Below are 72089 nucleotides of genomic sequence, written 5' to 3'. Positions count from 1 at the left end.
ACATCGTAAATCATATGGCTTTGTGCAATTTTTCACCATCAGTAAATTCACTAATGAAATTGTTTTTTGTAAAATAATATATCAATAAATGTCATGCCAGAAATTATTGAGATTCTGTTTCTACATGCGCTGTTTCTTACATGCCAGATTGTGCTAATTGTACATCATCCTAAAAAAGAGTCAGAGCATAGCATGTACACTTACATCCAGGGACAAATGTGCTCAGTTCCATCACCCCTACTTCGTATAAGGTATTTGTGCACATATTCTACATTTCTTTAATATAAGAATATTGTTCGTTAATAAATTAGGAATCGTACAAGGATTTCAGGTAGGGAAATAAAGGTGGATGGCATAAGTTAAAATATGTTGCCTGCTTTATGTAAAGCGATCTGAATTCATCTTTCTGAGCTTGGGTGGCAGGTGTCCGTCCATCCTGCCCCCTCCTCCCCCAGCCAGTCGCTGTAGCTTGGGAGGCAAATCGGCCACTGACTTACTGATGGGCTCTGAACTGATCTTGGAGGCCTTTCCAGCCTGCTTATCATCAGAGACACCAGGAACAGAGCTGATTCGCTGCAGCTTCATGGGCAGGTCTCCAAAGCTGTAAGTCATCTCTGAGGCGGTAGAGCTCATCCTCAGTAGCTTCTTCGGCAGGCCGTCCCGCCCTGTGATCTTCTGGAGTTTGGTGGGCAGCTTGGTGGTGCTGTCATTGTCCTCCAGGGTCTCCAGGCAGTCCAGAGAGCTGTTCTTCTCCCCGCTGTTGCACAGGGATGGAGCCATGAGGGGAGAGGACAACAGCAGAGCCTCCTCCTGCTCCTTCACACTGTATGGAGGGGTGGGCACCTCGAATGTGGCATGGAACTGAGAGTAATCCACCTTAAAGAAACCTTCCTCCAAGGAGATAACTGGGAAGAAACGGTGTCCCCACAGAACTTCATCCTCGGTGTACGACGTCCTTGCTTGACAGGTCATTCCTGTCCAGGAAAAACAAAAACAAAAATAAATCTGAAGCTTCAATGACAAATTATGTCTCGGTCTTGCCAGAGCCCAACGCAGTACAGCCTCATGGTTTAAGATGAAATATTTCATGACTAGCATCAAACAAGACAGTCCTGATCTAATTACATCCTTGGCACTGTTCCATTAGAACCAACAATATGATATTCACCAGGATCCATGCCATTTTCAGATCACAAAGGAAACAATATTGCAAACACAACTGCCTCAGTGAATAAGCACTTACTGCATTACAGAGCCAGCTGCCTAAATAAAAGCTTAATTGATTTTCAGTTTCCAAACCTGATGTCTATGAGCAATTTTCAGCCTAACTTGAAAAATAATTAAAAGTAGAGCTGTATTATTTGCTGTGTGTTTAATGAGATTGACTAATTATTTCATCATAAAAGGCCCAATTCATTTTGAAATGACTACAGGAGCCAAACCCACACTGCCGATGCAATTGTCATGTATTCACATATTAAATTTGATATAAACATAGTTTTATAGTATTATTTCTTCTGTATTGTCTGAATTAGTTACTACATAAATACACACAAAACAAGTCACGGCTGATCCAGACATAACATAACTCAGTCCACACCTCAGGCATTGCTGGTAGTTTATAAAAGACAAAGGATTATGATTACCAAATTGCTGAAATTGCTCACACCAAAAATTATTGTGTGACACCATGAAGGGGATCCAATTTATTCAGAACACAAAAACTGTTTCATAACATTATGGAGCCTGAGAGAAGCATGAATGAGTGTGACAATTTGGTTAAATGCATTCAATTCAATTTTGGTGATTACAAATTAACTTTAAAAAAAACCTTTTTAGCATGTTCTTCATTTGTGTACTTCTAAGTATGCTCGACATATTTGGCACCACATAGTACATTTTTATACACTTCTCTCACACGGCGAGTCTGAATTAAATCCCTACTGAAAAAACTCCCCTCACATTCTCTTAAAACAAATTACTGCAATTAGCAAAATCATGAGGTTTGAATTATGATCAATGACATTTTTTCAGGTTTTTTTTTTTTTTAAGTTATGGCATGTTTATTAGTGATTACTCATCGCTGTTATTCAGCAGCTGGGATTAAATCTGCCTGTGCATTATATCATACCTCACAGCTTTCAGCAAAGCCCTATTCATCTCAGCATAGTTAACTTTGTGCTGATAAAAAAACAACTTTAATTTCATATTGAAAGTGAGCAAAGAAAATCTATAATTAGGTTGAAATTTAAGACAAAACACTAAATTGATTAAACCAGTCCAAGCCCCTCCCCACCCTTACTCCACCATCTTTTAGTATAGAGGAATGGCTGGGGGCACTCGTGTTAAGGCTTGTTGAAACCCATTAGGAAACCAGCAACTGCAGTAGGTTATTATCACGTTTTAATTACCAGCTTAATATTATTCTAGCAGTGATGCTTTGGTCCAAACTAAGATGGAGCACTCATTCACAGTCAGACACCGCTGCTGATTGCGAGGACATCATCGTCGAAATTAGAGGCATCTGTGATTCTGCCTGATTCCCAAGGTCATAAAATAATTCACTGATAACAGCTTTGTACACAATCACAGATGTGCAAGAGGCTGAACATCAAGTGCGTTTAGGGTATTCAAAGTATTACTGCTGCACTATTGCTTCAGAGACCTGGAGCCTTTAGGCATATGGATGTGTGCAGCAGTGAATAACGCGTGCAAAGCTAATGAGAACTGTAGGGCCAAAGCAACTGAGAGTGAAGTGTGAATGAAAATCTTATTGTATTGTGAGCTTCCAGCTAAAACATAGTCACCATTGGATCAGTAACAGGCTTATATGTACTGATTCTGAGAAAACTGCAGTGTAAAATACTCTTTGTTGAGGTTTTATAGCAACTATGACTGCTGGCTACTACCTAGGCATATATACTGTATATACCAGACTAAAATGACAATGGCAACTTTACTGGTGCAGGATTAGAAAAAAAAGATTTGAACAAGTGAAGTGAAATTGAGCCAGCAAAACGTAGCTACAATACAATTAATACATCTATTAATTATGCTGTATTGTTCGTGCAGATGGTGTAGGAGTTACTTTAAGACTCCTGTCTCTGGAAACCCATGAACCCTGCGAGCCTGGGGCTGAATCCCTGTTCAGCCTGTTCATGCACCTCTGGAGCCGCTCAGCCCACCACAGACAATGAAAAGGCAATCTCTGATGTGGATGGACTAAACAACTGTATTCTTCACTGGCACTGGACTTGTGTGAGTTGTGGTTATTAATGTACATTTAATTTACATACATTATTTAAGAATACCTGAGTCCTTGTATAATTATAGAAATGATGGCATAATATATGTACAGTAGTACTGCTAAAGACCAGCAGCTCTGCAACCCCCACATTCATATGAACAGTGGGCCTCGAATTTCAGTAGAAAACATTTTAATTTGTGACGGATATTCACAGATTGTGTAGAAGAACATGTTAGACAAAGATCTCAGATTACACAACAGTTAAACTGCAAAAAATAGCACCATGTTAAAATAAAACCTGACGTTGACGTGTTCTACAGTTGCTGTTTGTTATTCCAAAAAACAGGAATCCAGTAAAATGTGAATACCCATATCAGAGTGTATTTCGTATTATTGGTAAAACCTTATATAACTCTAAAACACACGCCTGCCTGGGACTCAGTGTTTCTATGGAAACAAACTGTAGGAATATGTGCATGCGACAGCCATAACCCTATTCACTGCTGAGTTTGTTCAAAAGTATCAGTGACAACACATAACAAAAGTCTCTCTCTTACGTACCTCACAATAAAAAAAGCATCTAAACTGCTTAAAATGGATTTTCCACAGGTCAGATCATATATAAGGCTCCAGAGCCTGACTAAAATGGTTTTACTTTCAGTGAAATGCAACCTTTTATAACACCAAACCCTAGGGGGAGCAGAAAAATCATAGCCTATACTGTGTTTTTTTTTACTGACTTTTCATCAGTTAAAGCCTGAGATCATATTACAAAATGCGTCTTTGATAAAACATAGAGCAATTTTCTCATCTAAATTATCAACGTTGTCCTCTGGTTAATAAAAAAAAAAAAAAAAAAAAGAGTCACTTGTGCTGACAGGTTATTACAACCAACAGCACAATAGTTAGACAACCTCTAGCAGCCATTGTAATTATGACACAAGCTGACGACATATACAAAGTTCACAATCGGAGGAAGTTTAGGTGGATGGATTAGTCTCCCACAGCAGACAACTGTTCGACTCCTTGTGTTTTCTCCTTAACCACTGCATGAAGGTTAACTCAAACCACAACCTTTTTAAAAACCTAACCACATAGATTTTCTTCCTAAACAACACAACCAAGCTGTAATGGCTCCATAATCATAACAATAACCATATTTTTTTTGATTCTTTCAATGACGACAAACTTCTGGTTAGCATGCTGCTGGAAAGGCCCATAGGTGGGATTCTAACCCAGGGACAAAGATGTATATGCTTAGAGTGGTTGACTTGTTTCATCTGTCAGTGAGAGTGAATAGGCATATGTAGACATGCTTTGTACATCGCTGTCATCTCCATGACACCCCCATGCTGTATTATAAGGACACTGTTTGATAAACACACATACAGCAGAAATAACAAAAATAATAATGCAGTTCCTGCTGCTGTTTGGTACAGTAGAACATTACACCGGTGAGAAAGAAACACCTTATGATGTGCGATGTGCAGTTAACACAACTACAGAAGTGTCTGTAACATCTGTTAACAGCTGGCAAAACGTGAAACCAAGTAATATCACATGTAACTTTATTCATATTACTCAATGCCAGGTAACCATGACTACTGTCTTTTTTTTTGTGTGTGTTTTTGCTTTTAACTGATAGGAAAACACACAAGGTGACAGAAGAGTTGCAGAATTGCACCAGGAACATTATGATACCAAGCTTGCCCCAAACATCTAAATGTGATATCTAATCTGGTATACCAGCCAGTTAATATGGGACTACACTGCACTGGCTGCATTGGGATATATGTCCAACATTAAATCTTTCAGTTTATCTGAAATGAAAAAGAGATTGCAGTGCAGGATCGGCATTTACTGCACATATTTAAAAATGATACAACGGTCAAATAAACAATGAATTGAGAGAAAATCAACAAATAAATTGTACATTTTTAAGCACAAAGAAACAAAACTGCAGCTTCCACTTTCTGAAATATCAAATATTTGAACTGTTGTTTGGAAGAAAAAAGTAAAAAAAAATTGAAACCATGGTATTTGAAACCATTTTCTGAAGGCAAGAAAAACTGGTTCATCGAAAAAAAAATAATTGGAAGATCAATGATTAAAATTATGTGTTGTTACCCCCATAACCAACATCCACAAAAGAAAATCCAATTAACAAATGAGCAGATTCATTCATTCTTCAATTCATAATACAGTACAAAATACCATAGCCTTATTAGGAGAAAGAGGGGGACAGAAGAAACCAGAAAGGACAGAAAAACACCACAGGAATCGGTAAAAAGACCGTTCCTCATTCAGCCCATTAGGAGAGAAATTTGTACCTCTGTCGATCTCTTACACTTCTAATTTTGGTAAATGGTTATCTGTTCTCCCTCTGTGACTCGGTATAAGCCAGTACCAATACATTTCAAATCCTCAGTGGAGTGGCCCTTCTCAATAAAGTGCTGTGCAATGAGAGATTCAGCCCTTTTTACAGAATCTCTATCAGAGGAATCTGTGGTTACAGCTGTTTTACTAATATTTATAGTTACAGAAATCCACTGTTGGTCATTATTCACTGATCGGCATCAACATAACTTCAAAATACTCCACACATTACTAAACTAATATACTTTTTTTTTTAGCAGTCATCATTATGGGAAGGCAGTTGAAGACAAATTATTATTAGTTATTATTACCGATTTCTCAACATGACATTAAAATTATAATAAAGTCCTACATGAATGCAATGATTTGTATTGTGGCCGCTAGTTGTGACAAACCTACAAAAAAGCCTCAGCTTGTTGTTTTGAATTAACTGTTTTGGTTCACACTCACTGCTCTCATCATTATCACTTTCAGATACAGCAGGCAGCTGTTTAAAAAAAAAAGTGATGATAAATCCATTGTACACTGTGTGCTGAGCACCAAACAACAGAAGTTAACAATTAGCTGGAAAACAAAGCAGAGCATTTAGCAGCTAAAAAGCCTTTTGACCTAATCAGAGCTAAACAGAGAGTGGACTTAAATTCAGAAACATGACTTTGAATGGATACGTCTTAAAACTGTTTGCTGACATGCTCCGATGTGGTAATGTTGTGCTTGTTCCTTCCACTAATGAAAAGATTTGATAATACTTAAATATACAACATAAAAATATCTATTGATGCATTACAATGAAGTGTATTTTTTAAAAAGTATTTTATGTTGCATGTTCTGTTAATTAATAATAAATTAGGATCCAGACCAAATGATTTTAAAGGACTGTTCCATGACATCTCCACTCAATGTTTCATAAAACTATGCCTACAATATACAAATTGAGGGATATATGATCTTTTCCAACTGGCCAATATATAGCTATAGATATATATATAATCCTACAAAAGCGAGAAATTCCTTCAGAGGATCGTCACCAGCCAGTTTAAAGTTTCCATATGCACTCATCGACAGCATGCGACAGCATGAATGGCATTAGAATAATCCTCTGCTGAATCCATAAACTCAAGACAGATTTTAAAAATGCATCTCATTAAATGTAAGACTGGAAAAACAGAAGAATCACAGGAAAAAAACAATTTCACACCATGGTGAATTTTCTGCCATCTCAGCAACAGCCATTTTTAAATTAAGCCAGAAATAAACCAATTGGAAATCAAATATCATTTTAAACACTAAAGGACGCTTTGGAAATGATCATAGAGCAGTGAGATGTACACAGGTGCTCCACCTGCACTATCCAGTATATGTAATATTTTACTGATTCCATTATCAACTGTAAAAAGCAAAATGGCAGGAAATTCTACCAAGAATAAACTTGGAGATTTAGATGGCCAAAAGCCATCTCAGCTTGAGACTCTAAATAAATGCACTTTTCCTTGATAACAGAGAGCTGGGTGCGTCTCCAGTCTCACAAAGTGAAGCAGCCGTAGACTCAGCGAAGTGACAGCAAAGATAAAATGGGTTCTTTGGTGGCTGGAATAGAAAAGCACTGTAAACTCAGAGGTAGGCTGCCAGTGTTTCTTGATAGTAGCTGGAAAAAAAAAAAAAAACCCTAAGTGGTATTCACAGACTCGGCTGTCTAAAAGAAGCTTATCCAGGTTGTAGAAGCCAAGGGATCATAACCGTTTGGTGCCTGCATCAGTCAAATTCTCAGCTGCAGCTCTTCACTTGACACACTGAGGACAGAGGAAAGTCTAGGGGCAGATCTATTTATTGCAGCCCTGTCAAATCATCTAGGCAGAGTCTCAATCTAGATTTTTGAATAAAATAAATAAGTGCTATTATATGATTCAACAACCCACAGGCAACAGGCAAATGACGCTCAAAATTGACGACTATGTGAAAATGAAGGTTTATTCAAATGACTTCTGTAGATGAACTCTCACAATGGCAGTGACTGAAAAAGGAAAGTGGGCGTCAAAGAGTTCTTTGCAACCTGCTATTTAGTGGTAAAATCACAAATAACCTCCCTATCACACTCTCTCTCTCTTTCTCTCTCTCCTTGTCTCTATCTGTCTGGCTCTCCCTTACACTCAGTCAGTCAAATGGTCACGCACACTCACACATACACAAACTCACTCACCACTGCAGTGCTGTCAGCAAAGTCCCCTGACAGTCTATCACGGCTGTAGAAACAGCTCAACTGTTATGTATGAGAAAAACACCAGCGAAAACAAGCATTAGAGTCGAGACTTTGCACACACAGATCAGCACCACACAACGCTGTCCAAGATTCAGCCTTTTATCCGAGCATGGCTCTCATTTCTGGCCGCTCGCTGTGGCCAAAGATATCCACAGAATGCCACTGCTGCATCACTGGATTGTGATGAACAATTAATTCCTGACAATTACTCTGTTTTTCATTTTGGAAAATGTGGAGAAGGATTCCTCTTTGTCTTTGTGTCCTTTTAGGATCTTTTATTACAACGTATTTAGCTGCCGTGCTGAATAAGGTAAAAGCAAAGAGGAGGAAAATATGAGGATTTAGGCTGTGTGTCTGTCACTGAGGAGAGAAAGTTTAGTTCACAGGTCTGAATAACATAGATCTGAGGAATTTGGCTTTTCACAAATGACATGTTAATCTTTTCGATAAGTCATTACAAAGGATAGAACAAATTGTACCTGTAACAGAATAAAAAGTCATTTAGAGGAATATACCACTATTGTGGCCACAACTCCTGTCTGATTATCTGTTTCTATGGTGACCAACATCAAGTGGTAAAGTGTAGAAAAATGCAGCATTCAGTTTTTTCACAGTTTGACTTTTCAAAGATGGAAATGAGCCCCGTCCTTCAGTTAAATTCTGTCTTGGTGCGTGATCCATTAGTGAAGGTGTCTTCCAGTTGTCTGCAGCTCTGAAGGTTTTACAGTATTTCACCCATACAGCACCAGCTGAGCAATGAGAACAGGGAGGAAGCTGATGGAGGGAAGGCAGGGGAAGTGGGCTGCTGTGGGGGAGGGGAGAGCCTGGATACTGAGGCAATTGCTTGAGTGTGGAGGCTGCTGGAAAGGGAAGGAAGGGAAGGGAATGGGAGCAGGGGCTGCCAACTATCTCCACACAAGGTGGGGTGTCAGGCAGGCTAGAGGAACATATGGCAGTAAGCCATTAACACAGCCAGGAATGCACAAATTACCAAGTGAAAGCAATGCTGAGTACTGCTGTAAAGGGAACCAGTTGAACAAAATGGAAATCGATTGATTTCCTTTATGACATTATTGGTCATATAGGAATAAAAAAAAAAAAAAAAATCACATGGGGAATGTGCTCACACTGTTTGGGACTATGAATGATTTTCTCTTCGTTATATACTGAGTGCACAAATGATCTGAAAATCATTTCTTTCCATAAAGGAGATTGAATGATGAAATCTCATATTGATCTAAGCTCTTAAATCTACTTAAGTCATAGAGAGGGGTTACAACTGGTAGAAGAGAGACAAAAGAGGGATTTTTAATCCTTAAGAGATCTCATACTTGGGTGGTACTAAAGAGGAGTAACTCATTGTTAAGATATATTTTTATATTTTTTCATGTTTGTCACAAGAGAGCAGATTATTCCAGTAAACTCAAGCATGTCTGTGACAAAAATGGAAAAAGACATCCCAATGGATGGTCTTTCTAGAAGACAAGCCTCAAGAACAGCATGTTCAATGACTGTGTTAATGCTGCAGGATTGATTCACCTGCAATTCATGGACGGTCACAGCTCCACCGATCAATGCTACCAGTGAGCAACACTGCAAGTGCCTCACAGTAACCTCAAACAAGTGAAGCCACACAATATTACATTATTAGCTCAGTTATGGCAATGTGTTACTTTGCCATAAGTTTCTAGTTTGTGTCGCTAATTACACAGCAACACGGCACACACATCTTCTGAAACAAAAAACAACTGAGACCTAGTCAATTATTTCTCTTTTTTTTTTCGTAGCGTGACAAGGAGACAGGCATTGTTGGCGAATGCATTTCTGCTGGCTTTTGTCACAGAGTAAGTTCTTCCCAGGTCTGCCACCACACCTTGTCTACCAGTGATTTATTGCCATCCAACAGGGACTTGACAAATCCCTAAAGACACAATTAGCGTGCTCCCCCCTGGGAAGCCAGAACAGTTCATCTAAAAGGGATAATGAATCCAGGGTGTCATAGCTGGATCACTGCAATGCCCATTATGCAACGTTCATTCCCGATGAAATTACTGCATCTAAACTAGGCATATGGGGTACAACTGTAAATCACACACATGCAATCGTAGAATACTCTTGTTTGTTTATTTAAAATTAGTGATGCAAATTTCAGTGTCATTCGGTGCAACAGGGAAACTAAATCAGGCTGCCTTTGTGCAGAGCAAAGTGAGTCATCGTAATGTAGTTTCCAATATACAGGGGGTGGACAAAATATACTGAACACCTTTAATGCAATGTAATCAAATCCAACAGTCTTGCAATAAATCTTCCGCGTTAATTAAGAGTTCATTTTTATACTATGTGAGGTGTTGGCTCTCTGATGATTTTAAGACTGTAATTTTTCTTAACATCAGATTATTATATTGTAAATATAACTAATTGTACACTATAGGCAGTAGAACATCTGTTAAAAATGTTGTTAATGCACCACAATCTAGATTCAAAGGTTAAGACAGATTCATATATTATTAAGATTAAGGTAAGAGCATAAAACACAATATAAAACTTCTCAATTACAAGAAAATGTCCTACAATTCTAATCTTAAGTAAAGGTACAGGTACCAGCAAAATGTACTTAAAAGTTTGAGGTTTTATAAGGTGAAGGTGACGATCATATGGTCAATATGTAAAATCTCAATCTGCAAAGTTGAATTGAAGCAAAATGTATAACTGAAACCTTGGGAATTAATATATATAAGGATTAGTAATAGCCGACTGTCTAAGCTGTTTACATGAAAATTACCAGGAAAGTACATCATTGTTGCATCCAGACTGTATCAGTGACACTGCAGATATTGGCCATGTTCGTCGTGCTGAAACATTCAAGCCCGTTGGAAGGAGAGCTGGAATAATATATTGGCAATAATGGTCAATGAACCAAAAGCATGAAACACATGCTTTTTGAGCTGTAAGTTATCCAACACATGGCTTATCACCTCAGCTACACAGCTACACTTCCCTCCCTGAGCACATTAGATTTAATTGGAACCTCCTGTTCTCACCTGATCTGAAGTGCCAACTTCCCCACTGAACCCCCTTTGACCCTCTGACCCACAGGGCCGTGGCAGAGAGCACGACGCTTAGAAGAGAGGACACGATTTGAGTATAATGACTTTGAATGAATTATGGTCAAGTCCTCCGGAGATCGGCACAATCTGTCAAAGCTGGTTCATGTCTTGGGCTCACCTGCGTTAGTGTTTATTTAAGCTGTGAAGCTCCTGATGTCAGACAACCCCGGATCTCTGGGGCTAAGGCCTCTTACGCATATGATTGAAACTATTAGGCCTCTGGCGCAACAGAAAGCTCTCCATTTCATTTCAATTACTGCTGCTGATGATAAAACACAGATCGGGCCGTGACATTGGCTGCTCCGCTAATCGGAGGCAATAGATGTTTCCAATTAATTATACTGCTGGTTTTACTACTAGACATTACTCTTAATTTCATTTTTTTCATATACACTTTATGTGTATTTGTTACACAACAACAATAACTTAATTGACACTGATAATTGTTTATCTAAATGGAGTATGAAGGGTCTTTAGTGCTTTTTCTTAAGAATGAATATATTTTTAGATAGTAAATAATAAATCTTTAAGATCCAGCTATGTAATTAAATTCAAATATTTTACTTTAGTTTTGAATACTAATCATATACAGAGGTAATTCATCATTCAAAGCTGCTTGCCCAACCACACACTGCATTTACGCAGACAAAAACACATGAATAAACATTACTTAGTTCATCCAGTCTATATGTAACCAACCCCTACCACCTACACTCATTTTAAAATGAGCAGCCAGCTAGGATATGCTATTTTTTTATTCTATAACAGTGAATCATAGGAAAGCCTTTTATCAGTCTGAAAAAAATGGGGGCTGAGAGAAATCTTTGAAAACAATCAAAATCAATGCATAGCTTTGCGAGAAAAGAAAGTGTTTTTAGTTTTTAGATAGTTGTGCATTCATTTATCTCATATCCAAATCAACAGGCAATTTGTGACACAGTATTTATTTTACAAGACACACGCACTGGAAAATAATTAACAAATACAAAGATTATTACTTAGTTCAGTCGGGAGACTGTGTTTGTCTATAGTATATATGTGTTTGTCTATAGTACATTTATGCTGTGTCACCAGATGAGTCAATCTGAAATTCACTCAGCAAACAAATACAAGCATCAAAATGAACATTAAGACAAGTGAGTGTAGCATTGAGTCAACATCAAACCTATAAATCCTAAAAACTATGACAACTGTTCTATAAAAATATTTTTAAATCTGACCTACTTGCACTCATTTGCATCAAAGCCACATCAATCTGAAAAGAAAAAAGTTTCTGCTGATGATCCAGTTTACATTTACTCATGAATCACTGCTTTTCATAGCTGCTGAAGAAGCTTAACACAGTTTTTTGCCACCATGTTAGACCCAAAACATTATGCTAAAATTTCAGGGCTTGATTAATGTGCTGACAGATTTCTTTCTGTCCTGTAATGTAAATGAGTTCCCCATGAAATAAATGATGAGCTTGTTTATCTTTGTTAGTTATTATTTCTCTAATGTGAAAACTGTCGAGTGTTCAATTATATAAACGCTCGTGTTCGGCATACAGGAGCTTTACATTGTGTGTTGAGGTGTAACTGCGTCCTCTGAAAACCCAAGACTGAAAATCATGAAATTAATTTAGTTGCAATGCGCTGATTAGTTTCATGGTTGGGAGATCTACACGTCTGTTACTGGCAGCTACAGTTTATTTTGGGTTCCCAAGAAACAGCTCCCCTAATGAACAGATTGCCTCTGGCTTGGTATTTAAGCCTTGTGCTGAACAGCATTACTGGTGTTAATGGGGCACTTATCGAAACTTCTGTATTTTAAGACCGCATGCAGTAGCTCTGAAATAGCTGATGAGTCAAAGTCGGGTCATCATCAGCTCTGTAGTGGAACAGGGAAAATGACCTGCAGTGCTATTACTATGTCATTATATCACAACTTGTTTTCCTCTTTTTTTTCACACACATTTTCCATATTCAGAATGACCACTTGCTGTTAGCGGAGCTGCACAATAAATTAAAGACCCTGTGCACAGACTGTACTAAAGGTCTTTTCAGTGGCTCCGGCTGATTCCACCACCGGCCGGGGTAAAAGTGGGTGGGGCTACGGTGGAAATCAAATGATGTCACAAAACTGTACTGGCCAATAAAAAACAGTAGCAGGGTAAGCTGCCTCGCCCTAACAGATGCAACAAAACTGAGTGGAGAGTGAGGAGGATGCCAGTCAGTCCCAGTTCGTACATGCCCAGGCAGTGCTGGGTAATGTACACTTTTGAGGGGAAATGTAATTGTTACCTGGCAATGTTTTTTTTTTTTTTGTTTTTTTTTTCAACTGATGAAAATGCTGTGTTTATATAAAGCTCAGGAAGCCCTCTCTCCTAAAAATAACATTTATGTACAACTCTTGCAACAGCAAATACTTATGAAGGAAACATAATTCAAACCAGATGACATTTTCTAGTAAAATAATGAGGAAATTGTTTTTAATTGTAGCACCTGACAAGTTGCAAAATGTTACTATTGAACAGACCAGTAAGTACAGTAATTAATTTGCCACCAAAATATTTGATCTTCATAAATAATATCTGCTTAATGGGTATGTTTAGTGACAGGCAGTACTTGGTTTAGGTTAGGCAAAGACTGAGCCAATGATTACGACTGTTAACATAATCAAGAAAGCAGTTTAGCAATGCACATGGATAACTTTTTAGGCAACACAGTTTAGGAAAAGCTTTTGGTTAAGTATTGATGAAATAAACACATTTTACCTCAGGCTACAAATTAATTAACAAATTTTTCTATTAAATCAAAACCACAGCCTTTTTCTAACCTTAAGTGCTGCAAATGTTTAAACATATCCAAGGCAGGTTTTAGGTGCTACAACCATGCTGTCTAGCAAGAGCAGATCTTGGGGAGTAATCAGATGAAATATGTCGTCAGTGAACATGTTGCGGACACAGGATGTTCAGTATGAACATTTTGTGACTTGGCAGATAAACTAATAAAATGTTTCTGTCATTGGACTGGTAGAAAACAAAATGTACTAAAAAAGCATGTTACAAAACATATTTAATCTTGAAAATAAATGCTATTTAGGAGAGCTAATTGACTAATGGATTAATTGATTAATCCATTAGTCAATCACTAACACATTTAGCTGCAACAATTTTGATAATCGATTATATCTGATGTGTTTGAAGAAAAAATACCAAACATTTACTAATTTGACCTTTTCTGTTGTGAGGATTTGCTGTTTTGCATCACTGTGCACTGAAACTGTTTTTTTTTCAGTTTTTATTACTCTGTACACTAAATTATTAAGCACATTAATCAATAATTAAAATAAGCATCAGTTGCATTCCTGCTATATAAAAATAGTTTCTAGGACAGAGGATCGCACCACGATGCATATATAATATAATACGCAAATAATTCAAAGAAACAATATTGACATAACAGAATAGCAAATGTGATCGGTGTGTCCGGCTGACTCCACCATGTCACAACTGAGCTGATGCTGCGGCAGCGGGAAATCTGTGAGAATCAATCAGCTTATTGTAAACATCTAACAGATGCATATTTTTTTTAGCATGACTCTATAATAAAAACATTTGATGAGTTGTATGTATTTTTTAGTGGAAATAACACTATAAACAGTTAATACAAGCTGAGTTGCAGTCATAACTTTTTTTTGTACTGTAGCAGAGTCAAATTGCTCTTTCGTTACCCATGTACCTGTCATTCTTACAATGCAAAATTAATGCAGAAGTAAGTAAGCTTAGTGATTCGCAGTAACAAAGTGACAGGGGATGAAGCACTCATGCACGCACGCACACACACACACATATACACACACACACACACACACACACACACACACACACACACACACACACGCGTGCGCACACACACACACACACACACACACACACACACACACACACCAAGCTGCATATTTGCTCTGCAGCCACCGGTACTGTGTGTAACTTGAAAGCTACTTATTGGTGAGTGATGTGGTTTGTGCTGTTTGTATTGATCATTACACTGTCAGACATTATCCTAGTTAGTGTCGTTACCTTATCCAAAACTTGTTACTAAAGGCTTATTTTCTCTGCTTTTTTTTTTCAGGGCCAGCAGTCATGTACAGTACATTAATTACAATGTGATGTAAAGCCGATTTATCCTCAGCAGCACACTATCTTTCTACAGCCACACCACAAAGCCGCAACTGGCATTACTCCAGAAGAAAATATGCTGCTACCAGACATCCTGCATGTCTCATTTGGAAGGTGCATCATATTGAGGTGGTGATCAAAAACACCTTGGGCTCCTACTCAAAAGGAATGAGTACTAGCTCCTGCATTTTTACGCACTGTAGAGGTTTTCAGAGGTTACCGCAAAATGGAACAATTCTGAGCTCCTGCGTGTTCTGATTTTCTCACGTGTAAAGAGAACTTCAGTCCAAAATACTTTTGTGTCTGATCCAGGGGAACAAAAGTTAACTGTGTCAAAAAAAGGGTACACAGTTGAGTCTATTATTATCCAGTAGGAAGCCCAAAGAGTCAGTGATTGTGAAGCTTTAATGTGCAGTGGAGAGCATTATAATGTGCGTTCCTGACAGTGTTTTTTTCCACACATTACAAAAAAAAAAACATGGATCGGGGCAGTTTCTTCACTAGTAAACACCAAAGCCTCATAAATATTTCATCTTCTTTCTCCACTGTATCACCTGTTCTGGTAAGCAATTCATGGCACAGGAACGCTTCTGTGTGTTTTTCATATTTCAGAGGTTCCTCTTTAGTAACGGGTGATGCTGTCAACAAGGCAATTTCACTTCATGTACGGCATTGTATGTTTAACTGGCTTATTACTGAAACTGTGTTATGATTCCTATACCATAGGAATAAAAAATAAAAAATAAAAAAACCTAAGTTTAGGTGCAGTGCTGCAATCCTGAATACTCAAGGAGAGGTTGCCATGGAAACAGAGTTACATTGGCCAGAAATGAAAGCGTCTGAGGATTTAGACTTTCACTGTACATCAATTTTTAACCATAGATTGTTTCTAACATCAACCTTTCTGCCAACTTCACATAACAACTACTCCTCCATGCAGAATTTTCTGTGAAATACGAACGCAACCATGACAGTCCACACGAAGCAACTGAATTAAACCTGAGATGGTGACTGTTACAAATTGGGACAATATGATGACACATCTTTCTGTGGCAGCCACTGTAATACTATAAATATCTGCTAATATTCCAGTGATGATTGAATCACAGCCCCACACTGAATATATTCATACTTCGACAACATAACTAACCCCCCCTAGACTGTATAAATACAAAATAGTGTGATACATTAGCATTTTTAAACGTTTTCCTACTTTATAAATATGTCAAGACTGATCACGATGACAGGAACTGAAGAATCATCAGTCAGATGCATCTCAGCTGCAGACAGACCTTAATAAAATTGCAAAAATAACTGTCCAAATTATCTATTAGGGAGCCTAACGTTTTTTGCTAATTGCCATCTGCAGTGTCAGCCTGTAAGCCACCCTGTCACATCTCCATATGCTGCTTTCTCCCAACCAACCTATTACAACTGCTCCTCTGTTCACTCCATAACACTGAAGGAGCTCTCCCCGCACTGCTCTATCAGCTGTGCAAAATAAACGCTTGAATTTAAAATGACCACAGTGGAGAATTTTACTCAGGGCATTACTCATCTTGTGGAAATAGAGTTCCCTAATTCTAAAGGGACCTTAGAAAGCAAATTATTATCCCCTCTGAGAATGGCAGCCTTGAGGTAAATGCTGCTCAGGCACAAAGACGGAGGAATGCAATTTGTTTCAGATGAGAAAAAGAAAAAGTGTATAGCCTAACACTGACCTGCTGCAGTTTTGGAAGTGTTCAGTGCTCATGGGTAGCATGAATCTTGGCACTGGTGCCCAAACTCAACAAGCATTTTAATGCAGAAAAGAATATACCACTTTATACACTTCAAACAATCATCTATGATGTATAAATGCTAACCACTGCTATTTATTAGCTACTCAATATGTTTTCCACAAAAATAAATGCATCAAATGCAATAAGGGATGATTCCATGTGGACATCAGCTACCTAACACCAATAACTCCATATTATCCACAGGATTTGTTGCAAAAAGAGCTATTGCAACACCTCAAATGACAATCAACCTCCTCGGCTACTGTACATATAACCTGCAGCCACAACACACAGTCAAAAAGTCTGCAGGATTGAATATTTACCAGGGCAAACTTATAAAAATACATGTTTAGGGTTACTCACCTGTAGTCTCTACTATTCCTTCTAATATCACCACAATTTCAAACTGCTCTGTTTGCATGGACCTCTGGGAGAGGTCGTAGAAGGGGCTTTTGGTGTCAATCACATGGCAGATCGTGAGTGGTGAGACGAGAAAGAGCTGGTCTGCCCCAGTACTGAAACCCACGTCCAACTCCAACTGATCCAGAGGAAGAAACTCGCCTTCGGGCGTCTGGCGAGACTAAAGAAGCGTACAGAAAGAGACAGAGACAGAGATGTTTGGTGGGGGGGGGGGAGCGGTGAGACAATCCCATCTACAGCTGATCAAGGACCTTTGTGTTAACTTTTCATATTTTATATGCATTCTGAGCAACTCATCATCAGTCTACCATAAAAAGGACTATAATTTCCTTAAATTATATCTGAATACTGAAAGAATATTCCTCTCAGCATGGGAATTCTAGTGAACATTAAATATATCATTTTTGAAACAACTGATTGACATTATCTGATTTGAATTTCTTAATACTAATGGTTGTCTCCGCCGTTTACTCATTTGCATTATCAGGACAAGTAAAATACTTATTTCACTATAGAATAGAGGAAACTGTTCTAAAGTTGCTAATATGGATGTGAATTCCATATGTCTTTGTTAAAAGTTTAGAGTAAAAGTTTATACTTACCTGAAACTTTATGGGGAGCCTACATTTAACCTCCTGTACTATCCCTGTATCGCTAATTACTACCACAAAGACTGGTGTATATGCAGCGTAGAGTACTGCTTAAAAGTTTTATAGGTTTCCTACAGACTTTTATGAATCCATAGAATAAAGAACAACACTAAGTTGCAACATGCAGCCACTTTGTCACTAAAGACTTTAAACAATGTCTGAATAAAGACAATAACCTCTTATTAGGTTTGTGGGATTATTTTTTCTTTATGCTAAATATTTTATTTGAGTGTAGTAAAAGATATAAAGTACCTGTCAACTAAGGATGTTATTGTTGCTTATGGGACAGTTTGCATCCATTAAATATTTAATAATAATAAATGAGACTGGAGTCTTATGTAACTCAGACCTTTGTGCACTGTTGGAAGTAGGCTTAGTGTCACTGTGCAGAGGCCTTTCTTTATCAGCTCCCTATCAATACCCAACGACTAAAAGTAGCGTCACTTACTTTCAGCAATTTGCAGCGGATCTGTGCGGAGACCATATGGCTGTTTCGCAGGTTGCCGACCCTGAACATGAGAGTTAGTTTCCCGTCTCGCATAGAAATCGCCGCGTGTTCACTGAACATCAAGGTCTCAGCTCGTTTCTTGGGCTGAGACATCTTGATGAACATGCACCCGATCAGAAAGGCATCGACGATTGATCCGAGGATCGACTGGAAAAGAAAGAGAATGATCCCCTCGGGACATTTGTCTGTGATGTATCTGTAACCATATCCTATAGTGGCCTCGGTCTCTATGAAGAAGAGGAAGGCCGAGGGAAAGTTATAGACATTGGCCACACATGGAGTGTACTTGTCATTGTGGGCTTTGTTGAGGTCTCCTCTGATGTACGCGATGAGCCACCACATAGAGGCCATGAAAAGCCAAGCGACCGTGTAGGTGAGGATGAAAATAAACAGATTCCAGCGCCATTTCAAATCTACCAGTGTCGTGAATAAGTCTGAGAGGTATCTGCTGGTTTCACCACCCAGGTTCCCATGTTGGACGTTACATCGCCCGTTCTTGTCCACGAACCGCTGTCTCTTCTTCTTTTTCTCTGGGGGAGGCTGATTGAATCCAGACCCGCTAGATGAGGTGGTCACTACCTGATAATCGTCCCCAAATTTCTTTCGAAGTGCAGACATACTACGATGACAGCAGCAAAAGAAATAACAAAAGATTCGAGTTAAATTTAACACAAAAAAAAAAAAAAAAAAAAAAAAAAAAGTCTGGGGTTGTAGTTGCTGCAGTCGTTAATGCCCGTGCGCAACGTCTCCCGCTTTGGTAATAAGGCGATAAAAGTGCGCTGTCTTCGCCCCACTTAGTCTTGCACCGTCCTCTTTCGCCACGCACCACTGCTGCTACACTCTACAGCCATGAAATATCAACAATGGAGTTTACAAACATCGAAGATAGAAGCCATAAAAAAATAAAAACATCAGCGACGCCCAGGATAAGGTATCCAAACGCGCCAGTCGCAGTCCAGGTTTACACAGGTTTATCAGTTGCTGCGTCGTGGATTACTCATCGCTTGTGAAGGTTGGGGCTGTAGCGACCTGTTCAAAACTGCACTCACAGAGTAAGTTTTCATAGGAAAGTTCAAAACCCCTCGGTGCTCTATTGCAGACCAGTATCTCTGCGTAATTATTCTCTGGAAACGGCTTCCAGGCTGAAACGTCTCTGCGCGCACTTGCGGTTCCAGTCCTCCCTTTGTAATCTATATACATAGGAGATGAGTTGCATCCAAGCATATGGCTGTGAAAAATCAAGAGCTGGGAGAAGAAAATCACTGTCCCACTGTCGTCATTTTTGGCTTCGCGCATCGATGCCGATTGCCAAGCTCTTTTTCGGGGACCTTTCCCCCTTCTCTTAGAAGAATGTCGAAAGGATTGTCATGGTTCAGCGGTATAGATCCACCAGATGCTCCTTTTTGCTGCTTAGAGCCTTCTTTCCATTCGATTTCCCTGCGCGGCTCCTGCGCACTTCCACGTTTCCAGTGATGCACTCACTGTTGCCTGGTGGTACTACAAAGACAGACCATTTGTAGGAGGAGGGAAGAAGGTTCGTCTGATTTGACAGCGTTTTTTTTTTCTTTTTTTTTGTTGTTTTGTTTTTTCTTAACAGTGATCAAATATAGGAAACTGCAGCCAAGATGGCATAAATGATTCTCACACAATAACAACGAACCACACGAATAAATAGACTTGTGGCTATGACTAAAATGGTAAATCTATTGATTCAGTACCAAAATACAAGAATAGTATTTTACACCTTTATCTCTGTGTTGCGCTCACTTCCACTGATCATAGTTTCACAATGCTGAGCACATATTCTTTTATTGCTCTCCTGATTTTCTTTCTTTCTTCAAGGAAAAGTCTTCCCACATGTAGTGGACATTTCCAAACACACCCTTTGTGTAGTGGTTGCTCCTCAGGGTCACCACTGATGACCCCACTTCCCTCCCACAGGTGACTGCAACCCGCTTTCTTTCTGCAAATGCTACAGGCAGGAGGTCTTCAGGGAGAAACAAGTTCTGCAGAAAAGCTGCTGACACTCGCAGCAAACTGTATTAGATCTCAGGGGGACAAAGAGCAGCAACCAGGGTGCACTTCTCCAAATTCACTTATCATATTATCAGGATCATGGCCACGGAGGAATTCAGCCACAACACAGTTACCCAGGTTTACACGGTGTCTCTCAAAGGCAGGAGCCAGTGTGAACATACCACTATCTCTTTTATACAGGGCTTATTTCTCTCTCTCTCTTCTTCTCCCCTCAATATTGTGATGCTGCTAGTTATACTAAACCAGTGTGTTGGGGCACAATTATCACTTTAATCAGAAGGTCACCAATAGCTGCAGCTTTCTAATTTATAAAAGAAGCCAATTTTAGCTGAAGGCATGGTGCAACAGCAGTGAAGCACTTTAGGGATCAATTCTATTTTGATTATTCTCACCCCAAAGAAAGAAAAACTGAGTAGATAATAACTGAACCTCCTTAGATATGAATCAAACTTGATAGTCAAGATGGGGTTACTGGCAAGATCTAAAGTGAATATGAAACAAATCTTTTTTTTTTTTAATCTCTGCTTGTCATGTGAAGCTGCATGTTTTATCCTTTGCATACTGTCAAAAATTAGCTTGTTGATTGTAATTTTAACTATTTTTGGTTCATTTGTCTGAACTCAAAAGAGATCAATACGCTGTGAGTCAGTCTGGTTCCAGGCGAAATCTACCTCTTCTATTATCTTGTAGCTCCCTGTGGTTTACCACGATATTCTGTGTCCAGTCTCAGCCCAGCATGCCCCACTGTACAAATGGTAGCTTCTAAAAACAGCTCCAAGGGCTGACATAACCATTTCCAAATGAACGATTGCATGGCAGCACAGCAACAACACTGATGTGCCTCCAAGTATCGTCTGCGAGGCTCTTTCATTCAGGCCTCTTGAGGGGGGACACACAGGAAAAGATTTCCCCATCAGTCACCAGCCCATCATAATTGCCAGGTGAACATTAGCTACAGCTTCTGCAGGACTTTTATAATGAGTGCAGGCAGACACAGTCCATCCACCATGCATTCTGGCCCTCATTAGGAGGAAAAGGCTATTCACATATTTGCAGAGCAAAAATAAGGCTATTAGTTCTGACTAGCCAACAGACAGTCAGCCAGCCAGCCAGCCAGCCGGTACCATGAGCAAAAAATTTTAATTGCTCTATCTCACTGATATACTCACTGAAACAAAAGTTTTGTCCACAACTCTTGTCAAAGTGTCTTTACTGCATGCACATTTAGAGAAAGTAATTAACTCAAATCCTTTTCTAATGAGTGAACGACTCATGGCTGAATACACAACAATCAAAGTTTAAAAAAAATAAAAAAGCATCTTAAGGTATTGCTCATTAACAATTAACAGCCTAAAGCCCAAATAATCTGCTGCATGAGGATTGTGTAGGTGTGGCTTGATCAGTTTTCATTGACAGTGGCCAGATAATCCATCAGCTGTCATCAGATTCAGCTGTTGGAAACTTCAAACCAGTGAGAAAAGCTCGGAAAAAGTAGAAGAAAAAAAAACAACTAAAACACTTCAGGTTTGGCAGGAAAACAGTCTGTTTCTTTTCAAAATGAGGTATTTTCAGGTGTTTCAAGTCCATGGATTCATTTCGCGAACACTCGTAGCCACAGAGACAATTGTACGATGTGGTGCAACAGAAGTGCCGTTAATGGCGAGCCTGTGAATGAGCAGCCCTGAGGAAGGCTACTGAAACCCTTATTTGAACTATCATTCAAACATTTCCAGGCTCACAGAAACAATTCTCTAATTCTGCTCAACACACAGACTTTGTCAGTGACAGCTAAATACAAGAAAGAAGTTAAGGCGCAGGCTTGTTCTTGTCACACACCAGGAGGCAGCTGATGTGTGACACTGTGCACCAAATTGGAATATATGCAGATTAGTTCTCATCTAATAACAAGCCGGATATGAAAAAGCTGCACTTATAAAGTGCTTTTTCTTTTTTTTTTTTCTTTTTTTTTAATTTCATACCACCACTCCCAGAAAATGACTGCTTTTTTCTAATAAAACACAAGTTTTCATCACAGTCTGCAGTGAACAGTGTATGGTCGATTAACTTCTGTTAGTCAATGATCAGAAACACTGTGATGATCTTCTGTAACCCATTTCATAAAAATAGCACAGAAAAACCTGATGGGCGGGTGGAGATGGGATTGATTTATTAATCTAATCAGACCAATGTAGGACAGAGATGCATTTGTGCGCCTCTCTGAATCAGCTATAGGACCTGCGGTCATTCTCTGAGAAGATCAGCCAATCACTTCACATGATCTTCTCTAATGTTCCATCTCCCTTTATAATCTCTACAATCAGAGACAGGGCAGGGAGAGTCGCCTCTGCTTTGATGTTGGCGTTGATGCCTTTGTTCTTCTATTTCCCCTCTACAAATTTGTGACTTCCTCACTACAATATTCTATTTAATCTTATTTTGCTGTTACAGTATTGATTTTCACATTTTAAATAAACCGCTTCTCATGATAGACGTGATGTATGATTTTCCTTCTAAAGAGATCAGATTTTAACATGATTTGAAACATGTTCAGTGAAACACTAACAGGCTATCCCTCCGTGCTTGGCGTGTAATGTGAAACCATGCAGTGAATAATCAGATCTCAAAACCGGTGATTCCATGGGGGTTCAACAACTGGGTCAAAATATGGGCCTTTCAAGGGACATGTGAAATTGTCAACATCTTGTGGTAATCAAAGGACATTACAGCTTTTATAAGTGAAAGTTAAATAACATCAGATAATGAGGATGATGGCACTTGCAGCCACATAGATATTGAATATGAATTATTATATTATATTTATATAATCCTTAATAGGTACACATTATTGCTCTGGTAAAGTTTCTTGTTTTTTTCCCCCAGCAGAAGCAAGACCTTATTAGTTGTCACTGTGGTCAAAAATAGCAACTAAACAGAAGTGCTTTGTGCAACAGCTCCTGGAGATTGATGATTGATTACTACACAATTACTGCTGAAAGCAGCAGGGCCCCTACTCCTAATCACTGCTTTCATCACTAAAAGAAGATTATCACATAGGAGAAGCTTGTTAGAGCCACTTCCTCCCTGCAAATCAATAAAAAATACTCAAGAGATTGCAAGCATCAGAAATGTCTGTTAAATCCCTAGGCTGGCTCTGTACTGTATGTTATTCTGTGGATGTGTGGGAGTGTGTGGCAGTGGTTCTGACCCCCATTGAGATACTGGCTTCAAACCTTGTCTAATTAAAGCTGCTTTTCAATGCAGGCGCTTTGGAACTTCAGGTCCCCTCAACAATTAAATGCAAGGATTTCTACTCCGGTCTCAAGCGAGAAAGAAAGGCACATCCAAAGGGTTGATTATCCCCCTCTCTCCCCAACTCTGCCTGTGCCAATTATTGGATTCAGTTGATGGAACCCTACATATCGAGCAGGAAGCGACGGGCAGAGTGGCATACAATCAGGCACACCAGGACCACTTGGAGAAATAGGACAGGAAATGTATAGAACTGCATTTGAAGACGAGGCATGAAAGGCTTGAGAGACTCTTGTTATGATATGGTCTAATGAAAACGGGTTGGAGACACAATCATACCAAGAAGGTGGGAGGTTCAACTCTTGCTGATGTGTCCTCAAAAGCCACCCCGGATACGAGCATCAGAGAAATCAGTCAAAAATGTGAGCTTTTCTTTGAGGAGATTTGTCCTTGAAGCACCAGCGTCTTTCCTATAGACACACACACAAACACACACACACACACACACACACACATATATATATATATATATATATACAAACTTACGTAACACAGATTTAAATAAAAACAAAAACATACTTGTGCTTCTCGTAGATTACTTTAACCAATAAATGACTGGTAATTAAAGTAGTCATCACTAATCACAGCCATTGTGTTATTGGTCATTGCAAGTGGACTGTCTGCTCTGCCCTCAGTGAACCCTGAGCTATGAGTCATCCATCATACTCATGTCCCAGATGTGCCTCTAAATGATCACTTGGCACATAAGCCATAATCCTCATCATCAGCTACTTCTGGCTTATCTTCATTTTCAGAGTTTCTGTTATCAGAAACCCCCCTAACATCACCAAAAGTGTTGCTCTCCTGCAGGGAACCACACACGCTCCACTACATTCATATCACAGCTGTTGTAACTAGTTACTCTTCAGATTTATTTATTTTTTAACACTAAACATATAATGAGCTTAAAAAATACAATTCAAAACCCAGTACAAGGTCCCTTGTCAGAGGTAACATGTCCTTTTAGTCATTTAACCAAACAGTGAGTTCTCATCTAAATGTCTTCAGGGGTTTTATTTAAATAACTATTCAAGGCCCTCTTTTGGAGGGGCTTGACCACCAGTTATGAGCCAAGGCACACACTAAACAGCTGTACTGTATAGAAAGTAGTAAAACACAGCTTCAACTGTTAAATTGTACTTGAATGAATGAATGTTTACTTTTGATACTTAAGTACATTGTGGTAATAATATTTGTATGTTTTTAAGGACACTTCAAATGCAGGAGTTTTACTTGTGATGGAGTTTTTTCCCCATTCTTGGTATTTTACCTGAGTAAAAATTGAAATGATATATGAACTAAAGTCTTTAGACACAGTTCCTGAGATTGAACAAGCCCATACTTTATATAGCTAAGAACTATAGGCCTGCATGGTGAGATGCTCTGATCATATTCTACCTTTGAGAGCCACAGCAGGCCATTAGAGATAGGGCATCCATTAGGACTATTATTTTAAAGCATCTCACCCCTTAATGGACTCCCTTGGCCTGGCCACAGACCCACTATCTTATCCTCACAGGCCCAGTTAACCAGCCTGGGTTTGGCTTCGTACAGGTGTGAGACTGTCTTTAACCACAGTAAGTCCCCACAGGGCCCCTGCTGGGAGTGTGGGGAGGTGCTGATGTGTATGTGCTATTAATACCTCTGCAGTGGCGACCTCAGAGAGGTTTACAAATATTTATGAAAACCCTAAATAAAGAAAATAAAAAACTCTATAAAAAGTTTTGGTTTCCATCATACCAGAACTAAGCTATTTGCTTGATTTTTCCCTCAGTTTATCTTATCTTACATATGAAGTATAGTAGTTATTGAGAAGTGACTACATTTCCTGTTGTGTGTCCTGTTGAATGCAACCTGCAAATCACAGCAGTTTTTGAGTTTGTTTGGGGAGATAAGAATACCAAGTCATTTCCCATATTTTAGTGCTAAAACAATTAGTTGATGGAAAGAACAGTTTGTGAAATTCACTTGTCTTGCTATGAGTGTCCTCACTACCACTATCATTTGTGTCCATAGCTGCTGCCAGGCTACTAGTGAACATAGCATAAACACTGGAAACGGGGAAACGGCTAACCTGGCTCTGTGCAAATGCAATAAAAAGCTGTCTACAGCACCAGCAGCTCTAAACCTCACTAATTACCATGTAACAGTCAATAGACAAGTACTTTCACCACAAAAATCCTAAAATATTTGTACTTTTTTTTTTTTTTTTTAAAAGAGATTAAAATAAAATGTGTTATGAAATGTCAAATAGAAAGCTTCAGAGGTGCTGATAAACAGGTTTCCTATACTTTGGACAGAACCAGCGTAGCCCACAGTTTTCCTGTTTCCTTACTGGATGGGGTTGTAGATTCTTACTTACCATATGATCATGAGTGTGAATCAATCTTCTTCAGTACATCCTGAAAGAAAGTGAACAAGCGCCCTTTCATCAACGGATTGACTGATCAACAACTGTGATACCTAATGAATGACTAATCATTTGCAAAACGAAACATCATTATATAGCTGTACATCAAATCTTTGGGTGAAGGTCAAGCCTTCCATGTTTAAACTTTCACAAAACAATGAAACTCATGTCAGAAGTACCTTCATCAGCTGACAGTGGCAGGTGTAATGAGAGAGGTAACATCCCTCACTATGTGCTCCTTATAACATTGTGTCGTAAGTGTGTCTTCCGGTCAGCGTCACCATCAAAGAGAGGCTGCAATTGGCCACCTTGAAAAGCCTGGTTATGACATTTACAGAAACCCTGAAAGCTTCAAGAACAAAGTTTATTAAACAACCACCAGTGTTGGTGCTTGTGTTCACATTTTCATCAGCTGCTGGCCACTGAAATTAATGCAATTTCTTTGTTTAGTAGATGTTTTATTTTTTCCTACAAAATAAATAAATAAAACAAAATAAAATAAAATGTACAAACAGGTAACATCACTTTGCAACCAGTACATTGAAACATTACAGTCCTATTTTAACACCATGCACTTTAAGATAATGAAAAACAATAAATGTGTGTGCGTAAAATGAAAGAGGTGATTTAAATTTATGCTGAATGCCAAGTAGGCACTTGGCATGGATTCCATATTCAAGCAGCACTGACAGTATTTTACCATTTGTTGCCCCCTTATGTAAGCTAGCCTAAGGTCCTTAGGTAGTGTGAGAATTGGTTTCATGGGACTTATGATGATTTCCAAGACACACTGCAATTTCAAAACGCAAGGTAAACACTGGTTTTTATTACCTCAGTTTCAAATAAAACAATACCTCATGATCTTTTTACCATTCAATGCCCTTTTCTCTGAGGAGTGTTCAAGTTTTACAGCATCTTAGAAAAATAATTGGTTCTGTATGTGCAACAATAACAAACATGTTAACGGTATTATGTACAATGACGTGTGTTGCCTGATCCCACTGTGTGGTGAAAAGTACCTCTCACATTTGCTTGCGTGACGGGTGAGTATTGATACACCTAATACTGACCGGGCTTAACAATTAATGGATAACTAAATGTTTCACCTAGCACTTATTTGATGGTGATCGGTTCTTGAGATATAACAATTATTGACATCAATATGCTGTACCTTTATCTCAAATGAAAACACACAACATTCATTTTCAACAACAAAGTAATTCAATCATCTAAAAACCAATTAACTAAATGGAAAACAAATGTCTAAAGGCACAGGTAACTATTCAGCTCAAGACATCATGATTTCCCAAGATACTAAAAAGAACTGTGCAATGTCTTAGCCGATGTGTTTTTAGCAGTGTTGGCCATGATAACAGTGCAGTATACAGTCGATACCATACATGTAAAACTCTTACATTCGTTCAAAATTCATCACACCTACTCAGAAGTGAGTCTTGATTACTTTTACTTTCTTTCCCCACAGCCATTTTTTCATTTCTTCAAACAGCTTGTTATAAATAAACCCCAGTACAGTATGTTCTCTGCCGATCCAGAGAGTCCTGACGTACCGTAAAAAGTGAAATTACTGTTTGACTAATATGGGATCTTATGTGATTACTCAACCAGTTTTGATTAAAAAGAGGAAAGGGCGTTATAGCTACACTCTTGTTTTGTGTTCATTTTTCATAGATGCTGGTTTGTAATCAGTTTTCTCTAAACATCTTGAGAAACCACCCTTAGAAACTAGAGCCTGACCAATAACCTTGTCAACATAAGCTTATCACAGCTACAGTGCATAAGTATCAATTAAAGAAACTGAAATAAATAAATAAATAAATAGATCAGTTTTAGTTTCAGTTAATATCTGCATATATTGCACATCAGCAGACAATTAACAACAAACTGCAGTAATAAAAGATATGTTTTAGATCATCTTACAAACAGTGTCTGTTTTCACAGTCTGGCTACTTCACTGTGCCAATGAAAGAGAGAAGCTGGTTAAATATGCCCCTTTGTATAAAATGCTGATGACTGAGCATGAGGTGAATAACATGAACAAAAACAAAGCTTCCACTTTCCAAATAGAAGCCTGTTAGCCTAACTTGATAGCATTTCCCCTATTGTCTATTAGTATCTATTATCCTATTTTATAAAAGCTGCAGTATTCATATGTTTCCTTATACCAAAAAGTGTTGAGAGGTTTCAGTTTGGCTTTAAAACTAATGAGTTTATAGACAGGAGGGCTATTTGTAAGGGCCCTCTCAAATCCAGTACTGGCCAGGCTCTGTTAAAACATCAATTTCCCATTATATGTTTTGAAACTCACAAACTGATATGAAAAGAGGATGAGCAGCAACTGTCATAACAACAGTTTTGTCTTCAGATTGTACCTACAGTGTATACCAATGCAGTGCATGGACAAAGGTCATTTACAGGGCAGACCATTATAGAGATGTGTCTTACATTTTTGTTGTTGCTCTTCTGTTTGTTTATCCAGCAGCTAAGCGGCAGTCTGAACAGCACAGTGGATGCACAACTTGCAGATGCCTGACACAGTGTGAGTGCTTTGATACCAGTGTGTTCCTCCAGGTACACGTTTCCCCCTTTGCTTGGACGTGATGAGGTCGCCGAAGGTACAGCTTGTCATGCTGCCTAAATGGCAGGTGCAGCTTCTTTCAAACCTGTAGTGAGCTGTAAGAGGAGATACCTCCATAATGGAAGATAAGCCTCTGCTGCCTGGATGCCTGAAGAGGCGTATGTTGTGGTGGTAAAGAGCCACCTGGTGAGGGTGTGAAGACCCAGGACTGATTTGGATGAGGACAAAGTGGTTGGGGGAGTATTGAGGCGAGGGATCAGACGCTCAGGGTCATGTTACGGAGCAGCCACTGCTGAGAGCGGCTGCCATTGCAGTCTCTCAGGGTGGGGACCATTTTGTCCTCTTCAGACGGCATGTCCAAACACTGGTTGCTGTTCACGTGCAGCAGAGTGAGTCGCTGGAAGGCAGCAGACACAAGCTATTACACATTTGCAAACATGCAGACATGAATGTACAGCACACACATATGTAGTGTAGATTAAAATGAGACAGTTTCCCCCTAGGACAGTCTTGCTATTAAATAAGCACTATACTTAAGTCTTGTCTAAAGAAAGTTAAATTCACCTTCGTGACTTGAGGTGACTCTTCACACACTTTATCTTTTGATTTTCCACATTTCACAAAAGTACTTTTTGACCCAGTAGATGGCCAGAGATTGTTACACTCAAAAGTACATGGAGCATGAAAAACAACAACATTAAAAGCGCAAAAAGAAAAAGTTCTGCTTGGAGAACTCATCAGAAGCAACAACTTAACATTCAATAAAACTTAGTACTGCCAATATTAATACAAATCATCAACCCAGTCCCAGTCAACTTTTTCTCATCCTGCACAGAAGCAGAGTATTTGACTTATGTGAAGAGCACTTCAACATGTTTGCTTACTGTATGTTAAAATAACTGATATTTTGCCCATTAGGGGGCAGCAGAAACGAGTGCTGAACCCAAAAATTGACTTATCAGATTTTCATTGATATGGTAAAGCTGTTAAACTGTTGCTTATTTGCATACCAAGCACTTATGCTTATGCTTCATTTGGAATTGTGTTTCTGACCATCTGGTGAATTCAAGTCCAATATTCACTCTCTTTTTAACTCTGTTTTGGTCTGAGTCAAATATCTAGCTCATTAGCTGCTAAATGTTCCAGCACTGCTGCTATCTATTCTCTAACTTTGTTGCAGACCAGAAAACAAAACCAAAAATCTGAAATATGCTGTAATGTCCTATACATGAGAGAAACCACTGAGTTCGTGCTGAGTCAGCTTTTGAGCAACCCCTATCACTTTCATGCAGTGAGTCAATAATGATCACAGCAGCTTTAAGTGTTTATGCATTCAGATTATGAAAACAACCCAGTTTTCACTAACTGACTTTCTTTTTGATTCTGCACTTTGTTAAATGACTTTGTGATCCATGTACCATTAATGACTTTGTGTGAAATGCAAAAGTTAATGAAAGTGAAATAATTAGCATCATTAGTGCCAATAGAGAAACTGAGCTGCTTGTTACAATGACTTCACTATTATTGCTTGTATATAAGTTTAAACCTCATTCAACACTAAGCAATCTAAAGGCTTTGTATTATTAGGACAGTAACACTTCCCAGGGGCCTTTAGTTGGAATGTCTACAGAATTTGTTTTAAAGCTGATTATTTTTCCCTCCATTCGTTCAGAAGTTGACAGCATAAGCAAAAGTTGCCATATGTTGTAATTGAGGATAGTAATGGTATCCATCGTAACATAACATCTTTTATACCAACAGTATTGTGGCATGTTAATACATTTACATTTTACACCAACACATACGACTGAGAGCAAAAGTAGCCTCTACTGTAGAGACACTAATTCCAATTATTGTAGAAGTGTTTTCATAACATTATCATTTAGAAAACGGAGCAGAGACACTACAGCACACAGACAGAAGGAGCCATTTAAGTATATTATCGTCTAGTAATGAGGATCTATGTGATTCAGCTCAGGTGAAAATAATAACTGGTCGATAAATTGGCTTTTTTTTTGTGAAAGACATTTTGACATGTCACTGTAGGAAAAACAAAATTAATGATGACTGATTTTCTGTTTAGCTGCTTCTGTTTCAGGGCTCTGGTATTGCTCATGTTGACTCACTGTCACACCGCCATGTTTTACTAAAACACCAGATTATAACCAAACTACAGCTAATGTGCTTTTGAAACCAAGACGAATCAAAATGTCTGCTGAGAAAACGGTGGCTTCAGGTTTAGTCTTGTTTATGAAAGCATGAGTTGATTACTTTTCAGCTGATTGAAACGGAGGCTGTCGTCCGTTAAACAAATTTGATTCTCTATCTAGACCCAGTGTTTGTCTACTGCAAAAACATGGCGGTTCTTCGTGGCTGCCTCTGAAAGGAGACCCGCTTACTATGCAGATTTAAGAGACTGATTATAAGATTAAGAAAATGCAAGGTTTGGTATTTCACAGTGATCACACACCGATGACAACATATGTATGGATACTATAGTCCTATATTTCTCCTAATAAGTCACTCTTTATATTACACCCTTAACTTTTAAATAGTTGTGACCCCACAGACTCCTGTAAACTTTTCAGCAAACCATGTCTTCATAACATTATGAGCTCAGATTGTTCTCTTGCCACACTCTGCATATTATCTCCACCCATTAGTCCTGTCTGTGTACTGTTTTATTGCATAAACCAGAAAAACCAGAGGACAGAACAAGCTTTTAAAACATCCACATCAGAAAAACACACCTGTTGTAATGAGCTGAACTCAAGCACCACATGAGCATGCAGCACATGTGGCTATCTGCCACAAAGGCTGGAGAGATAACACCCCCCACTAACAACTGGAAGTATGATTTCAATGGGCTTGATTAACCGTTTATGTTCATTCCCTCAGAAGTAACACTCTTCCGCAATTTTGTTCGTCACATGAGTTGCTTTTCTCGTCCTAAGGATCACATGCCAAGAAACAGAAGAGCTGACGTTGGTTTGTTAGGAGGGGAAGCAGAACCTCTGCTGGGGGAAAACAATGCCATGAGATAAGGTGGGCAAATTATGTTAGGTGCTACTAAGACAATATAAATAACTGAGATGTCTGTATGTGTGTAGTTTTAAAATAAAACTTGATTTGGTGTTGAAGCTTGAAATATAAATGGTAATACATGACAAAACGAGAGATAGTCCCAGTTTCACAGGCCTGTACCCTGCTACACTGGTAGTTATTTACATGATCAGAACTACATTAACAAAACACACAACCTGCATGCAGCAATAAATAGTGGACAAAAGCGTGATTTTTTTTTTAGCCTGCAACTGAGGCGTGATTTTTCATTAAAACAAACTATGCTTTGACTGTTGACAGAGGATATTCAGACTAATGAGCACACAGAGATGCTCGCATGTTTGATCATAAACTATAAAACACAAGGGCCTGAAATTGTCTGCCTCAATAGAAGACGACCATGCGTGCATGTATCCACGTACACACCTTTTCCTGAAGTACACATTGCAAACTGCCCTACAGGGCACATTTGTTCAAACAGACAAAGAACAAAGAGAGCAGGTGGTGCTCAACTCTACACACCTGCCAAAAACCCAAAGAAAGGAACAATAAGGCAGCTCTATGCTTTTCTTGCCTTATTTAAAAAAAAAAAAAAAAAGATTACTAAAGAGACAGTGATTCTCCCTCCACAGGTTTCAGGTTAAGTAAACAGAACCAGAAATATTTTTTAACTCAGATATTTTTTGTATAATGTGTAAATGAGAAGCAGGAAAATCTGCAAATACCTCTTTAAAACACATGGAGCTTTCCTGAGCCAAAGGTAGAGCTAATCTATAAACCATAAAAACCTGTATTAGGCAATAACAAGTACAGTAAATATATATATATATTTTTGTGAACCTACTCAAGTGGCAGAGGTGTAATCGGAGGAGTGTAACAGTGGAGGGTAGAAAACCTGGTCCACATTTAATAAAAATAATAGAAATGTGGAGGTCCTGTCCTTTCTTCATAATTATTTCATGCCTCCTTTGGGGCAGAGAAAACTCCCATCTCAGCCTCCCAGCAAACCAAGCAGTGTCTCCAAAGCAAGACTCAATGTGTGCACACAGCAGAGACAGGCTAATTAAATAAGGATGGTTTCTAACCATGAGCCCCAGTTGAGGAACAATATCCTCCTTGTCACCATCTTGTGCTGACTGGAAAGAGACCTAGAGGGCCAGGATGCGTTTTGTGGGAAACACAAAAACAACAGATTCCTTTCGTCTCAAGGCAGAGTAAGACAACAGTATCATTTGCTCTAACGGTGCCCTGCTCTCGTCTTGTGCTTCCTGTGCTACAAGGACCTCTGAGTTTGATCAGCAAATCAGGCCATCTACCAGCAGGTCACTTTACTGCTGTCTGACACACACCATCAGCCATGGGAGCTCCTTTCTCAGTTTACCATGCTTGAACACAAAAACCGGCATGCTACAGTGAAATTGCTCTTCGGCTTTTTGAGAGCTGCAACACTAGAGGCTTCTGAGGTGCAAACTCCAGATAACTCAGCAGAACAGAACTGGGGAAACAGAAAATGACAGACACTGTGACAGGAAAAGCCAGAAAAATGACAACCCTGAAACAGACAGAAATGCTGAGCCAAAAAAACATTCCTTACAAAAATATGTAAATAGGCAGACTGAATGGTGAAAGGCACTGAATTGGAATTCATTGCTTTTACAATATGTACGTGGCACACGGTGTACACAGCTGCTTCAGGCCAATGGGAGAGTGGCCTGAGAGGCCAAGGCTGTGAAAGCTAGGTTCACAATGAAGGATCACTTCAAAAGAACTTGTAAACAATGGCAAGCCCATTTCAATCAGCCCTGCATGTAGATAATCAGCTAAAAATACACACATCTCCCTCCCTCTCAGGCATCATTCACCAAGTGCTGACAATCCAGGGGACAGCCAGTGATTTTTTACATCAAAATAAAATATGTATATTGGAAAATACATGTCAAATGACGTATAATTTAACAGGAAGACTAGCCAAGGGTCTGCTGATAACATCTTATAAACAGAACCATCCTGAACCATCTGTCATTACTGGATGTGCTTCCAGCCTGGCCTGCATGTTTTTTCCCCTGAAAGGTCACTGGTAAAAGCTACTTAATGCTTCCTAAAACTAATTTCATCCATGTTCTGACCAAATAACTAAAAGATAAGCTTCATAGCAACTAGCTCTTCATTCATCTGGTCTCACTAACAAAAACAAATACAGAAAATTAAAAAAAAAAAAAAATCAGCTGCAAGGATGCCTAATAAAGACTAAACTGGTCAAACAAATCTACTACAGGGTCTACCAATACTGAACTACATCACTACGAGGCAGCTAAAATCACCACCAGCTTCTACTCTAACCTGATTTGTACTGACCTGCTCACCTCACAGCCTAAAGTCCCCATGAGCAGATGGGAAGCTTAGAGAAAATAGTCTGTGGGACTGAAGTAGAGGCGTCTAGCAACCTCCAGACGGGTGTAGTTGTGAAGGATCCAGGCCTGTATGGGACTGTTGTTACAGTACTCCACTGTGGGGGCGTAGGTGCCGTCCCTCAGACGGCTGATGGTCAGACATGATTGGGTGATGATGTGGAGGAAGGTGTGCTTCTGCAGCGAGCCAGGGGTGAGAAGGACAGATGGTTGTGAAGGTATGTTCAAGACTCACCAATTTAATTTTTTTTAATCGAATCTATCTGTTCTTCAGAGCCAATCAGAAGTGATTTTTCACTGGCAGAAGAACCGTTTGGTTCATATCAGGAATTCAAAACCTTCAGTTAACACCTAACCTTTAGATACAATTTGCTGCCATAATGGGCTTTATCCAGCACTGATTTTACAACCTGACATAATATACATTTAAAATAATATCACAACAAATCAAAAAGGAGAACCAAATCTCAAAGCACAAATACAGATGCCAAAAATCGTGGTTTGTTGTAATTAAACCTAAATTTAATGTATATGGTTGTAAATTGTCTATGCACAGTATTTTAATCCTCACATGGCCAACTCGGTAAAGTGTAAAGTGAAAAGTAGAGCTGACTATGTAGTAGAATTATTTGGCCGCCATAATATACTGTATGCAACTGGCATCTTCATGTGTTGGAGAGAGCCCAGTGAAAACTGCTTACTTCTGGCTGAAACAGCAGAGCAGGTGAAAAAGAAGAAAGGCAGTTTGTCACAGTTGTGAATGAACAGAGCAGGGATATGCAAAAGTCAGGTATTCCTGAGAACATGAAACTGATGACCAGATGAAATGTTAATGGCACAGTAGTCACCCAGGGTTCAGCCCCTGTCCATCACACCTGGCCTAAAAATAACCTTGTTCACTGACAGCAGTGAAACCCCAATGATGTTTACAACAGAGACCAGTGCTCTTTATTGATAAATTATTCATTTTTTTTCCACGTTATGAATGCGCCCTGAGAACAAAGTGTAGTGAAAGGATTTCTTCAGGGCTTGTCTAATGCTTGACAGAAAGGCCTGCAGGCTTCCTCACCTTGTCATACAGTATCTACATGTCAGCAATAGTACGTCTTAATCACAGATAGATAACGTATTCAGTGCAGCCTTTTCTAACCAGTGGTTAAAAATGCATGTTGTTAATATAAAAGATGTGTTTTAGGTTGTATAATCTGGAGTCAACAGGGCTTGAGGAGAATATTTTAGTTCTCCTATGAGATTCAAAATGACTTTCTGTTTTCCATTACAGAGCCTGCAACTACTGTTTCCGCATTTGACTGAATATTCACATTTTAAGACTGTTATAGCCCATGTAACCAGAAATATTAAGTAATAATGAGACTCAGCTGTTTAATATGCAGTTTTAGGCATTGCCATTTATCTAATTTTAGCTTTCATGATGGTGATACAGTACTACAAATAAATACACTGAGACTTGCTCACATATTTGCATATTGTGCCTTGCGTGAGTTTGTCTTACAAGCCTATGAAGACTGTAATAAACCACAGATCACAACAGATTAGGATAGGTTGTTTATTTATTCCCATCCATTATAGATTGAATTGTTTTGATTTTTAAGATATGGTGCTACTTTTATTTTTAGCTCTGACATCTGGTTTGTTTGTTTTTGTCATAAGTATAAATGATTTTGCCTCCTATTAATTGATTAAGTGACAGATTAATGACTGTTAGATAAAACTTAACAGCCCTTTATTTCTTTGCTGAATTTCATTAAAGTAGATTCATACAAAATATTTTTCACAAAGTGAATTAGGATCAAAATTTCCATCAGATTCAGCTTCAATCCAGATTAGACTGGGTTCACGTTCATGAGTTTTAATTGATCTAGTCTAATACCGTCTGGCACTTCACAGACCAAACACTGCTATAGGATATACCACAACACTTCAAGCACAGAACTATGGGGCAATATTCAGGAGCAATGGCTTGAGCATCTTACCTCAAAATCATATTCCCACTTGCCAACATACTATGTAGAAGAAGAGAGCATGAGAGGAGAGACATGGTTGCTGAAAACAAAACTGACATATAACACCACCTGGTGGCAGCAAACAGGTACTCCTTTTTTCTGACTACCAACATCCTCATGACTCAGACAAACACAATCTATCAACATTTCATCCAAGTCATTTTCAGTACATTGGCCACCAGGAGAAGGAATGGTTACTTCAGGGAACAGATCCTACCTCAGCATCATACTCAAACATCTGATTGCCCTTCATGTGGTGACACTTGAGCATGACAACAGGTCCGTTGATGCGGGAGACGTCCAGACAGAGGTCATCTGTCCTAATTTCTTTATCCGCTGTGTATGAGAACACCTGGAGACAGAACACAGAAAGACTATGCAAACAAGTTGCACATATTTGCTCTTTTTTAAATTTAGATTAGCAGTTTTTCTTTTTTTTGTTTTATGAATCTGACAGTATTTAACTTCCACTTTTCACATTTTCTCTAACAGGATTACACTGAGATTCTGGTTTGTGTAGTGCAGATTTACACAACATCACATAAGAGTGTGTAAGGATAAAGGGACCAAAGTTTAGACAAAAGAAAACAATGTGATTTTTGGAGCATGCCTTCTTAAAATGCCAAAGACTTCACAATGACACACAGCCAAATCAACAATAGACCTGACTTAAATTGCAGTTAAAATCTGTGCAATGGCTTAAACGTCAGCAGTTCAAACACACGTCGCATGCAACCTGACTGAGCTCAAGCTTTTGGGTTAAGACAAATTCCCAAAGATAAAGAAGCATCAGAGGTTTGGTAGGATCTTGATTTAAAAGAGACACATTCGACATCTACAGCACAGTCAGTTTGGACAGTGTGTCCAGATAATTATAAAAATGAAAATATTATATCAAAATTACAAAAGCAAGGTTGCTGAAGAAAATACACATACATATTAATTACGACATGTACTGCAAATAACCAGTAACCAGTAAAACTGAAGTGTTAACAGTTGCTTTCCTCACCTGGTTTCCGCCCATGCCGTGGCAGTTGAAAAAGCCAACTTTCTCATTCTCCTTTCTTCCCATGTTATCCACACACTGGTTGGTCTCAACATTTCTGATCTACCATCAGGAAATGCACAGTGTTAGAAATGTCTGAGCTCAAATTTAAATGAACTTTATAAATACTACAAGTTTTTTTTTTTATATTGTCAAACCTGCAAATCAGCCTTCTATTCATTTTTATTTAGTTTTATTCAAACTGGGGCATAATTTATATAATGTATTTATTATTTGACAATAAGCTAAACTGCATGTCCAAACAATGTTGCTTTCAATCCCAAACACAGACCAGTCACACGTTACTTAGTATTTTTGTCCTGTTTAATGTTACTGTTTAAGGCGCACTATAGGGTTCTGTGATTTTTTTTTTTTTTTTTTTTTCAGATTTTATATTATTTCTGATTTTTCTTTAAATGTCATCTTGCACAGAAATAAAACGGTTATTCTGTTAATGGACTTTTTGACTGAGACCCCTAAAAATGTCACCTTTAAAGCTGAATGCAGAACTGATCTAACCACACAGTTCTGAGCAGCCCCAGTTATCCCAGCTTCCAGCGATTTTATAGTCAATTCAGCTTTCTAATAAAGTCATTCATTCACAGAGCTGAAGCTGAGCTGGCTCTATATGTTGCCTTACTTATTATGCCTATCATGCAGGAACAGAACGGGGCTCATAATTAAGTGATATAAAACCTAATGGCTCCAGCTGTTAAAGAAAGGCTGACTGTGTGCTATGGAGGATGAGAATTTGTCAAGAGAAGTCTGGTTCAGAGGAAGATTTGAGCTGAGGTGCTGCAGAGAGAGAGAGCTTGTTCTGCAGTTCAGCACAGCAGCACAGATAAAAAAAAAAATATATCCTCTCATTCTCAGCTATATGAATGTTGGAGTATTACAAGCTCTTTTAACTCTTGAATTCTGAACTGGCATTGCTTTTAAATGGCCTCCGTCTATCATCCAGACAGCACACTGAAAGTCAGCACTGACTTTACCCCATGCTGTCGACACGGAGCCATGGGCCGTAAGAGGCAACTCACTTTTATTCTGTGAGAGGGAACTAACTAATAAAAGGAACTTAAACTTCTATTATCTTGAAAACAATTAACTTTGAAATTCTCACGCCTTAGTGGCAAAGCATCTCACAGTTCCCAAAATCCCCTTCGTTTCCTAAGGACTAACTTTGTAGTTCCATTCATCCGTCTGTCATTTATACCGGTTATTCCTATCTAGAGTCATGGAGAAGGGAGCTGAGCGCGAGGCAGGGTTGTATTTCCATATCTGACGATTAAAATAATCATCTGATTAAATATTCTCACTGCTGTTTTACTTTATTTATAATATTACATATACGAGTACATTTCTTTTTCATTTCACTTGTGCTTTTCTTTGTTTTAAAGTACAATACAAGGTACAAAACTGTGCCCTGACACTGTGTTGACACGTGTACTCTACATAAACATTATCTCACTTCACCATGTACAGTGTAAGTGTGTAAACATGACTTATATCAATAATTACTAACCAGAGTCCCTTGTTTGTTTAGCATACATTGTCCATACAAACAGGGACGTTTGTTTTTATCTTGTTCCATTCAGCCTTTGCTGGATCCTGAGATTTTCAGATTTATCTTACAACAATACTGGCTTTCTGAAAACACAGCCCAGAAGCTACGATGACATAAAGTATCTGGCTGAATACAAAAGGAGCCAGTGCATCTGCTGCATTATAAGAGATCAGAGTACGTGAAAGCTCATACTTCACCAAGTGAGTAGTATCTTCTTGGGATCTGGGAGTCTGGGTAGATATTCTCAAGATACCAGGAGAACGGTTTGCACTTCAAGGCCTCACGGAGGGCTTTACGGGAAGAAACATCTCCATAGTCCACTCGCATCACACCTGTAGAAACAGATAAGTCCAGATATATATGTATTACTGACCATCTGTCAGTATTTCCCCTATTATTTGCATTTTATGTTCTAAAATAAAGAGGTACAGTCCTGCTTTCTTGCACCAACAAAACAAAACACCAGAGGGACCCTTTATAATGAACTTCACTGCATGCTTACCTGTGAACTGGGTCATCACAGAACGATTTTTGATTGGATGTTACATGAATTAACTGATTTGTACAACGAGGAATGTAATGAAAAGTCACATCCCACAATGTATAAACAGTATATTGCAAAAATCAAAGCATCGCCTTCAGAAACAAATACTACAGCTGTAGTATAGCTACTGTGTGCGTGTCGTGACATACTGTACGTGACTTTAGGTAACTGTCCGATGTATCAGCCTTGATGAAATGGAGGAAGGATTAGACAGCGACTGGGCACACTTACAAACACATTAGGCAGATGGTTTTCCTCAGAGAGCCTCTTGAGGACTCATAGCTTGCATGCAGATAAATCTAGGGGGTAATTTATCATGAAAGGGCTTGATTGCAACAAGAGAAAATAGAATATGATTTTCAAAAACCAGCCAACAAGTTAAATGAATACTACATTGCTGTATGTTTATCCATCACACACAAGCCACACAATGCAAACAGTCCCTTGTATAATACAACATCTTATACTGGGGATCTAGGAAATTTTAATTTCAAGTGGGCAGATAAAAGCAATGAGCTGAGGGGCCACTCTTTTTTTCTGGATCTCTATTTCCCTTTTCTCTCTCTTCAGGGTTTGAACATTACATGTTGCACATGATGAACAGCCTCTTTGATCTTGGAATCACTGGAGGACGGAGATGCACTTTTAATAGGATCACTAGATGTAACTCTCAAACTCCGCCTGAGCAACATACTGTGTTCCTCTGTGCCAATAAATAAGGTCCGGCAGCAGCGTGGCCCAGATCATTCTCCCTAATGTCCTGCAGGGACATGCGGTCATTGTTGGGGCCACAATACGCAGACAGACACATCCATCACAACCCCCGACTCTGTCTGCACACCTGTCTGTGGAGAATCACGCCTGACTGAGTGGAGGGGAAGGTCACAATTCGTGCCATAGGATTGGCAGATTACAGATGATTCCTTATAGGCTGGCTGACATCTAAAACACTTAACCACAGATTTCCGGGACAGTGCTATCTGCTAAAGGGTAATCACATTACGTTGACAGATGGAGGGGTTCTCATCTCTCAATCGGCACAGTCACATTGTTCTAGAGCGTCTGTGTCTGTTTCAGAAAAGACCATCTTTGACAAATTTCTCAAGTCAAATTCAGGGAAACAGCTAAAAAAAAATATCAAACCAGAAATAATTAATGCTACTTTGAGAATGACAAAAGCATCCAAATTCCAAAGTAAGAGTAAAAGGAGAAATATAAATTCTTAAACGAGCGAGAAAAAGCGCAGGGAAAGACAATTAAGGAATAAAAGAGAACAGACAAGCTTTTCCTTCTCAAACTAATTTGCAAAATACAATATCAGCGAGCTCATAAGTAGCACAGAGGAGTTTCATAATGAGGACTGTTCTTATCTGCTTTTGAACAGTGGTGCACAATGAATAATACATCTATTAAATTCCTGATTAAACTATATCGTCTCTGAAACTTTTAAAATGTGCAGAACTCATGCCATTTTTAACACAGGCTTCAAGGTCTGATTCTACCATTCCAGATGCAGACAGTTTCATTGTTCGCTACCTGGTGATATGATATAAAAGAAGTCTTTGAAATCATCCATCCAGACTTCGGCCAACCGCCTGTTGTTCTTGTTGATGACTTGGCCTGTTCCTCCAGGGAAGCTGTACGGGGTGGCCTTCCGAAAAACATGGCCCACGTGAGAACATGTTACAATTTCCAAAGAGCCACCACACTGCCAGATCTGCGGACACACGATAAGTTAAATTAACCTAGGACATAGCAAGAAAGCGGATACACTCGATAACAGCGTAGAAAGACAAATAATAGAACTAACTCAGATGAAATGCCTGTTTATATTCAGTAATTTCAAAACATTCATTTTTCAAAAACACGTTAGCACCATGGCTGAAATACATACATAATTATTGGACTGTCATCCGAATCCTTTGTGGTCCTAAGAGGACGAATTGTATTAATGCAAGTGATGCCTGCATCATAAGGTCAAATTTTCATTTATCTTTGATTTTTAACCAAATACCTCCAAAAGTAATTATTCCCATGATATTAGCATTGTCACCATGGACATGTTAGCATGTGGTTATTAGCATTTGGCTCAAAGCTTTACTGTTTCTGCTAGCACTGCAGACTCCTCTGTGTCATTTCCATTCAGCCACAACTAAAGCTGAAAATTAGTCAATCTGCTAGATAGAAACTGCAATTTGACATGAGCTATAATTAAATAATTTCTCAAAAGTATGAGACGTTCCATAATGAGGATTCTTAAATAATGAGTTTAGAAGATAAATATTAATAAAAGCAGATGCAGTAAACAAATTAAAAAATACTTTGATGCCAGTAGCATTGAAGTACTTTTTTTTTTTTTAATCATTTGTTCGTAGTACAAGCAGAGCTTTGTTGTACTTGTGCAGATACTGTTTAAACAGTTTTTTTTTTCTTTTTGAAGGTGCAATATGTAGAGAGGTTTCACATTTGTTATCTGCAATATCTTTTTTTTTTTCTTTTTCTTCCAATTCTCCCCTGCATCCTAAGTGCAAGGGCCTTAGTCACAGGTGATGTAGGTACTGCAAGTGACATCATGTAAGGTAAATCATCCCCCTGACTGCTGGTCACTCACTCTGAAAGACATTTCCAGATTCTCTCCACCCCAGATATCCATCCCTGGATCGTAGCTTCCTATTTCTTCAAAGTATGTTTTGTCTATGGAGAATAAGCCTCCTGCCATGGTGGGAGTCCTGCAAGAAATACACAACAAATTAAGACAAAAAGCATTAATGCCTCGGTGTAACTCTGAGGAACATTCAGAATATAATAAAAGACCAATTTGTTTGACAATTTCAAAACAAGGCCTTAGAGGAGTAATTACTTTTATCTTCTAATTCCTTGTATGTTGACATCAGCTCTAAATTAAGGCTAATGTTTGTTGTTGAAAGAGATTTGCATATACACAACAAACTGTACCCAGTTCTCTGAAGTCAAAAATGCAACCATGAGCAGAGTTTTGGTTTCTAAAATAAATGAGTTCACATAAACTGTCACTGCAACAGAGCACAATCACAACTATGTGGATGCTATTTAGGCAGTTGCATGCATTAGTGGAATTCACAAAGGGAAATTATCTATTTCTAGCTACAGATAAAAATGGCACATTTGATGAGAGGAGTTCTTGTGAGAAAGTCTAACTATAACCATGGATTCTCTGTAATTTGCTGCCATCACAGATAAACCCATTCACAGCTCAGAACTAACATCTGTCTGAACTTAAAAAAGTGCAATTTCACATTTTATTTGTGTCCTATCTCTTAATTTCTAATCAAAATCGAGTTCAAAGTCAGCCACATATTACCCACAAAAGTGATCTAGATTTAACTTGACAGGAGGAAGAAACAGCTTCTTTGTGCACCTGACAGGAAGTGTTCTGTCTCCCTTGCGTCGATCCATTTCACGCTGGGGAACAGGGTACCAGCGGAAATTCAGCTTCCAGTTGAATCCACCATAAGTCATATCAGATCCTGCCATGTACTCAAACGTCTCGTCACTGATGACATCAATAATTGGACACACCACTGCTGTCCTGAAAGACACAAGTAATAAAATATTGATGATGATTCAACAATACATAATATGAAAGTATTGGTTTAAACATTTCAACCTAAATATCAAACCACATTCTCAACAATTCAGACTCAGTTCAGAAATTAACTGCCAAGCTGCAAGGGACTGTGATTTTTACTGTCAATTATTCTGAATTAATAATGAATAAGGCCACTTATTAGTAGTAAAATGGAAAATAGTGTCTTTAAAAGTCTTACTTTGTTGTTTTGTTTACAACTCTGGTATATTCAATTTGCAATGATATAAAATAGATCAAATGTAGTAATCTGAAACCAGCAAATATTTGAAGTATTGGTTGATTTAATGACCTTTTTTTTTTTTAATGATGTAATACACAGCAGTTTATCACAGTTTATTGCACCGAGCACAGGTTTTATGATACAGAATTTATTACTAGTAGTAATGTTAGTGTCACAAACTTAAACTGTATAATTATTCATGAATATGCAGTGAACATACTGTGTGCTCGCTACACCCTTTCATCAATCTGTACTCATTCCTACAGACAATACATATGCAGCATGTATCCATTGAGTTATTTGGTATAAACTTCTTCCAGAGGGAAAATGAATGTGTCTAACCTCAGATATAAAATGGATTGCAAGAGAATTATTAATTCATCCATCTGTTCATGTCAGTCATTCACACAAACCCACACACACACACACACACACACGATACACTATGAAAAACAATAAAAGCTCTAAAACACAGATTCATGCTGTGAGAAATAACAGTGGCCTTGTCAGTTTAAATTAACACATTTGGCTTAATAACCGCACAAGCATTTTAACATTTAAAGAAAACATCTGCTGTTAAAACAGGAAAAAACGATCTACTTTTGTATTCAACTGGGCCACACAAGTTTGTCTACAAACAGGTTTCTGTTGTCTATTTAACCTCGACTCTACTAGTGTCTTCATCACATGAGTTGCTGCAGTTAATGCACAGACAGAGATTCAGTAATTGGAGCTAGCTTTTCCTCTGAGGCAGCGCCAGAAGCAGACAATGCAAAAATGATTATCTTCTTCCATCAGCAGTGTCAGGATCAAACAGTGTATTCATAACTGGTAGTCTGCTGTTCCATCAATATTCAGATAGAGGGTTGGCTCAAACACCCAATGGTGCAACTTAAGTGAAATATGATAATACTAGCATAAATAAAGTCTGTTTCAGGGCTGAATAGGCAAAACATTAAATTGAATGATACTGGGAAAGTTTTTTCTTAATTTTCTTCACATTTCTTCTGAAAATTAAAACGGGTTCATAATTTCATATGTGTGCCCTGAATGGCAGCATTAAAAGATTCTGTGTTTGGCTCCTACCTGTCCTCTTTGATGCGTGCCAGCAGGGGCTCCAGCCAGCCAACAGTACATTCACAGTGAGCGTCTAGGAAGGTGATGACCTGACCTTTGGTGGCAGCCGCCCCCCTCAGCCTGGCTCTGATTAGTCCTGAACGCTGCTCCATCCTCAGGATCCTCACTGGCACCTCCAGAGTCCGCACGTGGTTCTCCAGCTTCTGCTTCAGGAAGTCTGACAGTAATTTAACACAACAGAGCTGAAATAATTGGTCAATTTCATTAGTCAATCAAAAAAATGAATAAATAAAATTATTTAAATGTTTGTGCTTCAGATCAGCATTTGAGAAATAAAACACTGTTTTTTAAGTTTTACATTTGAGTAAAATAAACATTTTTTGCCTTTTGGGCCATTGGTCACAGAAAACAAGATATTTTAATATATCAGCTTAGGCTCTGCGAGGAGGAACATTTTTCTATTTTTACTACTACTATCATCAAGACAACATATTTTAGACAACATAATAAACTAACTGCCATCAAGTTAAGAATATTACTTAATTTAGAAGCAAAAAATTAATTAATACAAACACAACAACAGAAACATCTGTTAGTTGCAGCCCCACCTCCCCTACCGTTTCCCATATCCTTGTTTTTCATACACAGTAGCTGCTATGATACATGTGATCTACTGAGCCTGGCTCAGAGTTCTGTCTCCCACACTGTTTACATTGATCACCTGCTTTGTATATTCTGTATCACTGACGACAGAGTCAAACCTGTAACTCTGCCTTTTACCAACCTCGCTCGCTGGCATCATCAACCAGCACAATCTCCATGAGCAAGTGTCTGGGAGAGCGGCTGATGACACTGTGAACGGTTCGCAGCAAGGTGCTCCATGCCTCGTTGTGAAAAACAATGACAATGCTGGTGTTGGGCAGGTCATCTGGGTACAGCTTGGTCTTACAGCTGGGAGGAGGATAACGGAGGAAGTTAATTTGTGAACTCATGTAAGAGATTGCATATCCATTGGTTTTGAACATGTGAGCAGTTTAATGAAAGAGTGATTTCTCCATCTCTGTTTCATTTGAAAAAATGTTTTTTGAGGCCTAGAACTTTAGAATTTCATAAAGCAAAGGCTAGAGAAACATAAGAACAATGTTTTGAAGCTGATGTTTTATCATTATTACTCATGTGACTATATTAATCCTACTTTTAGATTCATATCAAGTCTTGTTGAGTTCCTGACATCCCTGGTTTTAGACAACTCAACTAAAAGACTGCTACAAAAACAATTCAGAAAACAGATCAGTGAAATTTAGGTCAGAAATCAGTTCTTTCATTCAGCAGAAATTCAAACATTTGCTGGTTAGAGAGAGTAGGTGCAGAGGAGATAGGTGTTCCGAAAATCCACCGTGTAACGGTCATTTGTTCTCACTGACAAAATGTAAAACTTAAATAAAATAATTAACAGTTGCAGTAGTAATTAGTTGCAGCTGAACTCATGCCCTCTCTTACTTGCAGAATTTAAAACTGGTTTTTAATCTGCAGCCGCAGTGGTTCTCTAACCTGCATCACATTATTTTACATGAGAAGTGTCTGAAAAACAAATCTGAGCACATCCTGCTGCTAACCAATGCTGATGTCAGTGCAAAAACATTGTCATGTGAGATGTACTGACAAATATCTCTGAAGAAAGTAGAAAACGTAAAACCAGAGTTGACAGCTCTGTCAGCATGTCCTTGGGTTGATGTGAAAGCCAAAGAGTGAGAATGTGGCAAACGTGGGATGGCGCACTAGTGAATGATGTTAAATAAAGAATAAGCTACTTTACAGGAGAGGAGGAGGTGGACAGCCTGGGCAGCCTGTATAGCAGGAGGATGGGTAGTGGGAGGTGACGGAAGCTGGAAAAAGCCATCGGAGAGGCCATCATTGCTACTTCAGTCCCATCTATTCAAAGTGACAGCACTGACTGACACAACTAGGCCAGGAGGGTGCCTTCAAGGCAAGATGTCATTGTCCTTCAGATGTAACAACTGGCAATTCTGCATGGCTCTGGATAATTTTCACCACACAGATGGTGGAATATTGCGAAGCTAAGCCATGTTCTTTTAAAAAAAAAAAAAAAAAAAAAAGTTGCTGATTTATACTGAGAAAAGGAGCCATAATTGACAAAAAACTAGATGAGCTGCAACCAGCTGAATATAGGTCTTCTTTGCACCATGCAAGCAAAATTATCTTTATATTTGCATGTCCACGTTGTAAAATATCATAAGTGGGTATTTTCTTGGTATGGGCAGAATAGCAGAATGCAGGTGTAGAGAAAAACGTTCCTGTAGGCTGTTTCTCATGGCAGAGCCTTTGGTATCCACTTAATGAAAGAGCTGTGGAAAAGTTATGTTCTGCTTGAATATTTAAACATGAATCATTTGGAGAATTATTTCCCAGAGAAGTGAATGCCTGCGCATAGCAGCAGCCTGAATGTGCTCATGCTTCACACAAATTGCTCCTTTGATTTTCATTACGTGCTCAAGTGGATCTTGAATGACAGTAAACAAAACCCTGCTCCCATTCAAATGTCAGGACTAATGTACACACTTGAGGGATCTGATGGATTCTGCATTGAAACGGTGCCCATAATTAGGGGATGTCTTTTCAAATTCGACTGAGTTATTAATACCAGTAACATCTAATGGACTCAACAAATTTTGATGAAATCATCAGAATAACTCTACTTTGATAGTTCAGAGCACTCCATCTTTAGAAACAGTGCTATGTACCACTGACTGCAGCGCTTCTAGGACTCTTTTGAAAAGAGACAGAAGCCCTGCTTCCTCGGTGTGCTATCTAACAGCTACTAAAGAACCTGATGTACAAGTCTGTATACATTAAGGGATGGAAAATTAAAATAAATAAATAGAAAAGCAAAAAATGATCAGTCAGGATGTCAGCCTTTTCATAAAGATATCGTTGTTCCCTGGGTATTGAGGGTAGTGAAGTTTACAGGCTGAGGGTGAGCACCATGCCAGTCTGTTGGAAAACAGATGTGTGTGTAGGTGTTAAAGAGTCATTAGAGTGGATTAACAACATGCATCTGTGAGACACCTAAGCTTACGCACCCATCCAATCTCACATCCGGCAAACTCCTGTTGAGTGCAATCATGTCGCTTGCCATCAGATTGAACTGGTTAATCTTAAAGAGCTCCTTCATTTTCTCCTGGTCGTCCTTGGGGACGTTCACTGCTTTGCCCATCTCCCCCGGACCCTCATGGCTCCGGGATATCACTGCTGCAAAAAAAAAAAAAAAAAAAAACAGAGCCAAAACAGCAGGATGTCTGATAAGAAAGTAAACCCACCATTACTTTTTCTTCTCACTTAACGTCAAACTGCATTGTTATAGAAATCCCTACCAGACTATTTCTGGATCGGGAAACAATGGGAGAAGAACTACTGTGTTGTTAAAGCCCATTAAAATACAAATTAGATCTCCTCCCTAAATGAGACTGAGAATAATGAGGACTGACTGACCTTCCTGATATCACTGTGTTGGCTGTTCGCCTGCTCTAACTCAAACACGCAAGACGTACAAACTGAATCAATATATTGTACAGCAAATATATAGCATGAATTGACAGTTAATTAAGCTTCAGTGATAAAGAATGATATAAATAATTTATAATAATAATTTGAAGGCATCCGGCCATTGTGAAGTATGCAAATTGTGTGGTGGACATCGTTGCAGACGTAGGGTTTACTATCCGCCTCTTTAGGCTAAGGAGAGTGTTCTATTTCTGTGTGCTCTGTATAGTTTTCTATAAGTTAAAAAAAAACATAATTTTCCAGATCACTGTACATGATGTGCACACATGGACAGTCTGTTATATTCCCCTTAAACACTAATAGCACATAAGGAAAATGTGACTGAATTCTCGCTTGCACTTTAAAGGCTGGGGGAAAATGTTACCTTAGACATCAGTGAACATAAAAAAAATATATATATAGTGCAAGTATTTTAATATAGACAGTGCAGGCACTCTGCTTAAGCTCTCTCTGGGCTGCTGTGGCTTGAGCTCACTGGGTATTAAGCGCTGCCGGCTATATTTAATTTTAATTTAATCTTTTAGGAGGTTCTGAATTCAGTGAATTAGGAGAATGTATTAATAGTTAGTTGATGAAAAGTTGTATGAAAAAAAAAAAAAAAAAACCTTCCTGCAGTCTCTTATGATACACAGTATATCCCCACAGTCAAATGCCTGAAATAACATTAGGGTTGCTGTTGTTGCTGCTGCACAGAGCCAACTCCCTTCAACAAAGTTAAATAACCTCCCATGGATTTATGATTGTGCACATGCTCTCACTCTCTCTCTCTAATAATCTCTCAGCATAGAGGCAGTGATTTCCATGAAAGAGGACACACTGTTCTCATTAGCTGCACAGCTCCAGGTTAAGAGGATTCCCTACAACCCCTCATGGACTGGTGTCGACTGGACTGTTAACCTCAACTGATCCTGCTCTTTTCTTTATGGTGCTGCTAACACTGGCCACTTGGACACTGGCTTAAATCTGATCTCTGCGGCGCAATAGCCAGGCAGGATAACTGAACAAAGTATACGTCATGACACGGTGAGCAGCTCCAATGCATCTGTCTCTACATCTGGATAAACACAAGTCAGGAATTTTCAGGAAACATCATCACCTCCAGTCTGCACCACCTTTTTTGTTTGCCGTCACAACAATATTAGTCTAATTCTAACAGATTATTTTTAAGATTATACATATTCTAGTCCGATTATAAAAATGGATTACTAGCGAATACCAAGTGGAGCAATGCTGTCAGATGTGAACAGTCATGGAGAGCAGAACATTGTAAATTTTACAGGATGAAGTCCTCAGGCCTTGAAATAACAAGGCGCACTCTCATTCCCAGTATACCACAATATTTATAATCTCTCTGTTGCAACTTTAATGTTAGAATTTGTCAAAAATCTGTCAAATTAAGAATTTTCACACATGTATAAACCCATATGTAATATACACAATAACCAAATAAATACTGTGAATAATATAATTCAAAGTGAGCACATTGAGCTCTAAAAATTCAAAACCACAGAAACACACACACTTCAAATAATCCCTTTTACCTTACATACATGTTTAGCTTTATAACCACGTTAGAGTTGTGGCTCTAGAGTTAAAATGCTGTTACACCAGTTGATGCATCCGACTTATTTTGGTGATTCTGAGATTTCCCCTTGTGCTGCCATGAGATTGGCCTTTGTGGTTTTGAGTGAAAGCCAATTGATTTTGGTATTAAACATTTTTTTTGTGTTTAAAACGATATGAGCTGTAAAACTGAACAGCACTCACCCAAATGACTGTAACAGCTCCTTAACTATGATTTTAAATTGTAGCTTTTCCACCTTCAGCACTTTTAAAATTGTCCATCTATGTAATAATGCAAACAGTCAGTTCAAATATAAAGGCCAGAAACACTGCATAGCAACACATACTGTAGATCAGAGGAGGCTTAGGAAACAAACTCTGTGGTATTTCAAGCCAAGGGAGGAAAACAGTGGCTCTGTCTGTCCTCAGGTCAATCAGTCCAATTCTCTCTTCCTGCAGCTTCATCTCAAGCAATTACATTGAAAAGGTTCTTCTCACACGCACAGTCAGTGAGTCTTCTGAGGCATGATCTCTCATATTTAAAATGCAATTCAAGTGGCTCTTAAAAAAAAAAAAAAAGCTGACACATATAGAATATACAAGCCGTTGTTATACTGCCAGCTGGACCCTGATCCCTGCCTGCGCATCAAAATTTACAGATTGTGTGTTGTGTTCTAGGGGCATCCAATGTTCTCATTTACTTTACCGGAAAATATCTGTGGCTCTATCCCAGGCTTGATCTCTTCTCTTTCCTCAATAGTTTACCTCCACTTCCTCCCTGTGCTGCTGCGCTCTACTTGCTGCCTGCAAATCTGACCTGATTGTCATCACATTATATATCAGAGAAGCTTCTCAGCAAACAAACACCCAAACACCTAATAGAGTACGAATAGCCTGCATAGGTTTGCTATATAACAGCCCAAAGACACACAGGTTAGGTTAACTGGCCACTCCAAATTGCTAGTAGGTGTGAATGCGAGTATGAATGATTGTCTGTGTGTCAGCGCAGTGATAGACCAGGCTGTCTAGATTGTACCCCACCTCTCGCCTGATGTCAGCTGGGATTGTCTCCTCAAGGATAAGTGGGGAAAGCTGATGGAAGGATGGATAGATGGATTCTTTTAAAGATCATTATCGACTTGGTAATGGCCAACATGGGATCACTGACCTCATCTTAAACTCCTGAAATGGAGAGGAAACTGACCACAACCCATCACGCAATACTGCAAGTCTGACTGGCTCAAAAGGAAGCAATTTTGAATTGATTTAAACCAACTTTAATATAAATGACTGTTATTAACAATAAATCAACATTCTCTGTGTAATAATGGATCCAAAGCCTGAACACATTTTCAACTAACTTGAGAACAGCAGAGCTTTTAATCTTATTTTAGCTGATGGTTATGGTTTAATATTCATATTCTCTTTATGAGCGAGCCATAGCTGCTCTGAAAAACCTTGCAGTTCCAAGCAAAAAAAAAAAAAAAAAAAAAAAATCACTGCTAAATCAACTACCCACTTATCAGCCCATTACCAGACAGCAAACAGTTTAATTGGTTTGAACCAAAATTTTTATATGAACAATAACTCACAATCATTTGTAGTGATAAGCTCTTTCCACGATGCACCCCACCTCTCTCCCATTGTCAGCTGGGACTGTCTCCAGCCCCCATGCCCCTCTGCAGGATAAGTGGTGTAGATAATTGATGGATTCATCAATGGATGACATGACTAGACTAAGAGTGGACTACCAAGCTAAAAGAAACATAACATTTGGTTCACATCTACTGTATCCATCGATTTTAGAAGCAAAGTAGGTCCAATGAAATGGTAATCAGTCTCAGTAGCTGAGAGATCTGCTCTACATGTAACTTTAAAGCAGCTTAGCAAGCCTCTTAAAATCCTGCCTACTTGAGAGCATGTAAGAATTTGAAACATATTTGGTTTAGGGTGATCTCTGGAGCTCATATACAGACATCGCAGATAATATTTCAAACCTAGATAAGCAAATGAACAACATCTTCATCTGTAAAACTTCACTAAAAGATTCACTAAAAGTTCACCTGTTACCTGCTGATTCTTATATCAAACACTGATTCACCTGGTTGTTTTTCATGTCATGTGTGCTATATGTCATAATGTTGATTCAGTCCATTCAGACCCTGCCACACTCACCCGCCAAGAGTTAACGCCACTTTCCTGCCACCCCAGCCACCTGACGCTCATCCATTTCCCATTTACTCATCAGCTTTTTAGTATACACCAGCTCATATCCCCTTACTCTCTGCCACACTGTCTGTGCAATAGCAGCTTCTTATTTGTGTGTCCTCAGACCTTTTGAACTGCCTCTTTTGCTTGGATTGCTTTGCCTGCCAATTTTTGACTGCTGCCAGTCCTTTAAAAATGATTTCCTGTTTTACCACCGCCGGCCTTGTTGCCTGTTCTGAAAATAAAAGGTTAGACTGGTTAGACAATTTTAATCAGTGTTACTGTAATTGTGCATGTGAGTTCAGTATTTGCCTGAGCTGTAACTGTTCTCTTCTACATCGATGGATATGAAAGAAAAAAAGAAATCAAATGCTAAATCTCATGTGATTGTAAAAACTGTGACTTACAGCCACTGTTAATGACAATACCACTGTTTTCTAACTGAGATTGTCTGCACACAAAAGTTGTACCAGGACAGAGATCTCACTCCACCTACTGCACAGCACACTCAGCAATAATTGCTATGCAGTTATTAACTATTGATATTAGTCTAAATTTATTCTAGGTCACACTTTTTTTATCATCAGAATTATGAGCACTAAACGTTAAAACATGCCTGCCCCATTTTTAAAGCATGTAGGATTATAAATTCCCTTGATTTTCATGTATTCCAGGACAATAATAAATTCCATCCATTTGCTTTTGTCAGACATTTTGGAAATGCAGACAAAATTGTTTTCAAACCAGGCCGCACTCACAGCTGCATTACCACACAGTGACTTTATAGCCTCGGCAAAAATGAACAGCATATTTTCAAAAGTGGTAGAGGATGAACAAGATACAAATTTGTGTACAGTATATACTGTAGTAATTTATAGTGCCAGGATCCAAAACAAACAAAACCTCAGTCTTTTAAATGAACAATACTGTAGAAATTCAAGTGTTTATTAATTTAGCACACATAAATATGAATAATGAAAAAATATAATTTGGTTTGATTTTTTAAAAAATCTAACTAAATAGTTATTTATTGTCAAAATGCTCATTGCTCAAGACACTTTTGAACTAACACCATCAGCACATTACAAATGGAACTGAACTTGATTTTCTCCCCTCATAAAACACTCATAAAACTCTTTAAATTAAAAATTCACATTTAATTCCCCCTGAAAACAATTAAAATTTATTTGCTATAAACCACTTTCGCCAGTAAATAGTCATTTTATACTGAGCAACAAAACATTTCAATAAAAGTTTTCTCACAACTGATCAATGTGGCTCAGTTAACTATTTAAAAGCTTAAAGAGAAGGAGTGAGAGAGAAAGCAGTCCAGTCCAAGACTTAGTATATCTCATAATAGACTCCTGAAACCTTGTGGCCCCATCAAGGCTACTCTGTGTACTCACCTCGGAGGGCCGGGAGCAGCGAGCGGTCCTTCCGATCATCACATTTGTTGCACTCACTGAAGTAAAGCAGCAAGAACACATCCACCAGCACCCACACTAAAGAGGTGGTCAATACCACCTTGCAGTAGATGAACCGTCTCATCACCTCCCCAGGATGTCAGCCTGGCAGCCAAACAGGGAGGGTCACTCAGGAGCACTCAGTCTGCTGATGAGGTCTTTGAACTCTGGAGACAGGGTGAGAAAACAGCAAGGAGACGAGGCCGGTTTGACTAACAGCCGTCATCCTTCAGGAGAGAAAGGAAAGGAAAGGGAAAAAAATGGAATTAAAATAAATCTAACAGAGATCATAATATTCTTAGTCTTCATGATAAAATCATCACGCAACAATAATGATATAAAACAGTTCACATATAAAGAAGCAGGATGTCTGCTAAATCTTTGAGGAACTACATTTAAAGGATAATTCTGGTCTAGTTCACATAAATGTGGCTATCGTGACTTTGCGCTCACAGTTCTCTCGGATTATGTTAGGGCGACCAGAGTGATCATCATACAGCTTTCCAAACAAACATGATTTACACGAGTCCTTTCAAACACTTGCCTGACAAACCTGAGGTTATGTGTTAGGTCTGCTACAAATGTAAAGTTGTACATGTTAATGGGATAGCTACAGTTTTATTTACACACATATGAGGAGGGAGAAGAGAAAAACAGTTAAAGGAAAAGAGTGAAAAGTGAAAACAATAAGATACACAGTATAATGTATTTACACATGCATCTATAAGGCTTTGAGGCAGATACCAATCTATTTTTGAGATTTTAAAAAGGGGGGCAGCCAGTTGCTTATGGGTTAAGGAGCCAATCATGAACTACAACATCCCGAGATAAAGTCTGGCCTGGGACCTTTGTTGCATTTCTCTATAGCTCATTTCATCATCTCTTCCTGTAATTAGGGCATAAAATGCTAATGATCCAACACTGGGAAGTAAAGGGCTTTTAAAATTGGGAAAAGACACCACTGATATCAGACCAGAAATCAATAATGGCAGATGTGCTGACATATCAGAATCATATAAGGTGGTAAAATAGATGAATCAGTGCACCTCTAGCTGGGTATATATACCAAGTGGGACAGTTACTGCTCAAAACTATCCAAAACCTATTTTTGGTATTTCTGCACTGCAGTTTGCGCACATTTATGGTGAGTCCAATAAACAGGCAATAACTGGCATAGATGAGAGGACAGGATTGATAACACATACAAACCAACACAAAACAATAAACCGGTCAGCTACTCCACCTCCCATACTTGTCTTCTTTTATTCTCCTCTTCTTTAAAATGGATTTTAAAAACAGGTGCTTATGGCCATCACTGCCACACTGACCTTTATGAGGGCGATGGCCCATGAGAGGTCACACCCAACTTCCCCCATTGGACTGACCCCATCCATGCCCAAGTTCCTCCACCGTTTTCCAAATGAAAGGATGAGCAATTATGTATTTTCTGTTTCTGTCTTCTCCCACTTCATCACATAGTCATACTACAGTTTTCATACCAGGAGCTATTTGTGGAGGGGATGGATGCTGCAGTCTTTCTGGAAAAAAAACACCACTTTCTGTCAAACAGGATTTCTGCTTGACTGAAATTAGAGGTTTTTGTTGACTGAGAGGCTTTTGAAAGTAAAATGAGAATGGGATGATGGGAAAAATTAAACACATCAACAGTAGCCTTTTTATAACAGAAATGCAGGCAAACATCACACACAATGTAGTAGGCTAAATTTAGTAAAGGAGAGATTAAAGGTTTACAGCTTGATCCTAACCTAAGATGTTTTGGTATATAACATGTATGAAAGCCAGTGGAGCCTCAACACATAGTTGACATGTTACATTGTGAATTTAATACTTTAATGCTTGTATATAAAAAATGAACCTTACACTTTAATAGAACTAGTAGAAAATGCCTACAGAATCTCCTGAGGGAAATCTGACAGACCTTATCTTTAACTTGCAGCTTGGTAATGATTTCATACCACACACACACACACACACACACACACACACACACACACACACACACACACACACACACACACACACACACACACACACACCCCGTCTTCTCCACGCTGTCTAAATGTCCATCACAGGGGCTGACCCCACTGCCCTGGGCTAACTCACATCTCATTCACAAACAGGGCAGCCCCCGTCCACATGCATCAAGAGATTCAGACTCTCAGTACAGATTTCAATGAATTGACACACCGTCCACAGATTTCTGATTCAGGTAGATGTTTACAACACAACCAACACAATGATCTGTGTCAAACTCTGCCTAAGTCTGAATATACAGCATCACCTTCGCTCACATCGTAGATAGATCAATGATGAACCTGTCTGATTATGTCTGTTTGCACCTCTAACCATCTGTTTTTGTGCGGCAGAGGCAGAGACAGCAGCTTGGCTGAGCTTCGTCCAAAGAAGTCTGAATCAATTAGTCCAACCATCTGCACAGATGAATATTCCCCATTTGCACTGCACTGAAAACAGTTCTCCACAGCCTTCACAAGGCACTTTTCGCCCCTTGTCAATTGAAAACAAGTGTGCACCACCAGACATTTTTCAATTGCAATCTTGAAGTGACAGAGAAATGCAGCACTTTTTGTTGTCAAATGTTTGGGACAGCACTGCGAGCTAAATTACATATCCCCCCACATCATTCAACAGGAGTGCTTCTACCGCGGTGCAATTTCCAAAATGTAAGCTAACTGCAATTCTCAGACATACCTCTCAACAGGAGAAGAAAATTTGAAAGAAAAATGATCAGATAGGGTTTGCACGCTTCTTTCCTCTGTCTCAAACGCACCGTGGTTTTCTGCTGCTGGTTCAAGTGTCTTGCACATGGACACTTCACCGCCAGGAGAGGAAAGATCATTCACACTCCAGTCTGTCCAGCTAGAGAAACCTTCCATGCACACAGTAAAGCTGTGTATTGAACATCAATACTTTGTAAGTGCCGAGCAAATTGTGTCTGTGGCAGTGAATGACTGGAGTCAGCATACAACAGACAACAATAAATATTGAGTTTTAGCGTATTTTAATCATACGGAAAAAAAAAACAACCGATTTGTAGAAAAAAAAAAAAAAAAAAAAAAATCAGAGGCATTCACACAAGAACTGAAAAATACTGAACTATAGGCAGCTCCAATCAAGAACAGGAGGTGATTATAGAGCTGATCCTAGTAAGCTCATTAGGCCAAAGACTGCAGCTTCTTTTATAACCCACACAACACAAAATCTATCAGTCAAGGCTTGTGATTTTAACAGGGTGGAGTACACACACACACACACACACACACACACACACACACACACACACACACACACACACACACACACACACACACACACACACACAGGTTCTGTCCACCCTTTCATGCGTGTGCATGATCTATTGACCTATTAACTGTGGGATGGTGCAGGAATAAGATGTAAAGCTACATTCAAATGGTCACCAGATGATCCCATACAAACACATGGTAGTCCTGATTCCATGTGTACTGCTGTGACTCCCATTACACGCCGTGACGTGGACGGCACTAAGACAGTGGCATTATTTTCCTAAGGTGTGCACGCACTAGAAAATGAGGATACTGTTTGCTCACCTAAATTATGGATGGAGTGAACCAGTGACCTGCTCCAGCCTCGCTCTCAGCCAACGTGTTGAACGCAGACAACATGAGCCGGTGCGCGGAACAATTTAGCTGCACAAGCAAAAACGCCTCTGAACGCCACCTAAGTTACGGTCCATTTTAATGCGGAGTGGTCCGCGGTCCACTGTGGTGCTGTCCGTTCAGTAATGCCTCGCATGGTACCTGTTTGGACTCCTTGACAGTCTGCGCTCCGTCTCTAACTGAGCCGCAGTAAACCTGCGAACACGCAGACTCCCTGAATTGTGCGCACTCGTTTAAACCCTGCTGCGGTCACTGAAACACGAGGTTGAACACTCACCTGAGCTGTTCTCCGGCTCAATAATCGGGACAGGCGAGAAAATATTCCGCACAATCTAACATCAGCTCTGCCCGACCTGTCAGTGTCCCGTCCCTCCTCTCTGATTGGCTGTCGGCGACGTCGCTCATGAAATCCTCTAGCAGTGGAGCGTCAGGGGCGTGTGGTAAATGTAGGCGCAGGGAAAATTTTAATGCAGTGTTTATTTTTTGTCTTTTTAGTGTAATACATGCAGATATAATAGCGATATCAGCCTGTATAAATCAGTAATACTGAACCCACGCAGAAATCTGACTCTTAAAAATAATTATTTTTAAATTATTTCCAATTTAATGCCCCCTCCCCCACCCCACCCCCAAAAAAGAAGCTTAAATCTAGCCTAATTTTTGTATGGCTAGTAAAACCTTCAGTATAATTACATCAACATGTAATGTTGATTTTTCTGAAAATGACATATGACCCCTAATTCCCTACAAAAGTATACATGCATCAGGAATCTGCTTCTTCACTAATTTGCACATTTTGGTTTCTAGCTGTCAGGCATGTTTACCTGTGCCTTAAATTTAAGTTTTGAGTTAGATTAAGGTTAAATCTTAAATGCATTTTAATATTTTTTATTGGCTTGTCATAATAAATGAAAGCTATGTTATACAGTGGTGTGAAAAAGTGTTGGCCCCCTTCCAGATTTCTTATTTTTTTGCATGTTTGTCACACTTTAATGTTTCAGATCATCAAACAAATTTAAATTTTAGTCAAAGATAACACAAGTAAACACATCATGCAGTTTTTAAATGAAGGTTTTTGTTATTAAGGGAAAACAAAATCCAAAACTACATGGCCCTGTTTGAAAAAGTGTTTGCCCCCTAAACCTAATAACTGGTCGGGCCACCCTTAGCAGCAACAACTGCAATCAAGCGTTTGTGATAACTTGTAATGAGTCTGTTACATCGCTGTGGAGGAATTTTGGCCCACTCATCTTTGCAGAATTGTTGTAATTCAGCCATGTTGGAGGGTTTTCAGGCATGAACCGCCTTTTTAAAGTCATGCCACAGCATCTTAATCAGATTCAGGTCAGGACTTTGACTAGGCCACTCCAAAGTCTTCATTTTGTTTTTCTTCAGCCATTCAGAGGTGGACTTGCTGGTGTGTTTTGGATCATTGTCCTGCTGCAGAACCCAAGTTCGCTTCAGCTTGAGGTCACGAACAGATGGCCAGACATTCTCCTTCAGGATTTTTTGGTAAACAGCAGAATTCATGGTTCCACTTATCACAGCAAGTCTTCCAGGTCCTGAAGCAGCAAAACAGCCCCAGACCATCACACTACCACCACCATATTTTACTGTTGGTATGATGTTCTTTTTCTGAAATACGGTGTTACTTTTACCCCAGACGTAATGGGACACACACCTTCCAAAAAGTTCAACTTTTGTCTCGTCAGTCCACAGAGTATTTTCCCAAAAGTCTTGGGGATCATCAAGATGTTTTCTGGCAAAACTGACATGAGCCTTTATGTTCTTTTTGCTCAGCAGCAGTTTTCATCTTGGGACTCTGCCATGCAGACCATTTTTGCCCAGTCTCTTTCTTATGATCTAGTCATGAACAGGGACCTTAACTGAGGCAAGTGAGGCCAGCATCCAATATCCAGTTCTTTGGATGTTGTTGTGGGGTCTTTTGTGACCTCTTGGATGAGTCGTTGCTGTGCTCTTGGGGTAATTTTGGTCAGCTGGACGCTCCTGGGGAGGTTTTCCACTGTTCCATGTTTTCGCCATTTGTAGATAATGGCTCTCACTGTGGTTCGCTGCAGTCCCAAAGCTTTAGAGATGGATTTATAACCTTTTCCAGATTGATAGATTTCAATCGCTTTCTTTCTCATTCATTTTTGAATTTCTTTGGAGGTTGGCATGATGTCTAGCTTTTGAGGATCTTTTGGTTTTATTGAGTATCTTATTGAGTATTTTATTGAGTATCTTATTGAGTATCTTATTGAGTATTTTATTGAGTATTTTATTGAGTATCTTATTGAGTATTTTATTGAGTATTGTATTGTATTCACTTTGTCAGGCAGGTCTTATTTAAGTGATTTCTTGATTGTGAACAGGTGTGGCAGTAATCAGGCCTGGGTGTGGCTAGAGGAATTGAATTCAGGTGTGATAAACCACAGTTAAGTAATGGACGGGGCAAACACTTTTTCAAACAGGGCCATGTAGTTTGGGATTTTGTTTTCCCTTAATAATAAAAACCTTCATTTAAAAACTGCATGATGTGTTTACTTGTGTTATCTTTGACTAATATTTAAATTTGTTTGATGATCTGAAACATTGAAGCAAAATAGGAAATCAGGAACGGGGCCAACACTTTTTCACACTACTGTATATAAGCTATGTCATCTCATGAAAAGCCCCAATGACTCTAGGCCTCTCTATTTATGCAGACTACCAAACATCACAGTATAGTATTTTTTAATAACACAGTAAACTAATAGATCTGCAAAGATGATACAGCTCTAGTTCAAGTTCAAATTTTGTATGGTGTATATATAAAAAACTCCAAGGGAGTATTCACACTGTTGATGTCTTTACTTATATCTTTGTATAAGAATAACAGGGGAAGTAAGTTTGAATATACAACACAGTAATTTACACCAGGTGGTGGTTAAATAAGCAAATCAACTGCACAAATTTAATCCAGCTTTGTATGCAAGTGTGTCGTGTGTATGTGTGTGTGTGTCGCTGAAATTCACCAAAAAGGCAGACTGACATCACAGCTATTTTAAGACAGGCCTGTTGAATTGAACAATGCTGCCATCTGCTGCAATTGATGAGAGAACTTCATTGTTGCAAGGGCCTCTGGGCAATGTAGTAGATCAAATATGAACCCAGCAATTCATGATAACTCTGATGTACTGTCAGTAGTCACAGACAGCAAACTGCCTCTTTATCTGAAGCTTTTATTACTATTTTATTGAACTCAACCATGATGCAACAGCTGATATGCTGCAGTGTCTGCCCTGTGACTTGAATATTTGCATGTATGGTATGGATGAGTGGTTAGCACTGTTGCCTCACAGCAAGAAGGTCATAGTTTCGCAACCTGGCCTCTCTGTATGGGCTTCCTCCCACAGTCCAAAAACATGCATAGGTTGATTGGTGACTCTAAATTGTTGTGTCCATAATCAGATTGGAAATATCCACTAGATGTCATGAGAGAGAGGGAGGAAAACTTAATGACTTTGTGCAGCTGGTAGGAGCCAAAATATCAGAAAGTAGAGTAGTTTGAGCGTCCACAATTTTTGCAGTGAAATGATACAGGCTATGTTGGTTAAAGTAATTGTTGCTTTTGGAGATTTTGTTAATTAATAAAACATCCTTAAATAAGGTTTTGCTATAGGGAACCTGTAAAACGTATGGACTTTGGACTTTGTTGCTATAATTTAAAATCCAAACTTTACATTTATTGCATTGTTGTATTGAGTAGCATGTGGTTACATATGCAAATACATAGCTGTTTATACACACACGTAGCCTACACACAGCAGGTTTACATACACACATGCATGATACACACAGCACATAATGTCCTAGATATGAACATGGACGTAATGACATGCGTACAGCCTGGCCGAATGGTGGCGCTCTTGCTGTGCCATCCTGCCTCTTACACGGTTTAAAGCAGACAGGTACCGTCTGGCTATTTAACCGGGGGCTGGTGGATTCATTCCGCTCTGAAACTGGCTGCAGAACACATGAAACCCCCAGTAATGCGATGCCAAAGCCGCTTGTTAAACTCCAGAAGAGCGCACCCTGATCTGACGGAACTTCTTCAACTCAGCGCCTCACCATCTTCGCTGTTCACTTGATGACACTTTCACTGGGATTGTGCCAGGCGCGTCTTTCCTCCCTTGTGCACTGAAAGTTTGGTTTAAAAAAATAAATAAAAACACAAATAAATGGAGATGAATAACACCGGGTTCAACCAAACGCAAAGCGGACTGCTCAACAAGACAGAGGACTTTTTTTGCTGCAACTTTTCCTCCGTGGTGACTGATAATGGCTTTGTGGCCGCCGCTCCAGATGAGAGGAGTCTCTTCATCATGAGGGTGGTCCAGATAGCCGTCATGTGCGTTTTGTCGCTCACGGTGGTGTTTGGCATATTTTTCTTGGGTTGCAACCTTCTCATAAAGTCAGAGGGAATGATAAACTTTTTGGTGACGGACAGGAGACCGTCAAAAGAAGCGGAGGCGGTTATTGTTGGAGCCTATTGACTGATGAGGACCTTTGCGTTACGATTACTCTAATCTGATGGAGACAGATGGGAGACGATGCGACGATCAGCTGCCTAAAAAAAAGCCTCATTTTTCATATGGTATTTAGAAAAACCTCAAAGAAACAGCACGTTGTATGTGTTTTTGCATACAATATACGAAATCTATATAATCAGTGTATTTCTCTGGATTTCTTGGTGGTAACTGTATGAGAACCTGCGCGGGCAAGGAGAAGAAAAGCCCAACATGCCGTGTATCTTGTTAACTGGAATAAACTGTCTATAATTAAAGTTTTCCTCCTAATTAAGGTCTATTTTTGTACCATGAATATCGCCCTCGCCACGCCCTCTGTCGAAGTAATTCAGATTTCATAAGCAAAAATGACATCTAAATAAACTAGCCATATTCTTGCAGGACTAAGAGAAATCATTAAAATGAAAATTTGTCCTATTGGGCCTAAATTAAAAAAAAGAGCATTCTTTGACATCAAGACATATAATCTTTCTGGCATTGATGTGAGAAGCAGTGAATCCAAAAGAAATGACTTTACTTTTAAAATATTTTACACTTATTTACTTAATTCATCAATATTTAAAATGTAAATGTTAATTAAGTTCATTGGACTGAATATGATTTTTCTTTAATTTGCTTAAAAGCAAGACAAAAAAAAATGCACATATCTTCCATGTAAGCTAAAAACACCACACACACATGATATTTTATATACATAATGTATATTTTCTTTCTGGGTCAGATTTTGATCTGTATGGTGTATACCATCATCCCTCCTTTCACCAGCTCCCCAGGGTGAAACCAGCAGCGTCAGAAATGACTTGTCTTGTCAACCCAGGGAGGATAAAGCCACCGGGCAATATGCTGCTGTCTGATTACCCACCTGTGCTCCACATACAGAGTGCAATACTTTGAATGGACTTGCTTTTCTCTAAAAATGTCCTTCACCTCCTGTTCTCGCTGTCATGCTTGACGAGGCCTTGTTCTGTCTAGTGATGGATGTCGACAGCCTGTCAAGACCGACACAGTGGTTGCTGTTGTCCTCGGCTACACACCAGGTTCTTATGCTGGATTTGAGGAAATCATCATAAACATCATATGTTGTGTTGTGTGTAGCATTAAGGTTGCTGAAATTTAGACAGGCCACAAAAAAAAACAAACAAACATGGATGATGAAAACATAATGAAAACAAATACTGTACAATATACTGTGATCTAGTAACAAGGGAATTAATTGTAGCTTAGTGAAGCTTATAATGTTAAGTTTCTAATAGCTATAATTTATTGTGTTCAACATGTTCCCTCTTTCTGTTTGTGTGTATGATGCGGAGAGGGGAGGGGGAATATGTGGTATAATACAGCACAGTTTAAGTGAACACCACTAAAAATGACATAAATTGCCACAGTTGAATCAATACCTCTCCTGCACAGTCGCCACCAAAACTCAATATTATAAACCTAACAAACATAACAGTATTTGTTATTACATGTCGGTTGTAATGGATTGCATTACATTTTATAAATGGTCAGCCATGGCATTATCACATACCGTACATATTCTTTCCAATGCTGCAGTGATGTAGAATATCTGCATTTAAACAAGTCCTGTGAGAAAAGATTGAACATGGCAGATTAAACCAATCTTTAAAAATCACACTGAAAAAATTACCTCTACGTAACCCAGCTGTACATTTGGTTACTGCTCGGTGAACGATACTCATAACTGTGCACTGTGTGCATTTGTATTATTGTAATCTTAGGCAGGATCATGCCAGAGCAACATATTAATAATGCAACCAGTTATCCAAACCTAAGAATCTCCATTACTGAAATATGAACTAGATTCTAAATGGAGAAAACCCAAAAGGAATCCAAACATAATTTAAAGTAGACAAACATGTTTGGCTTTCTAAATTACAAAATGAAACCTGATTCCTGAAAATGTTATTTAACCGGACTATATATGCTATGCTGCTATGAGTATAGGAAAACAAAAAAAATAAATAAATAAGACAATGCACCAGACAGAATTACTTTAAACATGGCACACCAAGTGTTTCTCTCTTCTATGTGTGATTGTTTTAATTAGGGAGTGCTCTGAATAGCAGCCAGGAAAGTGTTGTGGCAGTTTAATATCCAGCAAAGAATAATCTTCTGTCTGCAGCTGAACTGCTTTTGGTTTATCCGGCGGCGTCTCATACGCATTTATTCAGACTGGACTCTAAATGGCTTTGAACAATTTGAAGATTGTGTTGTAAAAGCATATCTGTAGGAATTCACTGTGGACTCTTTTGAGAAGCTTGTTTCTTGACTGACAGTTGGTGCAGTCAGCCCAAAGATTTCACACACCTGTCACACATCAGTGGTCACAGAGATGTAAGAGATAGCAACAGCAAAAAGTTATCTATACCCCAGCAATCTAGCTTACTTTGTGCCGTGTCTAATGTATGTGAGCTGTGTTTCACAGTCACAGCATCTGCAGGGTGTTGATTGTGGGCTAAAAGAGGCTTCGGGTCCTGGCTTGCTCTCATGTGATTGGCTGGCGAGTTGAGGTCCAGTCAATGAACTGGATAGTGACTAAAAGCTCCAAATAGCAGCAAGGCAACACTGTCATCTCCCGTTTCCATCCTTCCTCTGCCCTGTTCTTATATTACTTCTGTTACTTTGTGATGGGAGCAGCACATCTGTTAGACAGCGTCAGACTATAATTGTCAATGCCATTAAATTGTCTGTTTTGTATTAAGCTCACCTCCAATGGATCTCTTTTCATGAAAATAACATTTGACACGCACTATAATGATTTTGCATTGTGGTTCCTTTGAAATTAGGCTAGAGTTAGATCTTCAGTTTGAGTATGAACTACATCTTTAAAAGAGTCTGTAGTTCTTTTTTCAAGTGAACAAAGCCTATGAATTGCAGACATTTCCATCAGCAGCAGGTCCTACTCAATCTCAGCCGAATGGTTGCAGACAACATGTGGCGTCTGGATTTTGCGACAACAGCAGTAATTGCTGAAGTCAAGCTGTGATAAATCCATGCAGACTGGTTTTGAAGAATGATTCCATTACCCGACATCTCTGATTCCAGTTACAGGATGAGTCATGGCTCTGCTGTGCTGCTGATTGTTTCACTTTCAAACATCACAGGGATTTAACATCTGAACAATCCTGCCATTTTAGTGTACTTTACACTTTACTGGAGCCTTGCCTCCGATTTGGGAACAGAAATCTGGTCCTCAGTGTAAACATAAAAGTTAAGTCTCGTTTTTTTTTTTTAGTTCAGATTACACTTAACTTGAAGCTGCACTAATACTCAATGCATTTAGATAGACCAAACTTTGCAGTGCCCCTCAGTTCTACGTAGCATTTTAGCACCTCTCAGCCCATTGTTTTTGATTTCCAACCTATAAATTTACTGTTTTGATTTAATACTCTCAATAGTGTTGCATTCATCTGCAGCAGGCTTCTGTTTACAGTGAAATACCTGTGATAGATCTACTCTTACTATACCACTACACCCCACCTGCCCCATTTCAAATGCTAAAAAGACAAAGTTAAGCTACATCAGACCATGCATTAAAAGACATCAGTGCAGCAGGGCACCAATGCCAGAGCAAATTAGTGCAGGTTCATTTGGCAAAAACATTGATCCGGGCTGAACTTTTGCTGCAATGCAGCTCAGCATCTGACAATACAACATACATTTGGCTATTCACAAATGCCCGTGAATATGGTTATTCACATTACACAGTAATTTCAAGAGTTTTCCTCATAATTCTCAAAACGACAAATAAAATTGATGCCATGGTGATGACTTTCCGGAGTTGCAAACTAATCCATCCATTATCTACATCTGCTTCTTCCTATTTAAGGTCTCGGGGGTCTGCTGGAGCCTAACCCACCCTGGACAGGCTGCCAGTTCATCACGGGAGTTGTATACTCCTTTTTTTGTTTTGTTTTTTTCTGGTAAACCTTTAAACTTTTTCTGTTATTCCGTGCTGACCTACCTGGATCATAAATCATTTTCTCACCAGTGAATTACACAACACTGATCTGAATCCTGCTTAGACACAGTGCAGCATCTACCAACATAAAGATTTAAGAGCTAGTTATACTAGCTCTTTATACGTTCATAACTACCATGTAGTTATAATGTGAGATTGAAAATGAGCAATCATTTTAATGTAGATAATAATTCCTTCCTTGTCAATATTTAAACACAATAACATACATGAATAACTATAACCTGGGTATCTATCTTAACCAACTAAGGAAGCTATCATTAGTTTGCTGATACAGTACATGACCCAAGTAAAAGAGATAACATGGAATATAGACAACACATCTGACCTGGTGCTTGATAAAGTGCTGAATATTAATTATCTAAACAAGAAAATTGCATAAAAATAAAACAATTCACCAAATTACAAACTGCTCTGACATAATATCACATTACATTCTGTGAATTTTATTGGTACAATCTGATTTACTACACCAAGGACAATTACTAAGACCCTAGGAAGGACTACAAGGACAAATCTTCCAATATATTTACAAATTGCTAATACAACCCACTGTCTGTATTTCCCACAGGGGTTAGAGGAGACCTGAAATGAAGTTAACAGGAGAAATTTGACTAGAGATGACTGATGATTGCTGGATTGTTGTTTTTTTGCTTATTGTGGAGTTTTACCCCTAAGTGGCCAAAAATAAATTGTTAATACAAGTTAGGGTTAGCATAAAGTTAGGGTTATGCATGTACTGATCATAGTAAATGTTAGGGTAAGACTCCAGGGAGTCAAACAAGTGTAGTCTGCTGGTGTCTATGTCTCTGATGGAGTAGATAGAACAGTAACATAACACCAGTTCAAAAATAACTCTCTGTCGTTACACATAATCAATTTACTTTAGTCCAAGAAACAAATGAACAGTCTTGTAATTATGTAATTACTGAGCACAAGAGATTTTTCCAAACCAAATAATTTCCTGTTTAAGTGACACAGAGCAGGTTCATTCTAGACAACCAGCAGGATCTCTGCACTGCACTGCATCACTGCAGTCATGGAAATGTGTAATGAGTGTTCACTGCTTTAAAAATATTAACTGTGATGATGTGATATTTTCCCTGAAATAAAATTTCACCTCCTGCCTGAATGTGTTTCCAGCTTTATTGACCTTCTGATCATTGCAGCTCTCTGGCAGTTACATCAGCCTCAGCACAGCCCTGTCTCTGAAAGTGAACAGTGACTTTGCTCTCAGCGGAAGGTTTCTCCATTCGCCATTACCGCAAAAGGTAATAACCTTTTCCAGAAAGCACTCAAAGCACAAATGGGGTTTCAAGTGTTTTTCATAAGGTAAACTTTCAAAAGATCTTTTAAACTGCTGAAGAATGACGTCCTTGCTGCTATTTTTCAACTGCATGAATACAGTAAGACTGATGGGGCGACAAACTATTTCCAATAGTCAGTGTGCAGACATTCAAGATTTCTCAAATCTCAGTAAAATCACAATCACCTGAGCTATTCCTCAGCCACCATGTTTAAAACACCTAAGGTGACCTACAATGCATTCTCTATAGTACAACCACCTGTAAACCCACCCTGACCCTATGTATAGCAGCAAAGACAATCAGCTGTCATTTTCTAAATTCACTTTGATTTGGAAAATCGAATCTTTTTATGCATAAGCAGCCTGTTAGTTTGGGGAGAGCCATCAATAATGTATGGAAGGTGAGGTGTGAGGAGCAAAGCTTCCTAATCATGCTGCACAGTATGCATTATTTATCCAACTACTTGTTGGGTCACACATGACTCATGTACGTTCTCTGTTTATACCCTGACTCGAATGTTTGCCATGAAAAGACAAACCTCACCTGATTCTTAGACCTTTCTATTTATAAACATTATATGTTTATTGTATTTTTTTTAAAAAGATGACTTGTCTATAGCAGAACAACATAGGACAGAAAATTACTGAGATTTATTATTAATGAAGCTAAAAACGTCCTTACCACAAATCAAATCAAAGAAAACATTGTGAAATTGTATACTGTCAAAAGCCCAAAGTTCTCTTGAGCATTTATGCAAAGAACTGATCTCTTGGATGAGCAAAGATACACTGATGCTGAGAAGCATCCTCTTCAGACTTAACTGCAGAAATCAGCAGTGACCGCTTGGCACTGCCCGCCAGTAGTAGGGTCCTGTCTGCCTATGTGGCACACTACTGTGCCCCGGCTGTCAGCTGCACTCAGTCACTTTACCAGTAATGGACCATCTTTGCCTAAGTCATCCTCTACCACTGCATGCACTCACGTCCTCCTCGTAATCATAGTTATGCTTAAGTCCTTACACAATTGTTGTGTAATATTGCAGTTTGTCACAAATCTTTACAGTCAAACTCATGAAGTTCTTTGTTTTGCACAGGTCTATAAGAAGCCTGAACACACGGGCACCAAGTTCACAAGCTATACTATCTAGAACTCTAGATAATCCGAATGGCAGGTACAGTATAAGCTGATTTGCCATCTTAGCAAAGTGCTTGGTGTTTCAGATCTAATGCTATACCTTGGGAATTCATGCCTAATGGTGCGCCTCCTGGTTCTGTCACAGCACATGAAAGTAAGTCCAAGTGCTGTATAATAAAACCTCTACAGGGTCATGACTTATTGAGCTTGCTCAAATTGCTTCTCACGGTGCTGCTTGCTCTTCCTCCCTGAGGCCTGGCTCCATTATCGCCCGGCTCTGTCTGCAGGTGCTTTATGGTCACATCACCGATTTCCTCCATTTAAACTGCAGCTTAGCTCCAGAGAAAACCACCATACTGCATGCTACTGATAATCTCTAAACAGGTAAATCACTGAAAAATCCACCTGACAGGTCAAGTCATAGTAATAATAACATCTGTTAAAGTTACATTAAAATCTATAGTACCACTTAATAATTTTGCTTTTGTGAAATAGGACAGTTACTCCTGTGTCTATCTTTTTGATTAGAAGTCTCATATGTTAAAAATGACAGATTCCTTAAAAGGGAGCCTTGGCGTGCAAAGATAAGCAATTGCATTGACAGGGCAGATCTATCATAAAGCACAAGAGATGCAGGGAGACAGAGAAGGAAAAAGTAAAGATAACAGATTGTAAGGTGAGGGAAGTTAGGGCAAATGAGTCAGAAAATGAGATGACTTATAAAATGTTATTTCTGTGCAAATGATGTTATCTGAGCACAGACAAAGAGTGTCAATCACTCAGTGTCAAAGTTATCCACTTCACTTCACAAGCTGTGTTGGACTTCGCAGCTACTGAACAGGATGACATTTAAAAATGTCACTATTGCAGCAGTTTTGGTCCCAGATACAGTTAATGTACAGGCAGCAGCCAAGAAACCAAAGTTATTTACAGTATGTCTCCCCATGTGGCCCAAATTTGTTGTTGTGTTATCTCACAGCTCCACATGCCAAAAATAAAGGTAATTAATTTAGCTAAGAACTGCAACTATCCTGGTGACATCTTCCTTTCAGTGCTCTTCTGTTCAGTGTGAGCTGCAGGTCAGTTTTAGCTGCTCTCCCTCTCTTCTTCACAGTGCTTTCTCTACCGTGTGGTGTGCGTCTGCGCCTGTGTGGCACCTTTCTCTCCCGTTCTTGAGGGTCAGCATCACAGGTGCAGCTGCGATGTCAGAGTGTTGCAGCCGTGTGTGTGAAACGACAACCCAGCCTAGCAGAACCACACCTTACAACACAACAGCTGTCACAAAGGATCAGCGTCAAGCCTGCCACACTCCAGGAGCCGCTTTCCAAAAGACCCCTGCTCTTCCATTGTCCTTACTGCTTATTCTTACAAATGAAAGGTCAGCTGCATCCCATCTCAGATTAACTCTAGTGTGTGTGAGTCAGTATGCATCAGCGCAGGTTTGCACACAGTCCCATAAAGATGGTTTTGTGGGTTAGGGATGTAAAATGTATAATTTTCAGCTCAGTACTCTTAGTTTCACACCCCAAAACTACTATTTTTCTCTAGTGATGCCTCAAATGACATCAGTTCTCCTTGAGCATCTTATGAAATCTAACATAACATTTTAATCAGTAACCACAAACATTCCATTTAGGCTTTAAGTAGCTCTTACTAGATGTCAGAAATAACCCATAAACCACTGCTCATCTAAAGCACCAGTCATCCAATCAAGCATTTCAGACATGATTAGCCTATTCATGACTATCCTATGTGACCTCCTTCCATTTACACTGGAACTGAGCTGTAAAACCACCCATTTACAAAAACAAAGCTGGGCTACGATATTAGGAATTATCAACGCAGCTGCTCGAGTTGCCACATAAAAGGTTTGATCTCAGAGCTTTGCACCTGGCTAGTGCTAGAGATGCTTTGATCTGTTTCACTGCTTTATAACCATTAAACAGCTCTCTGGTCCCTTTGAGAGGAAATTGATTAGTGATTAAAAAAGGAAAGAGGAGGAGAGGCATCTTTGTGTCCAAACAGACTCTCATTTGTGTGGGGTGGCTTTTACAGTACGAGGAGTAGCTGTGGTTGTGGCTGTGTGGTTAGATATTAACATCAAATTCAAAGCCATGTTTTCAGTTTTCTGTAAGCAGACATGGAAATATATTTTTTTGGGAGGGGGGGTCTAAAAAGCCAGTTTATTGTAAATAGGCACATTTTCAAAAGTGTATCTCTTTATTCACCCTGGACTTGTAGAAATGAGCCAGGTCTATAAATGTGCAGGAACTCAATTGCAGACATATTTATAAAGTGTATAAAATAGGCTATTAGAGTGCTAACAACCTGCTGCTGTGTGAGAGGTGGAAGAGCATCATGGCTGTCATTAATCTGAGCCCTACAGTCACAGTCGGTCTCAGCAACTGCAGCTGGTGTGCACCATTTTAGTCTGACTCCCTGACTCCATCTCTGAGCTCCTCCCCTTCACCACTCACAGAACTGATCACATCCCCTGACAACACCTCAGGGCTTCACCTGACTGATGGCGCCTTTCACTACACCATTCATCACACATCTACCTGTCAGTGAGACTCGGCCTGGTGCCTGACACCAAACATCTGTCCCATCTCTGTTCTTTTCAAACCTGTTAAAGTCATACCAGCTAAAAATACATCAGCTTGTTGACATTTTTGATTGGGAAACCAGAAGGGATTAAAATATTTTTCCCATACTGTTACTGTTCAGTGTTTTTATTTTATGTTTTTCTTAATTTACAGGCTTCAGGTCTCCAAGAAATTTTTGAAATAGGCAACTAAGTCAACCAGACTTAAAGGAATAGTTCAGCATTTTGGGGAATATTCATTTTCTTACTGATAGTTACAGTGATATCTATCTATCTATCTATCTATCTATCTATCTATCTATCTATCTATCTATCTATCTATCTATCAAATTGCCAAATATAATATAATATACCGGTAACAATGACAAATAATGCAACAAAATTGGATGAGCATAAATAGTGTTTGTTTATCAACTCTTTAACACATATATTCCTGTAACCAGCTAATCAGAAAGTTTTTAAACTCCAGTCACTGCCTGTTGTTATTGTTGATTTCTAGATTGAACCGTCAGTTCACACAGAGCCACGTCCCCTGCTGCACCCTCTCATTCATCCCACTAGTTTATATTTAAAATTAAAATCAATGTGTATGAATCTATGGGATTTTCCACTGCTGTGATCAGTGATCTGCAGCCAGTCACATGTTTTCTTAGCTAAGGGCTGAGTGGGACACCACTGTTTCCCCAGGACAGGATGTTGATAACAGCACAAAGAGCCTTCCTTTTACAGCAAGCTTGCCCCGCTAGACCGATTGAATATAACCTCCCTCAGCTGACAGCCAGTAAAGGCTGAGTAGGCCCCTGTTGGAGCAACCCCAGGTTAAAGACAGAGAAAGTTACATTCTGCGACACCCACCTTCATAACGCAGTGCACATCAGAGTGTCTCACACCAGGGCGGCCTCTGAAGGAGGTCTCTGTCATATGTCAGGCAAGGGCAGTACTGTGCCTGGATATTTAAAAGATTATTGGAGAGGCAAATTGGTTTCCAAAGGTTTTCTCTAAAAATAGCTCAGCCAGTGTGGTGCCATGCCATGTTAGGTCATTTTTACACAGCAGATGTGATGCACAGAGAGTGTCATGGCACAAAATGGAAAAAAAAAAAAAAAAAAAAACTCCCAGGAAATGGCTTGATAATACTGCCACCTCCTTTAATCTTTTCTAGCCCAAGATGATACCAGCACACAACAGTGGCTGTGGTGGAAGAACTAAAAAGAAATGCACTTCCCTTCTCAGGCTTGACATTGTTTACGTGGTTTTAGATTAATGCTCTGTGACAGCTAAGTGACAGCTGTCACCCCTGAAGCCCTGAGGCAATGGGAATATGTGTAAATGTGTAAATGTACTTACATTTACACATACTCAGAAATACTCAAGAAAATGATCTGGAGAGGTGACGGCTACACAGTCTATTTCTGCTGGTCAGCTGCTGAACAACAAAGCCCCTGAAAAATACAGGTGACATTTAGAAAATTGTGTGTTTCATGATGAAAATGTAACAACAGGACATGTCAGCTACTGGATTTCAGAGGTGGGAAAAGCTGAAATCGAG

At 39.1% G+C, this 72089-nt stretch overlaps 3 protein-coding genes across 5 annotated transcripts; 1 reads left to right on the top strand and 2 right to left on the bottom strand.

Annotated features, from left to right (window-relative positions):
* Nucleotides 1-378: 378 nt before the first annotated feature.
* kcnj3a (potassium inwardly rectifying channel subfamily J member 3a) lies at nt 379-19922 on the bottom strand. The gene is made up of 3 exons (XM_026295570.1): nt 18449-19922; nt 17294-17510; nt 379-974 (listed from the first exon to the last, which is right to left on the bottom strand). Exons 1-3 carry the CDS (start codon nt 19124-19126, stop codon nt 379-381), a joined length of 1491 nt encoding a protein of 496 aa, XP_026151355.1. The 5' UTR covers nt 19127-19922.
* Nucleotides 19923-26886: 6964 nt separating this feature from the next.
* Nucleotides 26887-57265, bottom strand: galnt13 (polypeptide N-acetylgalactosaminyltransferase 13). 3 transcript variants are annotated; one of them, XM_026295632.1, is made up of 12 exons: nt 57204-57265; nt 53193-53476; nt 47535-47703; nt 45218-45384; nt 44443-44650; nt 42906-43076; nt 42120-42237; nt 41045-41225; nt 39157-39296; nt 37365-37463; nt 36573-36707; nt 26887-29257 (listed from the first exon to the last, which is right to left on the bottom strand). In XM_026295632.1, exons 2-12 carry the CDS (start codon nt 53332-53334, stop codon nt 29117-29119), a joined length of 1671 nt encoding a protein of 556 aa, XP_026151417.1. In that variant the 5' UTR covers nt 53335-53476; nt 57204-57265; the 3' UTR covers nt 26887-29116. The 3 variants fall into 3 exon arrangements, with proteins under 3 accessions (XP_026151417.1, XP_026151415.1, XP_026151416.1); XM_026295630.1 differs by lacking the exon at nt 26887-29257 and adding an exon at nt 34323-34508; XM_026295631.1 differs by lacking the exons at nt 26887-29257; nt 57204-57265 and adding exons at nt 34323-34508; nt 54578-54715.
* A 3887-nt stretch (nt 57266-61152) lies between these two features.
* rprma (reprimo, TP53 dependent G2 arrest mediator candidate a) lies at nt 61153-61461 on the top strand. Its single transcript, XM_026296033.1, has one exon. The coding sequence runs from the start codon at nt 61153-61155 to the stop codon at nt 61459-61461; it is 309 nt and encodes a 102-aa protein (XP_026151818.1).
* The last annotated feature ends 10628 nt before the right edge of the window (nt 61462-72089 follow it).

This window comes from Mastacembelus armatus, chromosome 21 (assembly GCF_900324485.2).
Source record: "Mastacembelus armatus chromosome 21, fMasArm1.2, whole genome shotgun sequence".
Classification (NCBI taxonomy): Eukaryota; Metazoa; Chordata; class Actinopteri; order Synbranchiformes; family Mastacembelidae; genus Mastacembelus; species Mastacembelus armatus.
This window is presented reverse-complemented; position numbering and strand designations above follow the sequence as displayed.

Coding starts and splice junctions, on each gene's coding strand:
- rprma (XM_026296033.1), top strand. CDS start 61,153: ATGAATAACACCGGGTTCAACCAAACGCAAAGCGGACTGCTCAACAAG.
- kcnj3a (XM_026295570.1), bottom strand. CDS start 19,126: ATGTCTGCACTTCGAAAGAAATTTGGGGACGATTATCAGGTAGTGACC. Junction 17,511..18,448: donor TCCGCTGCAAATTGCTGAAA/GTAAGTGACGCT, acceptor ACGCTTCTTTAG/TCTCGCCAGACGCCCGAAGG. Junction 975..17,293: donor AGGAATAGTAGAGACTACAG/GTGAGTAACCCT, acceptor TTTCCTGGACAG/GAATGACCTGTCAAGCAAGG.
- galnt13 (XM_026295630.1), bottom strand. CDS start 53,334: ATGAGACGGTTCATCTACTGCAAGGTGGTATTGACCACCTCTTTAGTG. Junction 43,077..44,442: donor GCACGCATCAAAGAGGACAG/GTAGGAGCCAAA, acceptor TGTGTCTTTCAG/GACAGCAGTGGTGTGTCCAA. Junction 42,238..42,905: donor GACAGAACACTTCCTGTCAG/GTGCACAAAGAA, acceptor TATTTCTTGCAG/GACTCCCACCATGGCAGGAG.